General features: G+C 39.0%; 1 long non-coding RNA gene across 1 annotated transcript; it reads left to right on the forward strand.

Moving 5' to 3' along the window:
- Positions 1–8,286: 8,286 nt before the first annotated feature.
- Positions 8,287–37,389, forward strand: LOC122459821. Its single transcript, XR_006280764.1, has 4 exons — positions 8,287–8,387; positions 31,636–32,101; positions 33,418–33,612; positions 37,258–37,389. It is a non-coding gene; the product is annotated as an uncharacterized LOC122459821 (long non-coding RNA).
- Positions 37,390–72,089: the final 34,700 nt, after the last annotated feature.

Below are 72,089 nucleotides of genomic sequence, written 5' to 3' on the forward strand. Positions count from 1 at the left end.
GCTGGAACCAAATCGCCAGACCCAAATTTCCACTCAGTAAAGTTCAGGATCTGAAGCCCAAGACAAATGTTCCATTTGGCTTCCTGTTTTAAAATGTGTTGAACCAAATCTCAGAGTCTCATCACCTCCATAGCACTAGAGATTTGAAATTCACATGCAGATCTGAAATTTTACCATTCTTGCTCATCTCTTTATATTTCTGTTTAGCTTTAATGGAAATTGAAATTAAATGTTTTGTGGGTTTTAATCCATAGAGAAGATGAGATAATTCAACCTTGCTTTACCTTTTCTCTTGGCTTAAGATCCGAATTTTTATAATTTTTGCTGTTCTGTTTGCTACAGGACCTTTTTATCTTATTAGGTATGTTCCAGAAGCTGACAATTTGTACAAAAGGGCCCCGTTCCCTTGAGGGGGGTGAAAAGTGTGCATGAAAATTTCTGAAAATTACCTTCTTCAGAGCCCAGAGAAAAGTCCCATGGTGGCTTGTTGCTGTCTTTTTTTTTTTTTTTTTTTGTACAATGATTTTCAGACCATACGACATATTACCTTCTGTTATGCTATGTTTAGCTTCCTTAGTAATTCTTTCATAGTTATTCATTCTTGACTGAAGGGATTTTGTTTTCTAATGAAGTGTCAGTCTGTAAGAGTTGCATGCAAATGCAGAACTACATTTCCACAAGACACTTGGAACGGCTTCTGAAACTTTAGCTTTCTTTCCTTTTCTATAAGGCAAAATAAAAAATAACTTCTTTAGTTTTTTCAGGAGTTGTTATATAGATTGTGCAATTATCACTGCCACAGTAAAGACCTGCTGTTATCCTACACTGTGACTAAGTAAATGGCTCAGATGATTCATTAGGAATAGGTCAATGTTCATTAACATAAGTAAAGTACTTGAAATTTAAACAGAATCTTCATCCATAAAATGCTGCTGCAGCAGGTACTAAACTAGCTTCTGACACAGAGTGATGAGTGTTGCACAATATGAGCACAAGATAAGAAGCTGTAACAATAATATAAAAGGATCTTCAGAACAGCAATCCCATGACAGCACTTAAGAGCCTTGACATTCCTGACTGGGAGATAACGGGCAAAAACAAAACAAAACAAAAAAACACCATGCTTGGTAGATATTTCTACCAACGTTTTTATTTTATTTTACCACAGACTGATTAGATTGTTTTGGTCTCTTCCAGTATTATTTTCTCTTTTGGAAAAGAGATTACTATTTTAAGCTAAGGACAAGACAAATAAAAAAAAAAAAGGAGCCACATAACTGTTACAGGACAATGCTTTTCAGCGTGTAGCAAGTATACCAAGCTTTACTTGCAGTCATCCTCCTTTCCTGTCACTTTATTTCCTAGGTGACATTCTCTACCTTAGACATTAGCATATCTCAGCATGGTCTACTAAGCAGAAAAAAACCTTTTGGTTTCTGTTTTCTAAAATACTGGATAATGTGAGGGTGGTTGTTTCTGGCTATCTTCTCTCCTCTCCTCCCCTATAATACAATTATAGTATTGTCTATAATTAAAATTGGCTAGACTAGTGGATTTCATGGCATTTTGAAAAAATAGCACTGCTGCAGGTTTTACTGGAGAAACATAGGACACGACCCAGAAGTGCTGGTACTAGGAGTGCAGGGGATGTGGCAGTGCTTTCTATCATATTCAGGGTTTACAGTTTTGTTGAATGGCTTTCAGCACCCCCATTACACAAATTGTTCCAATGCCACTGACATGGCCTGTGGTTTGAACAACATAGTACTTGAATTAGGAGTGAATCTTAGTCCCACACAATTTATTCTCCATGAATTCCATGTGACAATATGGAGTTGTTTTTGAATATTGAAACTTTCCTCACATTGACATTACCTGAAAAGGTCTTAATGTAGGTTAATGAAACCTAATAGTTATGTGTTCCTCAGCAATATGTTGGCTAGCATGAGACAAGAGGGGCTCATTACTTTTGATGACTAAGATCTATATTGCATTCCAAGAGCTTCTGAATAGCCTTCTATTTTATATGCTGGGATTCAGGACAACCAGCTAGAGATGATTCATACAACCTTTTTGATAGATCTCATACGCACGCATGTGTCCACAACCTTAGAACAGTGATGCAGGTAAATAAACTGAAACATATGGATATGTATGATTTTTAAAGTTTTTTTTAAAATTAGGTTTTCTCCACAGGATTCAGAATACCAGCTCAAGTGTCAATGACAATTATTGGAGTAAGAACTCTTAGCATTTTCCATTGCTCAGTGCCCCTCCACTTTTATTATTCAAAAGCAGTTTAAGAACTGTTCAAAATCAAGGCTCCAGTCCTGCAATTCACTATTCACAGGTGTACTGCTGACCTCAGTAGTTCTTTACTGACATATGTTGAATTGAAGGATGAAGGCCCAGAGATATAGGATGGGTATACAGTAATTACCAGATATCTTTAATAAATGTCATCTCTTGTCCAACCCTTACTCCAGTATTTTTAGAGTGGAGAGCTACACAGATTTCATTCTTCCTTATACAGAATTGTCAAATGAATGAATTTTTTTTTGGTGCCTGTCGGTGAACAAGGAAGTTTTTTTTAAAAGTTTATTTCTATAGCGAGTATTTATTTTGAAAGTCTTTATTTTATATGTTTGTGGTCTGGTGAACTGTAAGTATTTTTTTATTTTAGCAAGGCTGTTCCTATTCAAGGTATTTCTTAAAGCAGGTACTGTGCAAATATATATGCATATTATCAATGTCTAGACTAAAATTCCTTTTTGACTTATTCTTGAAACAGAACATCAAATTTTAACTCCTTTCTAATTTGTAACTTGGCAGTTTGGATACTAATAACTGGATATTTACTTCCCCCTAAAGTTTTAGTTCTGGGTCAGATTTGAAAAATGAAATTATGTTTTGGTTTGAGGTAGCTGAATTCTCTTGAGGAGAGCTCTTCCTGTGTGTGATGGGCTACCTATCTGTACAGGTATAGAAAGGGTTAACCATGCCCTACCCCAAAATGAGCAATGGAGGAGAGTCCTCCGAGCAACCTAGAGAGGCTGCATGAAGCTTAACCACTCAGGGAGGAGTTGCAGGGAGCAACCAATCCAAGCCGGGCAGGCTCAGATAAAAGAGAACTGCAGGGCAGAGTAGGGTCAGTCACTGCTGGGAGCTCAGGGAGTAAGGACTATATCACTGGAAGCTGAGAGAACTGTAAGCACCTTGGATAAAACAGCTGCTGGTAGGGCCTGGGGGATCAAGACAGAGCTACTGGCTGGCTGCTGTGTCTGAGCAGCTGAGGGTCCTGAGATGAGAGCAAAGAAAGTGGTGGGGCCATGAGGAAGCATCTCAGGGAAATATACCAGTATTGAGAGAAATTGGAGACAACATGAAGCTGCTTTTATAGGGTCACTGGGTTGGGACTGGTAGTGCTGGGCAGGCCTGGGTCCACACCACTGGGAAGTGACTGGACAATAGGACCGTGATACGCACCTCTGGAAGGGGGAAACATAGATGGTGGCCTACCCAGAGGGCTGAATTGCAAAGAGGACACTGTGGTTATGGAAGTTGAGGAACCACAGGTGGAAGCCTCCAATCCCAATGACTCTTTTTCCTTTACTCCCTGCCTCCTTAGTCTTCACTCTTGTCTTTACACTTCTCCCCACTTGTCTCTGCTTTCCATTCTTGATTCTCCTCTGTGCCCTTCTCTTCTTTGTTCCTTATGGTGTACCTTCCAGCCTCTATTCTGCTTTCAGAGTAGCAGCCGTGTTAGTCTGTATTCGCAAAAAGAAAAGGAGTACTTGTGGCATCTTAGACTAACAAATTAGAGCATAAGCTTTCGTGAGCTACAGCTCACTTCATCGGATGCATTTGGTGGAAAAAAACATTCTAACTGTGTCAGTCTCCAGTCTTATTGTCCTCTTCTCTCCCACCCTCCATTGTTACATTTGTTGCATACAGAGAGCAAACGCCTACTTCCAGTCTTATTTATGTTAGATTAATTTGTTAGATTTAAAAAATAGCAAAACAAGGAAGAGCAAATTTCTGCATGTGTCTGCCCTCTAACGCACTCAGTCGGCCTCATGAGTTGGCAGTAGCTTGTAAACTCCTCAGACCAGGGCCAAAGTCCACTGTGTATTCATACAGAAATGAGGCCCCAATTCTGATCTGGCCCTCGGGAGACTTCCATCATGAAAATATTTAATTCCCATTCAAACAGCAGCCTCCTAAACCTTTAAAGTTGCAGCAGTACAGAGAAAACAAGATCATAAGTCACATACCTGCATAAACCATATTACCCTTTTTCTATCTACCCATGCCCCCATCAAGCCCCTTGCTGATGGCACTTTGAAAACAGCAACTGCTTTTTGCCCTGCTCCCATCTAGTGCCATCTCTGCCGCGTGATGCCACAGACTACTGGGACTCCGATGCAGCTCTGCAGCAGAGAGCAGGAGTTCTATTCCCTACTGATCTGTGACAAGATTTTAAATCCACAATCAGCAACATTCAAATGAGATTTCATAATAGATTCCATTTTCCCCTTCCCCCTCATATTTCTAATCATGGTAACATAGGGAGGGAAATTCACTTTTTAAAATATGATTCTTAATTAGACTGTGTCTCTTTAAATTCTGAAGATGTGCAGAATATTTTGGAATGCGAGATACAGTAGGGTACCAAAAGTGTGATCTGATGTTGCTAAGCAACTCCCCCCCCCCCCGTTTTAAACAAATCACACAGAGCTGGCAACAGCTGCCAAAACTCTTGGCTCTTAACAATAACTCAGAGCTGAAAAGAACCTAGAACAAAGGTCTTCCAAAATGAGCTGCATTAAATAATGGATGCTCACAGTGCCAGTAAAAAGGAGTGCCTATTTGTTAAAATAATTGATTAAAATAATAAATGTAGCTGTCTGTTAGAATTCTGTCTCTAAAAATATTTTCAGTGACAATTATTCAATATTCTTTCAAATTTAAAGATATAAAAACCTGTTTAATAAATTGCTGTTTTGAAAGAATGCCATTTTTCCTTTTCTGCATGACAACAAATCTGTGAGAATGAACAAGGTCCATACCAGATGTCTGGAAAAATGCTTTAGCTTATCCAAAAAAGATCTTTGTTTTTTTTCTTTTCAAGGGTGTGTGTTCTATAAGCAACCTTTGTCCTGCTATTGATTGTGTCGTCATTTTGGCATCTTACAATGAGAGAGGTCGTCTTCTTTTTCAGTGTCAGATTCAATAAAAGTAGTTCTGGCTCTAGCTTATTAAAAACCTGCAGAGGTTAGCATATGCTCTAAATTACCAAGTTGACTGCATTTTTCACAACCTATTTCAAGTCTCTAGCTAGATGCCAGATAGAGATTTTTCTTTATTCTGGCCCTTTGTTAGTCATAGCTTTTGTGAGCAATAGTTGTAGAATTATAATTCAGCAAAACCTGAGTGTTTCAGTGACATTTGCTGCCCTCTGGTAAGGGGCAAAAAGTTCTAGGTAATTCACTTATGTAATTTCAGTGTATCCACTTATGGCAGCTTGTCACATATTGTTTATTTCTTGCTGTTTCAGAATTATTTGTAAAGTGGTTAAGGTACATGCCTGCTAGCGTGTCCCTGAGAGATGATGGAACGGATCAAAGATATAAAAGGATCACAGAAAGGTGTTCTGTTTAGCGGAGAAACTACTATCAATGTTAAGACCCTCTCGGATTAGAGACTGAGGGTAAGAAAGTTCATTTATAAAAAAAACAAAAAACAAAAATACATTTGTGTCAACTGTTTCACAGTTACTTGCTCAATTTCTATATTGCAGCATGAGTATAAATTACTTTAACACAGTGGTGTCAAACAAGATATACAAGGTGGCATTTTGGTCATTTTATATAATTAGCCACAGTCACTATTTTCTATTTTATTCATTTGCCCCCATACACATAAAAAAGCAAATGGGTGCTAATGCTATAAATGTGTAAAACATGGCTTTATTGCCTTGAGTGCACACACTAGTATACACAGTCACATTTAAAGTTCAAGGATAAATGATCATATCTTGCATTCCAAAAGATAAAATTCTGAACTCATATGCTCTACTAATAGGATGAATGATCAAATAGCAACCATACTTCATTACATTCCACTGGATAATTTCTAGATAGTTTTCCACAAAACTTTGAACACAGTATAAGATTATATGGGGATTATTTACCCATCTAAATACCATTAAATCTATTGGTAACTGTGTGAGTAAATTATCCTGCATCTCACTGAAAATGCAGGGGTTGTTAGATGTTAATATATGTATTAAGATTTATGAGAAACTAGATAAAATATCTGTAGCATGTATCAATTCTTGTACATGAATAATGTTATTGGGCCTGGCCTTGCTGCCATAATAGTGGGAAGAATCTTGTGGTGTTTTACTGGGATGTACACTACTTAGACGTGGTAGGAGGACTCAGTTGTAAATTGATAAATCCTGTTCATAGCCATATATTAATGGCCAAGGACAAAACTGGGACACAGCTCCTCTCTCAACATGAGAGATGCTGTCCTAGAAGCTGATCTATAAACATTAATAATGCCCAGAATCAGCTGGATGTGATACACAGAGCAGTATATTACCACTATAACTGGATCATTTTTGTTCCCTTCCTAATACGGTTATCCCTGAAGAGCATATTCCCTCAGAATGGTAGCTAATGCTGCAAAAGGAAATGCAAGAAATCATGAACTGAACTGTTCTGCTGTGCAGACGTGTATACAAAGGATAGCAGAGGTCAGGAAACACTGAAAGAGCAACCATGTAGATTTTCCTTCAAATAGTCCCCTCCTAAGGGCTACAGCAGAGAGATGAGGAAAATTTCCTAACCCTGTAGCTTGTAGGAATCAGCAGAGAAGAGACCTTACTCTTCAAACCTCTGATAGCTCATTTGTTGACCTCCTTGGCAGCTCTTTCTTGGCTGTGGAAAATCCCCCTTCTAGTATTAATTTAGGGACGGACAGCAGCTGAAATACATTCTGCCATTAACAGGGACTATGCTGCAGAGAGTGGCAGCTCCTCTTTGGACTCTTGGCCCTGCCCATTAAACCCTCATGGCAATCCAGTACGTGTGTCCAGGGTGGGAGAATGATCTCCCCCCATAATCGCAAACAGGGCCCCACCTCTACTCAAGGAAATGAAAGCAATGATAGTGACCAGGATGGAGGGTGGGAGTGCTAGATGGCCCTGATGCCTGTCCTGTGGTGTGTCTATTGAAGAAATCATTGACTAACTGTAGCTGATGCAAGTGCAGACTCGTAACACACATAGCTCACCCAATTGTATATTCAAAGTCCTAGGTCTCTGACACTCTGAACACAAACTACTACTGCATTACTGAGGTCACCTTCAGAACAGATAGATGGACTTAGGACCGACTATTAAAGGTATTTAGGTGCCTAAAATTACAGTTAGGTGCCCACTGCGATTTTCAAAAGCTCCTAGGTACCTAACTCCCCTGGATTCCCATTGCCTGGGTAATTCATTTGCAAAAGATTGAATGCTTATAGAATCATCTTGTATGCACATATACTAACTAGACCAACAAGAAACTCACTTGAGACCATACAGCAGTCCTGAATAATTAAAAAGTTCTTCACTTTAACTAGCCTGGGAGAAAGCCTCTGAAGTCACATGCAGGGCAGACCAAGAACAGCAGCAGGGCAAAAACTTCTGCAGCTGTAAAAGTCTTTGCTCCTGGCACTGATTTCACATATACTGATTTTATACCAGGGTATAATTGGTTGACAAACGGAGTTGCTCCTGATTTATACAGGTGTAACTGAGAGCAAACTCAAGCCCTTTATTTCTAGTGTCTTAACTGAAGCAGATTGTCATTGCCTGTTGCTATGATCTCCGAGCCTCTCCTAACTATCTCTCCTCTGTTTGTTTCCAGTCAGCTCTGTCAGTTCATGGAACCTCACCTTAACTTGAGTCTATCAGCCCTTCAATTCTAGGATTCACAGTCTCCTTCTATCTCCTAGTTCCTTTCTCAGAGGCAACCTGCTGTGAAGCTATCACCATTTGCTATCTCACACCTTTCTCTCCCTTTTATGGAAGATCTTGTTTTCTCTACTGGTCACAGCTGTGGGTGTCTATCTTCATGATAGGCAGGTCTGGCAGCTGTGTGGGGTTGTGAGGGAGCTACTTGCCTGTACATAGGAAAGACTCTTCCCTTCTGTCTTTGCACAGTATGGAGTTTGTAAAGTCCATTACTCAGCCAAGTAGACATATACATCTTTTGTCTGTTCACAGGAAATGCTGCTTCTGGGCAATAGGGAGGGAGTGCAACTGAAGTATAGCCTCTTCACTTAGCAGAGGAGGACAGAGTTGTACTCCTCAGAACTTCAGCTCAGTGCTGGTATGTTTCATTATGGTGGACTGCCAATAAGTTCTCAGTTGAGGGCTGGAATAATTCTGGGCCAGATATCAATCTGGCTTTGAAGTGCCAGAATTTCACAAGGAAAATGAATTTATATGAATCATGCTCATCCAGATCTTAGCCTTTCTAAAAATCAGCTTTCCAAAAGCAAACTGTAAATGTGTCTGGAATATATCTTTCTTGGAATGAGGCATTATAAACATCTAGGAGGATATTAGTTACCCTTTCTGCCATATGTTTATACAATTTTGGTCCTTATCTGTCCCAGAAGTTTTTCAGAGTAACTTTACTCATGATTTGAATGATTTTAGAAGCTTAGAGGAATCTAATTATCTTGCATTCTAGAATGTTAGAATACAAATCTTATATTTTAAAAAATGTAATATGTCTTAAATAGTTTGTGTTAACCTTTAAAGCATTATTTTCCTGCTTTGTCTGTTTCCTTTTGTATTCCTGATACGGTTAATCCAAATGGTTCAGTTTGTTTACAAGATCCAGCATCTGAGATACTTATAGTGGTCACACATTTTGCATTAATGGCAGTTTGAGGGTAACATTACATGTAAAACCTGAATGATTTGCAATTCATAATATCTTATAACCCTTTCTATAAAGATGACTTTGTTCCTACAGAATTCTGGCTTTCGTTTCCTCTTCAAATGAGTTTGCTGTAATTTGTACTTTGGCCAATGAGTAATTTATTTTTTAATTTAGAAGCTGAAAAGAGGCTGAAGGACCTCCTAAAAGGGCTTTATCAGTCTTCCAAAAGAGCAGCCTTCCTTGCTTCATATTAATAGAAAGAAATAGGTCGCACTGAGTATTAAATATTTAGCAGATATTATACTGAAAAAAGATTAAGATGACAAATTGTATTTGATCATTTCCTTTCCAGTTGTCCAGTGGGTAAAAAGTAGTTATGAGACCAGCTAATTTTAATTATGATGTCACATAGTTTTAATGTATTAATAAGCTAGATCATCATCTTCTGTGTTTTAATTTAAATAGAGAGAGTCAAGACACACAATTTGTACCCAGATCAAAATGTTAATCCCCTCTCCCCTGAAATGTGAGGGCCATTCAGATCAAGAACTGTGAGAGTTTCAAAAATCAGTTCTCAGTCCTAGTTTGAATTCTGACTGAATCCCTCCTTGAATCCCACAGAAAAAAAATCTTTCAGGGATTGGAGGAGGGAATGGAGTTGGAGTTTCAGTTGGGCCTCACTCCACCACAAATATTCAGTATTGCCAGCCACGAGCAATCAAAAAAAGTCTAAGTCCCCACAAAATCATGAAATTGTCTTAAAAATGTTTTTTTTAAAATGGGGTCTTTATTTGTCTTGTGGGTTTTGAGTCTTTAAGGTAGATGGGTTTTAACCTTTTCTTTGCAACCATGTGTACTAGAAACATGATGTCTGGGTTTTTGTTTGTTTTTAATGAAAGCTGAGATTCTCATGTTATCGCAGGATTCCAGCAATGGGGGGTTTAAGCAAAACACCAAATAACCTGAAATGTGATAAAATTAGGAGAGTTGGCAATATGGTTTATATAAAATTGTTGTGTGAAAATGCACACAACCTACCTTGAAATGTCTAGGGAATATTAAGAGTCTGAGGATAAGTCTAGTTACATATAGTATGTTTTAAATTTAACAATAAAACTGCTTGTAATTTTACTGTGGAAGTAGAGTTTCCAAGTCATTCTGCTGAAGGGCATGGAAAACAGCAGACTTGATTAAAGTTCAGGTGCAGCACTGGCTTGGTGGTTATTATGCTTTCAAGACCTAGTGTATTTGTTCCATTAACTGAAAGCTTAATGTGTTCCTAATCTTTATTCACACATGTGGTAAAAGAATTCTCTGTTGCTAAAGAATGGAGTAGCCTCAGCTAAAACAGAAAGCTTCTTGGGTCATAAAAATAAGCTAAAAATGAAAACACCAGACTTTATTATAAACTGTATTGTCATATTCATTAATCACAAACAACTGGGCTCTAAACCTACTGTACACTAGAAAACTGGCTCAGAAAAAAGGCTCTCTTTTTGGGGCCTTTTCAGAAAAGGAACATTCCCGACTAACACATCTGTAACTGATTCTGATTAATTCTCTAGACAGCTTTTATCAGAGAACCTTCTGCCTCACCGTTTTTGCTCCATTATATTTATAACATTATCTGAAATATCTAATTCTGCACTTATTTCCTGAGATGAACCTATCAATTTCAAAAAGTGGTATTACGAGTGATTACTTGACATAGACAGGAATTGCTAAGACTATTAAAATTTTAAAGTGAATTTAGTTCCTCATGCTGACCATTTTGGAGCACTAAATCCTCCATTTGTCTACATGCCAGTGACAGCAGGACTGTAGAAATGCTGATATTTATCCCACTAACATGCCACAAAATGTGACTTAGGGTGACTAATAGCAATCCTTTAGTTTCTCCAAGCATAAAGGCTGCTCAAGTCTAGTACTATGAATCATAGACTATCAGGGTTGGAAGGGACCTCAGGAAGTCATCTAATCCAACCCCAGGTCACCTAGCCAATGCTAGAATTCACAGTAGGCCCATAGCCCCATCCTTCCTTACGAGCCAACAAGAAGAACTAATTGAGCACATGAGAGGGACATTCAGGGTGGTGAATAGGCCAGGCCTACTCTATGCTCCTTGAGGCTCTTTACAGTACAATAAGTTCAGAAGCAGTCCATGGGGATGGTTTGTCTCTGCACCTACACCTAATGTGGCATACAGAGAGACTTCACCTAGATAGAAGTGATTGATCTGGCTGTTGAACTCCATGCAGTTTGGGGATATTTGTGTCTGGATTTTAGTTCAACTGAAGACTAGCCACCAAATTCAGATCAATATTTAGTTTCTGGACTCGTAGATGCATAGATACTGAGGTCAGAAAGTACCATTCCGATCAAGTCTGACCTCCTGCACAACACAGGCCACAGAATCTCACCCACCCACTCCTATGAAAAACCTCACCTATGTCTGAGCTATTGAAGTCCTCAAATCATGGTTTAAAGACTTCAAGGAGCAGAGAATCCTCCCTCAAGTGACCCCTGCCCCATAATATAGAGGAAGGTGAAAAACCTCCAGGGCCTCTTCCAATCTGCCCTGGAGGAAAATTCCTTCCCGACCCCAAATATGGTGATCAGCTAAACCCTGAGCTCATGGGCAAGATTCACCAGCCAGATACTACAGAAAATTCTTTCCTGGCTAACTCAGATCCCATCCATCTAATATCCCATCTCAGGGGATTAGTCCTATTTACCCATAATATTTAAAGATCAATTACTTACCAAAATCCCATTATCCCATCATACCATCTCCTCCATAAACTTATCAAGTAGAATCTTAAAACCAGATAGATCTTTTGCCCCCACTGCTTCCCTTGGAAGGCTATTCCAAAACTTCACTCCTCTGATGGTTAGAAACCTTTGTCTGATTTCAAGTCTAAACTTCCTGGTGGCCAGTTTATACCCATTTGTTCTTGTGTCCACATTGGTGCTGAGCTGAAATAATTCCTCTCCCTCTCCAGTATTTATCCCTCTGATATATTTAGAGAGAGCAATCATATCTCCCCTCAACCTTCTTTTAGTTAGGCTAAACAAGCCAAGCTCCTTAAGTCTCCTTTCATAAGGCAAGTTTTCCATTCCTCGGATCATCCTAGTAGCCCTTCTCTGTACCTGCTCCAGTTTGAATTCATCCTTTTTAAATATGGGAGACCAGAACTGCACACAGTATTCTAGGTGAGGTCTCACCAGTGCCTTGTATAATGGTACTAAAACCTCCTTATCCCTACTGGAAATGCCTCTCCTGATGCATCCCAAATACGCATTAGCTTTTTTCACAGCCATATCACAATGGCAGCTCATAGTCATCCTATGATCAACCAATACTCCAAGGTCCTTCTCCTCTTCCGTTACTTCTAATTGATGCGTCCCCAACTTGTAACTAAAATTCTTGTTATTAATCCCTAAATGCATAACCTTACACTTCACTATTAAGTTTCATCCTATTACTATTACTCCAGTTTACAAGGTCATCCAGATCTTCCTGTATAATATCCCGATCCTTCTCCGAATTGGCAATACCTCCCAGCTTTGTATCATCTGCAAACTTTATTAGCACACTCCCACTTTTTGTGCTGAGGTCAATAATAAAAAGATTAAATAAGATTGGTCCCAAAACTGATCCCTGAGGAACTCCACTGGTAACCTCCCTCCAACCTGACAATTTGCCTTTCAGTAGGACCCGTTGCAGTCTCCCCTTTAACCAATTCCTTATCCACCTTTTGATGTTCATATTGATCCCCATCTTCTCCAATTTAACTAATAATTCCCCATGTGGCACGGTATCAAATGCCTTACTGAAATCTAGGTAAATTAGATCCACTGCATTTCCTTTATCTAAAAAATCTGTTACTTTTTCAAAAAAGGAGATTAGGTTGGTTCGGCACTATCTACCTTTTGTAAAACCATGTTGTATTTTGTCCCATTTACCATTGACTTCAATGTCCTTAACTAATTTCTCCTTCAACATTTTTTCCAGGACCTTGCATACTACAGATGTCAAACTAACTGGCCTGTAGTTACCCGGATCACTTTTTTTTCCTTTCTTAAAAATAGGAACTATATTAGTAATTCTCCAATCATTCGGTACTACTCCTGAGTTTACAGATTCATTAAAAATTCTTGCTAATGGGCTTGCAATTTCAGGTGCCAATTCCTTTAATATTCTTGGATGAAGATTAGCTGGGCCCCCCGATTTAGTCCCATTAAGCTGTTTCAGTTTCGCTTCTACCTCAGATATGGTAATATCTACCTCTATATCCTCATTCCCATTTGTCATGCTACCATTATCCCTAAGATCCTCTTTAGCCTTATTAAAGACTGAGGCAAAGTATTTGTTTAGATATTGGGCCATGCCTAGATTATCTTTAACCTCCGCTCCATCCTCAGTGTTAAGCGGCCCCACTTCTTCCTTCTTAGTTTTCTTCTTATTTATATGGCTATAGAACCTTTTACTATTGGTTTTAATTCCCTTTGCAAGGTCCAACTCTACTCGACTTTTAGCCTCTCTGACTTTATGCCTACATCTTCTGACCTCAATTAGGTAGCTTTCCTTGCTGATCCCTCCCATCTTCCACTCCCTGCATGCTTTCTGCTTCTTAATCACCTCTCTAAGATGCTTGCTCATCCAGCTTGGTCTACAACTCCTTCCTATGAATTTTTTCCCCTTTCTTGGGATACAGGCTTCCGATAGCTTCTGCAGCTTTGATTTAAAGTAATCCCAGGCCTCCTCTACCTTTAGATCCATAAGTTCTTCAGTCCAATCCACTTCCCTAACTAATTTCCTTAATTTTTGAAAGTCAGCCCTTTTGAAATCAAAAACCCTAGTTGCAGATTTTTGTTAATCCTTCCATTTAGTTTGAACTGAATTAGCTCATGATCACTTGAGCCAAGATTGTTCCCTACAACCATTTCTTCTATGAGTCCTCACTACTAACCAAAATTAAATCTAAAATGGCATCCCCTCTAGTCGGTTCAGCAACTACTTGATGAAGGAATCCATCAGCTATCGCATCCAGGAAAATCTGAGCCCTATTACTAGCACTGGTCCTCCAGTCTATATCTGGGAAGTTAAAGTCTCCCATGATCACGCAGTTTCCATTAGTATTTACTTTATTAAAAACCATTAAAAAGGGCTCTATCCATATCCAAATTAGATCCTGGAGGTCTATAGCACACCCCAAGCACTATCGTAGGAGAGGCTCTACTAGTTATCTTCCCCAATGTAATTTTTGCCCAGACGGACCCTGTCTTATCCATTGCATCACTTCTTATTTCTTTACATTCTACCTCATCATTGACATACAGTGCTACTCCACCACCTTCACCTTTGTTTCTGTCTTTCCTAAACAGCACATACCCTTCAATACCTGTAGTCCAGTCCTGACTACTATTCCACCATGTTTCTGTTATCCCTATAATATCTGGTTTCACTTCCTGCACCAGTAGCTCTAGTTCCTCCATTTTGTCACCTAGGCTCCTCGCATTGGTGTATAAACATCTTAATTTTTGCTCTTTGGCCTCGCTCCCATTTTGTACCCTATTAGGCACAGTCATTCTACAGCCAGTATAACCTATTAGACTAGTATCCACACCGCCCTCGCTCCTTATATACACATTCTCCTACCCACGGCTGTATCCTTTCTTATTTCGTCTTCTTCCCTCTCAATGCTAAAATCTGGTGTGGAGATTACCTGGATATCTCCCAACCATCTCCCCCTAATTCCTAGTTTAAAGCTCTCTTTATCAGTTGTGCCAGCCTCCATCCTAGAAGTCTATTTCCTTCCCTACTCAGATGAAGTCCATCCTGAGAGAACTGTCCTCTGTCCATGAATGCCTCCCAGTGGCCATACATCCCAAAGTCCTCCTTATAGCACCACTGCCTAAGCCATCTGTTGACAGTCATAATCTTGTCACACCTTTGTTGCCCTTCTCTAGGAACAGGAAGGATCCCACTAAAGATCACCTGAGCCTCAATTTCCTTAAGCGTCTTCCCCAGCCTAGCATAGTCTCCCTTAATACTTTCCAGCGAGAATCTAGCCGTATCATTTGTTCCCACATGAAGGATAATTAGGGGATTCTTTCCCGCTCCCTTTAGGATCCTTTTCAACCTCAGGTCTACATCCCGTATCTTAGCACCCGGAAGACAGCATACCCTTCTATTCTCTGGATCAGCTCTAGTTACAGGCCTGTTTATTCTTCTCAATCAAGAGTCCCCGATCACATAGACCTGCCTTTTCCTGGTGACGGTGCTATTCTCCAGTCTCTCCCCTGTTCCCTCTGGCTGCAAGTTCTTTCCATTCCTATTTTCCCTTATAATCCTCTTCAACCCATCCTGTATCCTCCTGGGGCTCATATTTGGTGTAGTCTCCCTTGACTCTTCCCCTTTTCCTATAGGACTAGCCTCTCTTCTCTTCTTCCTTACCCTTCCACCTTCAACAAGTACCTGCCGAACACCTTCTTCATTTTCCAACTCTGCAAACCTGTTCCTAAGCTCTATTTCTCCTTCACTAGTCCGTCTTTTCTTCTGCCTGGTTCTTTTAGTCACATGCTTCCACTGACCACTTTCCTCACCCGGTCTCCCCTCAAAATTCCCCAGCCCTGCTTCCATCCGTGAGTCTGAGCTTTTCCGTTCAGATACCTCATATCTTTGCTCCATCATCTGCTCAAACCCCTTCCTAAACTCAACGAGACTTCCCACCTGCATCTTCAAACCTCAGATCTTTTCCTCCATCAGCTCTATTAGACAGCATTTCATGCGGAAAAAACTCTTACCGGTTCCCCCCTCCAGGATCATGTACATACCACAGCTTCCACATCCAGTCATCCTCAGTGTGCCTTCCACTACAGGAGTCACTCCCACAGCTGCCTCTGTATCTGTCATCACCTTCCCACCTAAATCCTGTTAATCTGGGAAACACAAGCCACACCAAAAAGACCACTCCCCCCCAGCAAAAGCAAACCCCAAACAAGCACCACAATTCAAACTCCCCTGTTTACAGCTCTGTTTGCTAGCTCCTGTGCTACTGCTTGACTGGCTGGCTACCTTTATAGGACCTCTAGTCAGAAGCCCCACCCTCTAAGCAGGGCTCAACTGCTCTCCCAGCACAAAGCCCCACCCCCTAATCAGGGCTCAGCTGCTCTCCCAGCACAAAGCCCCTACACACACACAAATACTAAAAATACAAAACCAAGTACACTACCTTCTCCTCCAACAGAACTCCCACTCAGACTCCCCTGTTTAGAGCTCTGTTTGCTAGCTCCTGTGCCGCTGCAACTGTCTGTGATAAGTGATGCGTGTTGCCAGCTGTATTATCCTTTTGTGATGCTTTTAGCAGATTTTTTGGGGGGGAGCCCAATCCATTATTCCCAATGAAAAGATTATGTGCTGGGTTTACAATTAAAATTGTTTACATCACTGTTGCAGTTATTCAGTTCAGCATTCAAATTCCCTTTATCTTCTAGATTAAATTCAGATAATAAAAATGGCATTGGTTAGTACTGCTATAATTATGATTCTTAGAATTTCCATCGTTATCCACTATTTTCACCACATGAAAATTCTCTCCTGGTGAGAACTTTGTTTAGAGAGCCTTACCTAGGCAGCAAACTTGCAGGTTTGTTCGTTTTTTTTAAACAAGTGTGTGTTTAAGTGTGTGCTGCCACCTTTCTTGAAGGAAACTGCTTAGGTGCCTGACTACAAGAGAAAATTCATAGCTGTGAATCCTAAGTGGAGATATGCACTTCTGTCGAACCAGGGCTTACACCATATCATTCATCTCAGCATTTCTTATGGACTAACTCAGGCAGCTCCTGCTAAGCATGCTGACTTTTGTTGAACACATTCTGAAGTGCCTTTCTCTCCCCATGCATTGCAGAGAGAGCCTATGTGCCTAACTTGGGGCTCTGAATTCTACTGGGTGACAAAGCACCTAAAAGTTAGGCACCACAATGCTGAGCATTGCAATGCCTAAATCCCTTTGTGGATTGAGGCCATAGTTTTCATCTTTAATTATATCTAAACCAATAGTATCCATCTATCTATTCTGCTGCAATACAAAGACTTATAATAATCTGATAGTAACATGGAAATTAATGATGCCTACTGAGCTAGAATCCTGACATTTGGTACATTCATTCATTATAGACACTGAGTATACTGAAAAATATTTCCTTATTGAACTTAGACTGGTGACCTAAGATAGAATACCCATTCTTCTCTGATTTCAACTGTTCAAGTGCTCTTTTGAGCTACAATCTCACATTTTGATACTTATACATTGAGGACTGCTGATTACAGAGAAAAATGTAATTTTTCTCAGGCCATCTAAAATTAATAAAAATGATATTAATTTCATAAAAAGGTCTGTGTAAAGGGAATGTTCAGACTGTAAAATGGGGCACTCAGAAATCAGAAAAGAAAAATAAGGTTGCAATTCAACCTTGTATAAATATAACAGAATCGCCTTCGGTGTATGATGGTTTTTAATTACATGATTATATACTCAGTATTGCCAACTTTGAGTTAAAAAATCATGAAATTTTGCATAATCATCATGAGTTTCTAAAATATAACAAGTAGTTAATTTTTGTCTAATGCCTGACTTTAATGTTTAGGGAGAAGTACCCTCCCCAAATCTGTATGTGACTGTTAATGATACAAAATTCTCTCTTCAGTGCGTACACAGATACAAGCCTCTTCTTCAGCTGCTTGGAGTGGGACTCGCTTCATGTCCTCTCTCAGCTTCTGAGGTAAGCAAGCTGCTATTCCATCCCTCTCCATCCCATTCCTCATCCCTCTCCTGCCACGTTCTCTATTCACCTAGCTCATCCCTCTGAGTCTCCTGTCAGCTTCTCTCCTTTCCTGCCCTGCATGTTTTCCCTTCCTTCTTCTCAAGTCTTTTCTGTACTGTCAAACTGCCAGTTGCTGAGAATGGGTGCAGCCAAACTGGTGCATACTGCAATTTCTCTGAAAGCATAGAAAAGGATGAACTGTACCCAAAAATAAGGTTAAAAACTTCCTGTGTAAACAAGAATTATTTTCCTGTACTACACAATCTGCCTGCCTGGCCCACAATATTCCTCTGTCCCCAGAGTCATCCTTTTTGTCCTCCAGTCTCTCTGTCTTTCTTTTTCCCATTCTCCCCACATTCAGTTTCCCTGCCTCACCCAATGTTCCTCTGTCCATATTTTCTCTCTCTCTGCTGCATCTAGGATTTCCTTGCCCCGCCCCCCTGCATTTTTTTGTCTCCATAGTCTCATCTCCTGGCCCTTCTGTGGTCCACATGAGGTGACCAAAGGGCCACACTCTTTCCTGAGGGCAGACTGCTTCAGATCTATTGGAAACAGTGAGAGATGGCCACTGCAAGTGTTAGACAGCACAGTCTGAATTGGGTCAGTTTATTTTTTGTCAGCAGTGCTTTATCTATTATAATTTGCTGTGTGCATATTTCCATGACAACTAAGGGAAGAAATAAAATCTTAACCAAAATTCAATGGAAGCAAATGTCAGAACATACAAGACAAAACGACCTGTTTGACTTCATGTTGTGCTGATAAATGTGAGTTTGGAAAAGAGCTCGGGATCACAGAATTTTTTTCCAGCACTTCTAGGACTCCCTTTCATACAGTTCATTCTCTTATGAATATCCTCTTACCTCATGAGAGACAAGGTGGGTGAGGTAATATCTTTTTTTACTGGACCAACTTCTGTTGGTGAGAGAGAGACCAACGTTCAAGCTACCCAGAGTGCTTTTTCAGGTCATAGTAACTGTAACCAGTAAACAAATGTTTTACAGAGTATTCATTTTCCACATAAGTCTCAATTACACTTATTTAAATTATTTACATTATTTTTATTTGGGGTACAATTAGCCTTCTAATTCCCTCCCCATGTTTATTTCCAAAAGGCTTTGTGTCTCAGCTGTAAGGATGAGAAATATAGTAAAATTTTCTGTATACAGATATATATTACATGAAAAAAATGATAAAGCATTATGCACGTTTGCCTAGGACACGGGTAGTCAATTATTTTTTGTCCAAGTCCAAATTTCTTGGTCAAGTATAATCAAGGTCCACACTCCAGAGAAAATAATAATAAAAAAAACCAATAATGATAATAAGTAAAGATTTCAGAGTCCATACAAAAGCATCTGGTGGTCTGGATTTGGCCTGCGGTCCGTCTATTGACTAATCCTGGACCAGTAATATCCTACACAGCTCAAAAAATATTAGACTGGCCATAAAGGATGGAGGTAAGGTGACCAATATATTTATTAACTCATTCTTTGGAGAAAGAACTGAATGTCACATCTACTGTTACCCTAAATAAACTAAACTAAGAGATCCCACAACTCTCTATTTCTAGGCCCAATGGATACTTTTTGTTTTTCTGAATCGCAAGCTATCAATGCAAACTTGTCCTTGTAACATTTCATTTTGTATAGGTGCAGATAGAACATGGAAAATGAGAAATGCGTTGGCACTAATCTTCCTTTACAATATGCACAGGACTTGAATCACAAACACTGCCTATTCCCACTCACTGGCTCAAAGCCACAAGAAAATTGCCAACTTCTGTGCAACAAGATAGGAAATTATTCTGTTGGGAACTAGACAGGCTCTGATAAATAATACATCCACACAACACTTTTAGTTCTTGTTATGTCTACAATAGCAAATTTTCTTAACAGCCTATTGAAAGGGAAGGAGGGAGTGCCTGCCCCTGGTACTATTCAGTCCTGTCATTTGCGTTCTCTGCATTCAACTTTGGCAGCATGCCATGTTTCAGATTTTTTTAATGAAATGTTTTCCAGTTATAAAGAGAGAAATAGCAGCTAAGGAAGTAACAACAACATCATACCTCTCATATTAAATTTTGGTTAATCGATACCTAGTGTTTTCTCTTTGGTGATTTTTTTTTCTTCATCATGTTTTAATTTGGGATTTATTTTGGTTCCTCATGCTGGCTTCCAATTAGTAACCTGAAAGAATGGGATGTAGACAGTGTAATCAGAGAGACACAATTACAGGGTGAAGCTTTTATTACCATTTGATGCTGTAGTGAAATGATAGTCCTGCCCTGAAATGTCCAGAAAATAAACATAGTGTGAGGATATGTTTGTGTATGTATTTTGCTTGAGAGTCAACAAATTGTAACCCTAAGTAGAGGCCAATTTGTAGCTCATGTTTACATGGGATTAAAGGCCACATTAGCCAGAAGGACAAAACTGGTGGGAGGGGGGAAAGGTTTGTGGAACACTCCAGATGAATCAAACAGTAGCAATCCAGGTGTTAAAGAAATCCAGAAAAGATCAGACGGCTATAAGGTTTTGATGATGATGGAATGTCAGACTCGTTCAATTAGAAAGGAAAGAAGATAAATGGATGAAGATTGTAAGTCTCATACATATTTTTCTCTTGGTTTCCAGTCTCCTCACATTACAAGGCCAAACCTCCAGTCTGCCATTAAGTGAACATGACACAAGATATAGATTCACTATTTCCTCTTTACGTGCAAATACTTAGTTCTTCCTTGGCCACAGGAATGTATTGAATTCTGGGGGGGAGGAGGGAGAGGTAACAGTATTATTTAAAATCCAGCTGTTGTTATGGCAACTAAAAATAAATCTAGTTGCTATGGCAACTGGAATTTGAACGCTCAATAAAGATCTTCTTTTTTAATCCTCTTGAAAAATTGATCAAAAAAAAACATTTTCATTTTCTTGTAGCTAATCATCTGTAATAGTCATGGTTATTGCTTTATATAATGATTTTTAACTGTTCACTTATAAATTACTTAATCAAGAAGACACGAGGACATGCTTTAGTGGACCATTAATTCATGCCTCAGATATATTGCCAGGTTACAAGGTTAAAGGCTGAGGGACTACAACAATCTGATAAGAATTTAATGGCTACATAAACCATGTGTTTTTTAATGGATTTTGCTATTGTGTGTTTACAAATCACACATTTTATAAGCATAAATACATGTTAAGTATTCCAACATTTTACCTTTTCATTCAGCATCTGTTCAGCCATCTTCCACATTTGGCCTTATTTTTTGTTAGCTCTCCAGATTACATCAAGCCTCTTTTCTGACAACATTAGTCCATTAAGCTCTGTTCTTCCACTTTGGGTCTGGTCTTCCTTAAATCTGTTTTATTCTAGTTCTTTAATTTCTCTCCTATGGCAACATTTAATTGTCCTCTCTAGGCCATTTCTTTATTTTCCTTTGTCCTGAGCCATGTATATAAAGTCAAAGCAATGTAAGTTGAAGAAACTCTCTCTCAATGCCAAAATGATGATGATAAATGGCTCCACACCTTAGTTCCCATAATGTCTTTAATTGTTTCCATATCTTAAATAACAAAAGCTAATTAAAATAGTTCAATTTTTACTTTTTGTTCAGTATTTTGCTTCAACCTTAAGCTGGGGCACACTTGGTGGGGCCACATAGATTCAATTGTATTGTCATCAATAACCAGTGACAAAACACCTTTTCAGATCTGGGCTGGCTGTTGGCTGGGGCACTTGGCCTCTAGAAGGCCAGGGGCTAGTCAAGAAGATAATTCTGGTGGGTTCAAAAGGGATAGTAGGGCCAAATGAAGTCCTCTTCCGCTCCTTTGACTAACTGGATTACTCTGGAGGGCTCAGTCTTTTTGGCATAAGGACTGGAGAGTGTTCTAAGTACAATTATATGTCACAAGATGCCAGGCTTTGGGATCTGAGATTAATATGGTCTGATGACTGGAGACCTGAGATCATGAGCTCAGCAGGATCCGGATGGGTGCTTTGTATTGTTTTTTTTATGACCAGGCTGGTAACAACATGGTTGGAAGAATTATCTGTCCTAGGCAGTTAGATAAATTACAGTTTTGATTTATTATGTTGAACAAGTCTTCAGTGATTGGTAGGATTATTCTTCTTCTTTATGCCCTGAAAGCTACACATAAGACTGTGAATTTGGAGACTCATCTTCTTTTCCCAGCTCTTCACCAGATTGCCTGTATAATTTTGGCAAAACCATCTTCTCCTTGATTTACTTTCATCATTTGTAAATTGGGAATAATACATGTAGTGCTTCAGAGGGAGTTAAGGCTAAATCCCTTCATGTTCATAAAGCACTTGAGTAAAAATCCTCTGCTAGAGACCACAAATGTAATGCAAACATTTGTTCTCTAATTTCAGTTTATTAGATACACTAGGATGGGATTTGCAAAACTGCTCAATGTTGGCCTACTGCTACTCCTATTGAAGTAATTTTTTTTTACAATTGATATCACTGGAAGCAGATCTAGTCAAATGCTGAGCTCTTGAGAAATTCCCACCCTGCTCAGATAAGTGCTCTTAATGAAGACTGTTTCATTGCTAGAATGTTGTTCCATGATAAATTTGAGCATGATAAAAATTACCAATAGATACCAAAATGTTGTGATGCTGTATCCACGCACAATAAGTGCTGGTCTAGGGCTGCAGCAAAATGGAAAATTCAAATGAAACTCTTTAACTTTTATTACTTTTCTAGAAATGAAAATGTTATAGGAATTTAAGCTATATTGGAGCACTTAATATTTTGTCATTGCATGGGAGTTACTTCAGCTTGTACTGGCTTGACTTAATGTGCATTAAAGTGTTTGGACACATAATTATCTTTGAACATTATACATACGCTGTAGATTGCTTCCTTGGTGACTAAGCAATTGCATACTTGCTGCTTTCCACAAGAGTTCTCAGTATATTCTTTACCTTTCTTTACCTGCAGAATGGATTATGTTGGCAAGAATTAGAGAGGTGATACAATGATTACAACTAGAAAACTTGCTGAAAGATCAGGTGGTAATACTTTATATTTAAGGTAACATCCGTAATTACAATGCACCAAATCCTGAAGGCCTTGTTAAAAACCGAGAAAGGGTTTCAGAATTTGGCCTTTTGTTAGTAAGTAGTAATTAATGCATGAAAATTGCTGTGTATGACACATTTTTAATTGCATGTATTCCAAACTTTTAAGTGCTTTCTAACAGGTTGTTCTGATACCTGGTAACTAAACTTAAGAAAGTGGGTACATGTTTATTATATGTGTTTATAGCTAGATCAATGTGGAAGGACACTGAAGCTAAACTCTGTCAGATTTTGTGGAAGGGGTTCGGAATTGAATCATGTCCATAATCCATTCCTATGGTTTCATTCTGAGTTGGCTCCAAAAACAGAAGAGTCCTGCTTTTCAGTTCCAGTTTAGAAATGGCCAAAGTCTCACACAAACAGTTATTTCTGAAAGATTTTGAATAGATGGATACAAACTTGGACAGTATAGGAGGGTTGAAATCCCAGTCCTGTTGAAGTCAATTATAGTTATGTCTCTAAATTAAATGGGGCCAGAATTTCATCCAAGACTACTTGCAACCTTGAACTGTAAAAATGTTCACTACATTTTATTAGAAGTGCAAAGTATTATTGGTATTGGCATTAACATACATCTGATCCTTCAACTGGATCTTCTATAATAGAGCCTTATGCTGTTATGGAATCCCACTGAAAACAGCAGAACCCATGGGTTTTAGGATTGTACTATTATCGGTATTAGTAGTATTTTATTAGTCATATTAGTGGTATTTTTATTAGTCATATATTAACTATATTCTCTGTTTTGCTAAAGCTAAAGTTTTAAATGAGTTGCAAACTTTCCATTTTCCTATTAGTAAATATGGAGATACGCACCATTTTTGGGGTATACATAATAAATAAAGTCCCTAATGACAAAGCACATTGAAATGTGTTTAACATTGTCTTTTTGAAACAAATCTTACAAGCTTATTTCAATCAGAAGATTCAAGTTTCAAATACTACAGTATGCTTTTTAAAAATACATTTAAATATATTTTCTGTGCCACAATTTGCATAATAGTTTAGCATTTCTTATTGCATTAAACAGTACACTTTATCTAAGGATTTAATGGTCCATTGTCTGATTGTTGCACACAAAATAAAATGTTGATTATCTGAAAAGAAGATGAAATGGCTTTGTCTATTTTGGGCACTGCTGTGGATGCCATGGTAACAGAATACGGTAAAGGAATCTATGACTGTGCTCAGCTTAACCTTCTCCTATCTCTGCATTTTCCAGTTTTTTATTTATATAGTACATTTTAAAAGAATACCACACTGAAAATTTCCTGTATGGATCAGTGATCCAATCTGGTAAGTAGCATTTTCTGGGGACTTCAAAATAGTTGCTCCTCCAATGTAAGGGACCAGGGCTTTATAACTCCTCTGCTACTGTTGCATTTATGGCCAGATTGTATAAATTATATATGTCCCTGTGATGGGGCAGTGCAGAGCTGCAGAAGGAATTATCCCTTCCAGATCCCTATATGCAGAGATAATGGTTAAATACCCCTTGCCTTTTGGTGTGACTTTTGCCCTTGGGGTTCATGGCAAGAGCAGTTCTTGTGTTTTCCCATGTGCAGGGTCTGGCTCTTTTGTTGGAGTGTTAGAGAAGATGACTTTTTTTATGCTCACCTAACTAGAACCCAGAAAAAGGTATCTCTTGGATTTAAAGGGCCAGACCCTCAACTATTGTAAATCCTTAGAGACTAACACATTTATTTGAGCATAAGCTTTTGTGAGCTACAGCTCACTTCACTGTAGCTCACAAAAACTTATGCTCAAATAAATGTGTTAGTTTCTAAGGTGCCACAAGTACTCCTTTTCTTTTTGCGAATACAGAGTAACACGGCTGCTACTCTGAAACCTATTGTAAATCTGTAACTCAGTTGGAATCCAGGGAGTTTTACAAATGTACTCCACCTGCAGATCTTGTCCCAAAGATCTCTAAACATTATATTCATGAAAAACCCCAGGGTATATGAGAATCTCAATTTTTCCATTCCCACAAGATATATAACTTCATCATTGGGAGGGAAAACAGTTGCCTGTGAAGGGACAGTATCAGGGCCTGATGGAGGTTCTCAGTGTTAAATCCAAATGTCTGGTTGTTTTCTTTATCAAAATAATATTCCAAAACTTCTGAGATTTCCTGTTAGGAAGCAGTTTGTAAACCTGATGTCTGAAAAGGTTGCACTAATTGTTAACACAATATATTGGTTACAGCTGTAAAAATTGGTTTCAGAGTAGCAACCGTGTTAGTCTGTATTCGCAAAAAGAAAAGGAGTACTTGTGGCACCTTGGAGACTAACAAATTTATGTGAGCATAAGCTTTTGTGAGCTACAGCTCACTTCATGACGATGAAGTGAGCTGTATCTCACAAAAGCGTATGCTCAGATAAATTTGTTAGTCTCTAAGGTGCCACAAGTACTCCTTTTCTTTGAGCTGTAAAAATTGTATGATCTCTTTGTTCTACCTAGACACAGCTGGCTTATTTTTTGACTACAGCTGATTGAAATAGGTCAAGATTTTTTTGAAAAACTTCACACATTTCTAACTCGTTTTTATTGCACGTTTTGAAAAGGAGTGATTTTTTTTCATTTATTTGAATGTTTTGGGTTTTTTTATTGGAAATGTAAACTGTGGAAAAATTGAGGGATTGAGTATTTTCCTCTTCTTTCTTCCCTTTTCTTTCCCTTTTTTCTGTATTTGTCTTTCCCCTCTTTCCTTCCTCTCCCCCCCCGCAGTGGCAAACAAAGGCAGGAGGAAGGGAAAAAATATTGAAAACTTTGAAAACATGGATGATTTAAAGATAACTTTTAAAATGGTGTGTGGAGGGGGGAGGGGCAATTTTCAGAACACTTTTTTATTACCAGCCCCAATACTGATTTGGGGAACCTTAACATAGTAGTGGGGATAATAAAAAATTCTGGCCTCGCTGAAATTAATCACAAAACTCCCATTGACTTCAATGGGGCTGGGATTTAACTTAAGGTTAATATTTAGGGCCTAATTCTCTTTTCATTTGCACTATTGCAAACCCACTGACTTCGATTTCCAGCTAGTGTAGTGGAATTTGCTTCTTAAACTTATTGTAGATGCAACCTATAGAAATAAAACAAATTTTGAACTCCTAGTCTAAGCCTATCTATGTAAGGCTAGCACATTAATTCATTGTATTTCAATAAACGTAGCCCACCAATTATTTTCTTTTAAAAAAGCCAAAGAATTATTTAGTTCCGTAGCTATAGATTTTTAACATCTTAGAAATTTATTTTTCCTATGCCCTTCCTAAAAGACCCCGGCCCCAAACTGCATATACTAAGCAATATAGTAACATTTGAATGTAAATGCGTCCGGATTTTTATTACATTAGGCAGATTATAATGGAGAATGTGTTCTTTGTATTCTGTGTCTAGCAGTGGCAAAGAGCAGTACATATAATACTGACCTGGGGAAGAATGTGAGCCTCATGATTAGTGCTAAAATGAAAATCCCAAGTGGTTTTAATGTTGGTAATAGTATGAAAAGCTTTCCAATAGATGCTGGTGCTTGGAATAAATGACTTTATAAACAAATACACAAATCATCTCTGGAAAAGGGTTGCTGGGACGCTTCTTGGAAATAGAAAAGGAGTACTTGTGGCACCTTAGAGATTAACAAATTTATTAGAGCATAAGCTTTCGTGAGCTACAGCTCACTTCGTCGGATGCATTTCCTTTAAAAATAATTGCTATGGAGCTTCTTTTTTTTTAATAACTTAAATGTTCCTAAGAACATTTTTTGTGTATGGGGGAATCTTGGAAATTTGTTGGAAATTTGTGGGAAAGTACCACCACCAGTATAATGAGACACTAGTAGGTTCCTCAGTTGCAGGGGAAAGGTATGATGTTATTGATACTTACTTTTAGAACCCAAACTGAAACTAAGGTTATGATTAGTTCCAAATGAATCAAATAATTACCGTAATAGAAGAAAGTACTGATGGCATGTAAAACGGTGTGCAGCTATTTCCTATGAAACAAAAAACAAGACTAAAAATAAGTTTATATTTATTAAATTTCTGACTGTATCTTTCATTACACTCCATTGTTTAGGTGTTGGTGGTGCAACACATAGGCATGTTGAGTAATATTTTCCTCAGTGTGCAGTTTATGCTAACACTATCCTGTCCATTTAGTTAACTTTCCTGTTCTTGCTTTTGCAATTCTCTTTCCAAGCTTAACCTGCACTTCCCTTTTTTAAAATTCCATGCACTTTTTGTTTTATTTAGTTATTTGTTCCCTCTTTTTAAATCCTGTGTTTTTAATTCTCTCATCCTCGGTCTGTTTGTTTATATCCAGTTTCTTTTATTTCATTCCCTTACTTCTGGCTTTCAGTTTTTCACTTAATTTTGTTTTTGTCTCCTATTCCCTACATTCCCCTGCTTCACTGAGAGAAAAACACATACGGGATAACCACTTATATTTTACTGGAGAAGCAGACACAGATCACTGTTCAGGTATGTGTATGACATAGCATGTTGGGTAGTGTGCGCAGTGATTGACAATAAAAAGCCATCATTTATTAGATTCAGAAAATACTTTAGTTTTACTAAGATATGTTCTTGCATTGTAGTTTCACTAGACTTTGTTGTTCATTTTTATTTGTTCTTGTATAAGAATTTCTGGAAGCAAAATTCAAGTCCTGTTCAGTGCTAATGTTTTTCCTCTTCTTCTTACATTCAAACTATTGGTGCTGTCAACTTGAATGTCCTCATTTATTGGCACCTCCTGAAGGAGGTATTCTTAGAGACTTTCTGATGTAAAATATCAAATTCATATCAGTATCAATAGTAATATTTTAATTATTATTGAATAGTGCCCAAATATAAGCTAGCTGCTGCTCAGAAGAGAACAAAGATGCAGACCTTGCCCAACAAAGCTTAAATTCAGAATATTAGATATGGCCAGTTCTCTGTATAGAGGCTATTAGCAGCCATAAACTATTATCAGCAGTGAGGCAAAAAGTGGACATCTTGTTCAACAACTTATTATTGCTGAAAAATAACCATAAACTTATATTTTCATTGTGTCTCTTAGCAATACCTCCTGTCAAGCTATGTCAGTTGCTTTTGTCCCAAAGTTACCTACATTCCTACACATTTGGTGTTCCTTTACTTATTATTTAAAATTATTTAGATCAGAAATAAAAAACCATGCCAGTGTTGTTATAGAGTTATTTGCACTAGAAAAGGAGTACTTGTGGCACCTTAGAGACTAACAAATTTATTAGAGCATAAGCTTTCGTGAGCTACAGCTCACTTCATCGGATGCATTTGGTGGAAAAAACAGAGGAGAGATTTATATACACACACACAGAGAACATGAAACAATGGGTTTATCATACACACTGTAAGGAGAGTGATCACTTAAGATAAGCCATCACCAGCAGCGGGGGGGGGGGGGGAAGGAGGAAAACCTTTCATGGTGACAAGCAAGGTAGGTTAATTCCAGCAGTTAACAAGAATATCAGAGGAACAGTGGGGGGTGGGGTGAGAGGGAGAAATACCATGGGGAAATAGTTTTACTTTGTATAATGATCCATCCATTCCCAGTCTCTATTCAAGCCTAAGTTAATTGTATCCAGTTTGCAAATTAATTCCAATTCAGCAGTCTCTCGTTGGAGTCTGTTTTTGAAGCTTTTTTGTTGAAGGATAGCCACTCTTAGGTCTGTGATCGAGTGACCAGAGAGATTGAAGTGTTCTCCAACTGGTTTTTGAATGTTATAATTCTTGACGTCTGATTTGTGTCCATTCATTCTTTTACGTAGAGACTGTCCAGTTGGCCAATGTACATGGCAGAGGGGCATTGCTGGCACATGATGGCATATATCACATTGGTAGATGCGCAGGTGAACGAGCCTCTGATAGTGTGGCTGATGTGATTAGGCCCTATGATGGTATCCCCTGAATAGATATGTGGACAGAGTTGGCAACGGGCTTTGTTGCAAGGATAGGTTCCTGGGTTAGTGGTTCTGTTGTGTGGTGTGTGGTTGCTGGTGAGTATTTGCTTCAGATTGGGGGGCTGTCTGTAAGCAAGGACTGGTCTGTCTCCCAAGATCCCTGAAAAAGCACAAGAACAAATTTGCACAGACACACCCCTGGAGCCCCGACCTGGGGTATTCTATCTGCTACCCAAGATCCATAAACCTGGAAATCCTGGACGCCCCATCATCTCAGGCATTGGCACCCTGACAGCAGGATTGTCTGGCTATGTAGACTCCCTCCTCAGGCCCTTCGTTACCAGCACTGTAGCTCATGAAAGCTTATGCTCTAATAAATTTGTTAGTCTCTAAGGTGCCACAAGTACTCCTTTTCTTTTTGCGAATACAGACTAACACGGCTGCTACTCTGAAATTTGCACTAGAGGAATGATTCCCATGATTGAGTTTCCTGGATAACTATTTTTTTTGTTTCCTTCACTCTGGATTTTTATCACATTGGGTTTTACATTGGAAGGTAGACACTGGGACGTGATGGGGTGTATTGACCTCACATGGCAGAAAAGTGAAGAGAGCAATCACTCTCCAAATTGGAGCTAAATGGCAGGTTAGCAACTACTGGGATAAAAAGCGACAACCCAGACAGAGCAGGGCAGCTGCTGGAGGGGCTGAGAGTCACTGTGGAAAAACTCCCCACCATCAGATGGAGGAAAGCCACCCAAACAGACCAATGCTCTAGGAGAAGGAACATGAGAAAAAGATGCCTGCAAAGGCCATAAGTGGGAAACAGTCCAGGGAAGTAGCAGGTGCCTGAAGCAAACGGTCCTTGATTGCCTAACAGAGGATCCCTGGGCAGGGATTTAGAGGAGAGGGTGTGGCTTGGATCCCCCTACAGTCCTCCACAAGGAAGAATGGCAGAAACTGCTGAGGCTTCAGACTTGTGGCAGTCCCCACACAAATTTTTGGACTTTATTTTTGTCCCTCATTCAACCTTCCTTGTTCCTCTCACACAAAGAAGAGAGAGGGAGATATCAGGGGCTAGTGATTGAAGGCCCATCACAGAACACTTAGGCTCCTGGGGACTAAGACTCCTACTACTCCAAGCGGGGAGGTACTCAACTGACCCAGCCAGAGGGTTGAAGTTGTCACAGTGGCTGAACACTGCAAAGCCCTATTTCTAAACTGATACAAAGGGGAGCTGAGGCAAGGCTTCTGTTACTAACTCTGATCACAAAGGGGGTATTAAAAGGTGAGAAGCTTAACAGCAGGAAGATTGAGCTGTTTCATAAGTGGGCAAAAATGAAGACCAAAAAAAAATCTCAAAATTGTAGTGACTCTAAGTCAGTTTTTGCAAGCAGTGAGCTTTACATTTAGAGGTGAATTCTCATAAAACTCATTTCCATATTTTATACCTTTTATACTCCTAATTCTTCTGCATCTTGCCCAAAGATGTCAGGGTTTTGAGTTATTCTCCATTAAGCACTGTTAGTTATTTACTGTATATATCTTAGAATAGCTTTTTCCCCCATTAGTTAAGGTAGCCTGGCATGCATTCCATGGCCTAGATGAATATTTTCCTAAACCAATTCTTTACTGTTCAAGTGGTGGGGGTGGGAAAAGGAAATCAGATATTGAAAAAAATGATCAGAATCTCTTTGCAGGGCTTTCTTTGTCCCTGTGTGTTTGTGTTTCTTCTTTTTAACTGACAGCCAAGAAATTTGTTTAAGGTATCAGAGATGTGACATGTCATGTCAAGCAGTGCCAGGACACTATATGCATGATATATGAACTGGTGATATATGGTTTGACTGACTCAATCCAAGTAATGTTCTAGTGTGTTGTGTCATCCAGCACATTTCACAAAAAAAAATGTTAAAGTTACAGTTTAGATAAAATAGCTTGGGAAGAACGTAGAAAAACCTTATGCCCAGTTAGGGGTTCCTTGGTCACTTCCATAGGAATTATTTGGCATATTCATCAAAAACAATTCATAGTTTTATTTTTAATAATACATAGGGATAAGGAGTTACTCAGTCTTGCCAGATTTTTAATTCAGAATTTTTAATAAAGGGGTTTAGAGGTGCCAACCACTCTCTGTAATTTATTTAGGGGAATTACCAGCTCAAGCAAACAAAGGATGTACAACATATAGAGCGTGTGACAAAAATAATAATAATGGGGAGCTGACTTGTTTGTCCATAGTGGAGAATGGGGATGTCCTCAAAACAGACTTCTTTAAAAAAAAATGCCCCTCCTTCCCCCACCAAAAAAAACACCTTCAGTGTTTGCAGTGCAATTAGCTGTGGGTACAAATACTAGCATTAGGTATTTAATTATTGATTGCACTCTCAAATTAGGTAGGTAGATGTCAAAGTTGATAGTAGATGCAAAATTGCAGATCAAATTGAGGTCTCTTTAAAAACAAATAAACAAAAACCTAGGCATTAATGTGTAGGCCACAATAATTGTGCTTAGCTGTTGAGCATTATGGGAGATCAGTGTTAATACAAAAAGGAATAAGACTTATACATTTATCATATAATACAAACATTGCATACCTCACAAGATTTCTGACCACTTGTAAACCAATTACAAGCACAATACTTGAGACTTTAGGATGCAGAAAACGAAGCTGGGATGATGTGAACCTTATTTAGTGGGATACAGAATGAGATTTACAAACACCCACCCCCCAAAAACAAACCAATGAAACAAGACATACTACCTCCACAACAGAGCAAAATATTCCATAAAGTCCACTAAATATCTCATTTTTGCCAGTCTAATTACTAGGAGGCATCCAGATATAGGTAATCAATCAACCTCCACAGAAGAGCATTCCCAATCCAACTGAAACTAAAAGTGAGAAGGAAGAAGAATCAGAGAGACATGAAACAAAGCTCAGAAAGGAAAAAAGGAAGAGATTCCAAGTCACAACCCTATTATCCTGTTCAATGAGGGCCCTACAATAAAATGTGACCATTTCTTTATGATGTTAAAATGGCTTGAAGCTTCTCACCACACTGGAAAAGCAAGATACTGTTTCCTCTGAGAGGGTGGTGTTATTATTATTTATTTTCCCCATTAACTACTGGATATAAAGTCAATTGAATTTAACAGAAAGCAATCTGTTGGTTTCAAGCGGCTTGGAATCAGGCCCCAAGGGAGCAACTGCTATTGGACTTCCATTCTGACATTGGAGGATGATACAGTTACTTCCAGTGTTCCAGTACAAAATTCGGTACAGGTAAAAGCTGTGTATATATCATAGAGATATCCTCATCAAGGGTGAGGAGGCAGAATTTTTCAGAAGGGATAATACTTCTGAGATGTAGGAGCAGATGCTTGTCCCCATATGGACAATCATGTGATTGGATCAAAGAAGGCATGTAAATGGCTGTATCTCCAACAGGTTACAATATACTGACATCTAATACAATCTCTTCATCATTTTATTTTGGATTAGATTTGGTTTAGAAATGGATCTGATACAATGCATCTTCATCTTCACCCAAATGGTGCTCTGGGAGATTTCAAGTTGTTCATTACAATTTTTTGCGGATTGAAAAAAGAGGATGAGCAACAGATGACATTTAGTCATTGTAACATCGGTCAGCAAAGTATGGAAGTCTATCTGCTTTTTCTTCTACTCCTTGGGAATAGTTTGACTTTCTTAAACAAACTGGCCAAATCAAATGTTCCTATCCATCCTCATTGTCCCTGGTACTTATGAGTGTGCACTGTGCATGAAAAAAGGAAGGGGAAGTGGAACTCCCTTTCCTTTGCTAAATGAAAAGGTAACATTGCCCCTTTGTTCCCTCTTACTGGGGCTGGCTGGAAAGCCACTCCACTCTGCAGGCAGTCCCAGAAAATGCGTGGGCTGGGAGCAGATACTGCAGTGATGTGGCACCTACTCTTCAGGTAGCATTTCTCTCTTTCTCTCTCATTGATCCCTGTTGAATCTGAGCCACCATGGAGAATCAACTAGGAGGCAGACCAGGGCAGTGGTACAGTATAGAAGATGGGAAGAGAGTCTGCTCTGAGTGCCTCCCTGCTCTATCACTCCCACAATGCAGCCCATCTCCCAGTGACCCTAGCAGTCCCTATGCGCCCACACAAACAACTTCAGCATTCCCTGAGTTGCCCAGCACCTACATGCTTCAAATACTCATTTACTTCACCATCCCGGGCACATGCCATAAACATTCCATCCACCTTCCCTGGAATTAAGGTACCCTAGGTGTGTGTGGAGATGCAGGGGATCCCAGGACGAAGTAGTAGAAGCAGGTCCATGGCGGGGGGGGGGACACAGGTGAACCACCAAAAGGAGTCTTAGTCCAAGTAGCAACCATGGGTGGGTGCAATCACCAAGAAGTATGTCACTGAAAGGAAATTCTGTACTAGAAAGATACACTAATTGTTTGTTTCCTAATACATGTTGTTGTTTTTTTAAAAAAAATGTAAAAGTGATTTATGGACTGTTTCAAAATCTTGGTTTGTTTGCTTGCATTAAATCTCAAATTGTAGTTTACTAAGCAACAATGTGGCATTCTTTCTTTGTAGGTGCTTGAGAGCTACTAATGAACCTTAATTCCAGGGCCTAATACAATGGCCCTGAGCTTGACTCTGTGTGATGCTTTCTGAAAAATCCTGGAGAGAGAGAACTCTGGCCTGTACTTCAGCAGAGTGTTAAATGGAAGGAATATGCCTAATTTGCTTTGCTATCCCAGTTACATAAGCACCTAGAGAAAATAAACAGTAAGTAATAAAGAGCATAGGTTTGAAAAATCAAATCGTGCCAGACAAATGTGATCACTCTCTTAAAGCTAATTATAAAATTATTGGAGGAAGAGAATATGTTTTGCAGTAGATATGGACATCTTAGAAATGCCTGAGAAATTATTACTTGGAAAATGTATTCAAGTTACTTTAGATATGAGCACTGTCACGTAGACTGAAACCTGATCACAGATAAAAGGTGATAATGACTTATGATTTATTGAGCTTGGGAGAGGTGTCTTGTGGGGTGGCATTGGGCCAAACAGCAGTCTTATTTCACCTCTTTATTAATGATCTGGGGGTAAAAATAAATAAAAATCCAAGTTCAGTAAAGTGAGAGAGACTACTACCATGCTTAAAGTTAGGCATTGGTTACATCTTGTTGAAACAGGACCTTAATTCTGAAATGTTAAATAAATTAGGAAATGATGCAAATCACAGTCAAATAATAAAACAGGAAGTGGATTAGTTAGAAGTGTGGGCAGAGCATTAAAAAGAGATATAAATTAGTAAGACTCCTGCAAATTGTTATCTACATGTGGAGTTCCCCTGACTTCAATAGGAATCACTTCGTGAGTAACTGTTTAGGGAAGAATGACCAGAAATCCTGATATTCAGTAGAGGGAGAAATTTGAAACTAACTATTCAAACACTTAAATAAAGTGAAAATCAGTAATAATGAAAAAGACTTAAGAGATATAGAGGACAGCAAATTATATATGAGTTTGCCATATGATATGATCGGGAGGGAGGAAATGCAATTTTGGGCTTTATACACATGCACCATTGGAATAAAAATCCCCTGCTATATAGAATTGGTGAAACTAACTAGAAATGCACCTATAACTCTGTATCTCTCTACCACAAGGAGGTGGATAAATTGCATGAAGTTAGGGGAAAGCAACCACATTGACTAACACTGCAGGGATAGAGCATGAAGGAAAGATTAAGAAATTAATATATTAGCTTGACTGAACTATGGTTGATAAAGTGAATGACAGCTTCACACATGCATTACTCAACTACTATGAATAACATTCAAAGTGAAATACAAGGCAATTAAAAGGTTTTGATTTACTTATAGGTACAAACATAAAGCTCTAATGATTTTGTTGTGTACAAAAATACCTTAGACTTGTTTTATACTGTTTACAGGAAGATGCATGATTGATAAACTCTGAAGTTCGCTCTTGAATGTTACTCTGTTCTTTCTCAGGCAAACACCATTGGCTTTAAAACTGAGTAGTGATCATGGGACTTATCCTGCTATAAATTTATGCATACTTTTCATGTAAATTAATTATAGCATATGAAATAATTATCTATAATTAATCATTTGTAAAAATGAATACAGAAATCATAAAAATGTACTTTTTTCCAGCAATGTACCAGTAATTGTTTGTGGAATCATCCTAATTTTCATAGTCATCACCTAGTTGGGGTGTTGATTTCATCTCATTAAAATTGCCAATAGCAAAGTAAATGGAAGCTGTTGTGAATTTGTGTCTGTGACAAATAGTTGCTTTTGCATCCCAGAGGGATGGGTTGCACTTGAGTGGTTAGACATTGGTTCTCTTGTGTTTTTATAACAATGCTGTAATTTTTGGATGAAATTATTGCTTAGATGTAAACTTGGTTTAATTGTTCCCAATATCCACAGCAATGGACATCTTAATTGAGGCAACAAAAATCACTTCTCTTATCCAGCTGTCAGGAAAGGAATCTATCATACCCACATGCCGTTAATTCAGTCAGCACAAAAGAACTTTAATGTAAATCACTGAACTATAAGCATGTCATGTATGCAGGCATTTTTCTATGCCTTAGTAGTATAGCATTGCAAATTCTGTTTGTTTTGTTAATTTTATTTTTTGGGGGCCAGATTCTGCAAATTTCTTTTTAAAAGGATCCAATTCTTCAACACTTATGTTAAGTTGTACTTAAGGACGTAGGACGGGAAGGCACTTCTAGGACACTGAGCCTGGGTCCTATCGCCAGTAGTACAGCCAAGGACCTAAGTCTGCTAATTCCCAATCAAGTGCCTCATCCACTAGATCTATCTGCTTCTCAATGAGCTCAATGGGACTACTTTATATGAGTAAGTATTATTCAGTGTAAAAGCTGTAGTTATGGGCTCTTTTTAAACAAGAAATTTGACCAATCTAATCTTAAAATAGCAGCAAAATTAAACAGAACTTGCAAAATCAGACTAGAAAGGTATGCAATACTAGATAGATACATAGTGTATACACATTTAAGGACGTACATTAGTTATTTAGCATTATAAAATGCCCATCTAGGTGTGGAGCTTTAAAATTTCAGGTGTCTTGAAGAAAGGGAGAATTCCCCTCTCCCCAGAGGAACCTAGTGTTGTTCAGTGGAATTCATCCCTATTCAACAGGTGGTGTTTTAAAGTCTCCAGGACTGTGCGGTACATTTTAAATATAGACTATGCTTACTTTTAGGTATCTGAAAAGTACATTGCACATTTTTATATGTGACTATATATGTACCTGTACTTTAGACCCCTACCAATGCCTGGGATCTAAGAAATCCCCAAAGTTTGGTCCCAGATGCAAACTTTGCTGGTTGGGGCCCATCTCTGATGTTGTAATTAGAGTTGACAAATACGTTTTAACAACTAAACAAACAAACAAACAAAAAATCCTGTAGATATTTGCATGATTTTTAAAAATTATTTCTCTTGTCATGATCATTCCAATTTGGTATCATTTTTCTAATGTAATTGACTTCTACAAGCACACATGTTTGCATAAAAAACATTTCAAAGGCACTTGGGGTATTCACCGATATCAAATTCTATATAGGGAGGCTCTAGTATTTTGTGGTGGATGGCTTATTCGTTCATCTAGTCAGGAACAGAATCAATACTATGTGGCTTATATGGCTTGACACTGTTAAACAACACAGATGAAATAGCAAATTCTCACTCAGAACTCTTTGTGAATAATCCTTATTTTAATGCTTTTCTGTGTGAAAATAAATACAAACACTCTCAAACTTAATAGGGATGGTTTAAAAAAAAATAATTTCAAATCTGGATCTGAATTTTTGTAGCTATAGCCAGCTCTACTTCCCTTTTATTTTATTCTGCACTATACACTATAATCAAAAGAAGAGCGTTCTAAAACCTTGATTCCCTATCTGACTTGTTTATGTAGTAAAGATTTCATTCAGTCCTGACATCTGTTTAGTGTATTCACCTTTTGAGAATAAGTTATCAGAATAGCTCTGACATATAATGTGTCATTTATGGAGTAACGGGAAAATACCACATGCTACTTTGCCATAACAATATGGTAACTTGAAAGCAATTGACATTCTTGCTACTGTGTAGTATCCTGTTCATGCAGTTAATGACAACTCATCCCCACTGTGCTTAATTTTCTGGGATTTTGTAAATGGTGCAAAGCTCATTAGAATTTTAATGTTTTATGCAGACTGAAACTTTTCATAGTGCTTAGTGGCTGCCAACAGAAATGAATAACTAGTGGTTGCCTGGGAACAATCCTAGGAATAAGAGAAATTCTTTGTATTTTGTTTTCCTCATTTCCAGTGGTGACAACTTTTCTTCAAATATTTTCCCACCCTTTTTAAATGCAGGGTATTGACTCAAATCCTGCTCTGAAAGCTTGGAAGAAACTCCCAAATATCACATTGACTTCAAAATGTTGTACATCAGCATACTGATCAGAGTGCTGCTGATCTTGTCAAGCTTCAGCCAATGTCACCTATATCTTGTGCAAATGATCTTTTAATTTCACCCATTTACTGAGTGTATTCCCTGTAATGATTTGAAATGGGTAAATAAAAAAAAGTGAGTAATAAAATTTCAAATCATGAGTGCATTTAACAGTGTTTGCTGGTAATTGTTTTATAATAGGACATAATAAAACAAAATCAGATCCATTATAATTAATCTATAAAAGGTCCATCAGATTTCTGACTGAAACATTAAGTCCAGACTCTTGATAGTGCAGTAAAAATATCTAGGAATTTTAACCCCGAAGAATGACACAGGACTTTAGTCAACCATTTGAGACTTGAACTATGAGCTTCTTCTCCACAGTAAGCCATTGCTCCAAAGTCCAGTGAACTCAATGGAAAGACACTGTTGACTTTAATGGACTTTGCATTAGGGTTTACATGTAAATGTTACAAGTCGTATGAACCAAAGGTCGGCCTCAGCTGGAGAAGAGAATCCTTTGTATTGTTGTTCTAATCTAAGCTCCAATCCTACATGGTTCTGAGTATTTAAGGGCCCTCTGTTCCTGTTTACTTCAGTGGGAATAAAAGGCATGCAACACCTGGCAAGATGAGATCTGTGGGGAAAATCCTCAGCTGGTATAAACTGACATAGTTCCACTGAAGCTCCAGTGTACCAAGTAAGAATCTGCCCCATAGCATCAAACTGTAAAATAAAGACACCATTATGGTAACATACAACTTTCTTTTGGCTAATTCATTTTTATTACATTGGCATACAGAATTCAGTCTCTAATGTTTCAGGAAGATTAAGAGCCTAAAATATTTATCACGAATTAATGCCAACAGATATCTACAGAGGGTGATCTATAAAGAGGTACAAGTATAATTTATATTTCCTACTGTATTAAATTTCACCCTCTGATTTGTTGTTACAAAGAGAAGCTCAAATACACCTTGTGGTTATTAATTATAAACTAATCCTCTCCACCTTCTATTCACTTATTTGCTTCCCAGTTACAAAATACTTTAATCTATATTTTGAAATAATTTGGCAGGGATAGCCCTTCCCCCACTTTCCTGTGGAAAAATTCATGGACAGGTGCTTCAGAATGGTAGGGAAATTTGGCTAAGTTTCTGTTTCAGAATTTTCCATAAATTATAATCTCAAAGGGGAAAGAGGGGGCTCCCCCTACTAAATGTACTAGGTTTTACCTTAAATCCCATAGAATCCCAAGACTCATATGGATCTTAGAGAATTTAGTGGTATCATGGGCTTACATGTAAAGAGGCCTTGTTCCTTTGTGCTTTTTCTCACCCTGCTTTTCAACCCACAGGCTCCATAGCACTACTATTTCTGAATCTTCTTCAGGAAAAATTCTTCGGCAGTGGGGATCTCTGGGCAAAAGTTTCTGCAATTAACTTCCACTGATTTAAAAATTTTGGCGATGGGTATTCATGCAACCTTTCACAGTTAGCCTCCTATTCTGCCTGATCCAAACACAAGGTAATTGGACTCATGGAATTCCCAACAGAGGGTCCAGGACTCGGACAAGGACTTGGACTATAAGGTGGCTAGAAAGCTGGCTAGATCTTCCGGCTCAACGAGTAGTGATCAATGGCTTCATGTCTAGTTGGCAGTCGCTATCAAGCAGAGTGCCCCAAGGGTCAGTCCTGGGGCTGATTTTGTTCAATATCTTCATTAATGATCTGGAGAATGGTGTGGATTGCACCCTCAGCAAGTTTGCAGATGACACTAAACTGGGAGGAGTGGTAGATATGCTGGAGGGTAGGGATAGGATACAGAGGGCCCTAGACAAATTAGAGGATTGGGCCAAAAGAAATCTGATGAGTTTCAACAAGGACAAGTGCAGAGTCCTGCACTTAGGATGGAAGAATCCCATGCACTGCTACAAACTAGGGACCAAATGGCTAGGCAGCAGTTCTGCAGAAAAGTACCTAGGGGTTACAGTGGACGAGAAGCTGGATATGGGTCAACAGTGTGCCCTTGTTGCCAAGAAGGCCAATGGCATTTTGGGATGTATAAGTAGGGGCATTGCCAGCAGATCGAGAGACGTGATCGTTCCCCTCTATTCGACATTGGTGAGGCCTCATCTGGAGTAATGTGTCCAGTTTTGGGCCCCACAATACAAGAAGGATGTGGAAAAATTGGAAAACATCCAGCGGAGGGCAACAAAAATGATTAGGGGACTTGAACACATGACTTATGAGGAGAGGCTGAGGGAACTGGGATTGTTTAGTCTGCAGAAAAGAAGAATGAGGGGGGATTTGATAGCTGCTTCCAAGTACCTGAAAGGGGGTACCAAAGAGGATGGATCTAGACTGTTCTCAGTGGTAGCAGATGACAGAACAAGGAGTAATGGTCTCGAGTTGCAGTGGGGGAGGTTTAGGCTGGATATTAGGAAAAACCTTTTCAGTAGGAGGCTGATGAAACACTGGAATGCTTTACCTAGGGAGGTGGTGGAATCTCTTTCCTTAGAAGTCTTGAAAGTCAGGCTTGACAAAGCCCTGGCTGGGATGATTTAGTTGGGGATTGGTCCTGCTTTGAGCAGAGGGTTGGACTAGATGACCTCCTGAGGTCCCTTCCAACCCTGATATTCTATGATTCTATGACAATGGTGTCACAAAAGTGGCATAACTCCCAACAATGCAGTCAAGGACAGGTCTTCATTCCACATTCTGGTGAGGTCTGATTGTCTTCACCAGAAGTTTACCTGGGTAAGGATTGAAGGAAAATTCAGTAAGGACTTCTGAATTTGGGTTTTTATGATGCTGGAGCTAGTTTCTTCAGGCTTTCAGATCCTTGCCTTCCTCCAAGAGGATGTCAGCTGAACATATTTGTTTCTGAAAACAAGTTCATTGTAATACATGATACAAAATGTGCATATTTCCAGCTAGTCTTAGCAATTAAATACAAATGGATAATGATGGTCAGACTAAGAGATATAGTGAGAAAAGTCAGAGTTATGATAGATAATCCAGGCTAGCTATTAATCTTTACCTCCTGCCTTGGTATTGCAGGCTATAATAACCCACGGAGTACCTCATCACCAGGAGTATGATGAGGGAGTTTGGGTTGTATAATTAAGACAAGGCAATTATTGACAGTGGACTTTCTAAGGCTATTGTAAATCCTCTGCCCAAAGCTTGTGGGGCTCAATGGTGGAATTGTGTCTAAGATGCTAATAAGAATACATTTTTTGTTTTAGCCTGATTTCTTATTGGAGACACACTATCCTCAGTGCTTGGAGTTTTGCAATACTCCATAATTTTACATCTTGCATGTATAGCAGTGTTAAAGGACAACACGTGTGAGTGTCAGATCCTTAGTTCATAGTATCAACCTTAGCACGTAGGAGGCTATACATACTTAATGTGTGTGCATGTACATATATCTGTACCAGTTTACCATTTATTTGGCAGACAGTCTGGAACATACAGCATTCTAAATGTTAGCTCTTGATTTTAGTTATTTAATTCAGACTCTCGGTGATTTTTAACTTTTTTTTTTTTTTGTGATTTCTTTCCCCCAAACTCATCATGGACACCTGGAAAATGTATAGTATATTATATATACCAAAGACAAGAATTGTGGGTTTGGAGTCATTCCAACTTCTCTGCTAAATACATACAGTAATTTGGGCAACCTATTAAAGTATTATTTACCAGAGAGGCTAAAATTTCTCCTCTCTGGAGTAAAAAGATCATTAGGTATAGTTTAGGAATGCATCTTATATGTTTGTGAAATCTGAATATCAGCCTCTTAGATAAATGATCATTTTAAAAGCAAACATATGTATCGCCTAATAGTGTCAGCTGGTTAAGCTCACACGTGTGCTGCGTCTGTCAGTCATGTAGATGGCTATAAGGAGTTAGATCTTCAATTATATCACAGGTAAGGAAGATTGGATGGCTGAGGCCTGATTTTTGGGATATGGAGCTTGTCACCTCTAAGTTACTGGTACAAATTAACTGATAAACATCACCTTAGAAACAGTAACTTCATCAAGTCCCTGGTTGTCCCCACCCTGCAGAGCTGTGGAGCACGACAGGTTTCCCATATCTTAGCCTTATATGTCTCATGCTGCTTTATGGCGTTTAATATTGAACCTCAGGGTTCCCATTTTTCTTGTCATCCTGCACAAATTTCTGTTAAACTGTGACTTTTTTCTTTTTAATTGTGCCATTGGTACTTAACTGAATATGAAGTTCAAATTTTAACATCAAGATGCTTTTTTTAACTAAAAAGGACCCCCAAAATGAGTGTGTATTTGTGGTGGTGGTGGGTACCCTTGCTTCTGATCTTTGCTGAGAGCAAGAGGTGCAGAAGCAGCGAACAGCAGAGAGGCTAACAGAGGGAGTTTGCCTGGAATCTGTCTGAGAGGAAATGCACGAAGGGCTGCATTAGGGAGGCTGTGTTGGTGACAGGTTTCAGAGTAGCAGCCATGTTAGTCTGTATTCGCAAAAAGACTTGTGGCACCTTAGAGACTAACAAATTTATATGAGCATAAGCTTTCGTGAGCTACAGCTGACTGTCTGTTATGGGGACAGTTTGACCATGTTCTTGATTGGTTGGTTGTTTGAAAAGTGTGAATTGGGAGTGCTTTGTTCCAGGTGAGCCTTGAGTGGGCCTGACTGTTATAAAAAGCCAGTCAGCTGTGAACCAGCTGAGCAGCGAACAGCAGAGAGGCTAATGGAGGGAGTTTGCCTGGGAATTCGCCTGGGGAGAGCCCACTGAGGCTTACATCTTGCTGGCTTCTCTGAGTAGTTACTACAACTCCTGAAAAAAAGAAAAGGAGTGCTTGTGGCACCTTAGAGACTAACAAATTTATTTGAGCATAAGTTTTCGTGAAGTGAGCTGTAGCTCACGAAAGTTTATGCTCAAATAAATTTGTTAGTCTCTAAGGAGCCACAAGTACTCCTTTTCTTTTTTGCGAATACAGACTAACACGGCTGCTACTCTGAAACCTGTTACAACTCCTGAGGAAGCTCATAGAAGGAAGGTAATATGGATGTGGAGCGTTCAGCTGTTGGGACCTGCACTGGATGTGCCATGTTAGGACAGAAGCGACTTTGTCGGTACAAAGTGCAAGCTGGTCTCCATATTGGAAGAGAAAGTTCAAGGTCTGGAGAAACAAGTATCGACCCTGCATTGCATAAGAGAAACTGAAGATTTCCTGGACAGACGTCAGGATATGCTTTTACTGGCACAATGCTCTTAAGATTCAGAGCAGGCTGCACAGCAGGGACAGGAGGACGGTGAAGAAATTTGGCAGCATGTGACCTCCAGAAGAAGAAAGGGGAGCATCCATGTACCAGCAGCACAGATATAGGTAAGCAACTGTTTTCATGTTCTCTCCACAGGTACGAACGCGGAGAGTGGACCAGATGATACATCTGAGGGAAGGGAACAGAAGGAGACTGCCGATTGGAAGGCATGAAATGCACTGTCCTAGGGATGGGGGTTTCACGACCACTGCTCCGAAGAGGAGGAGGCGGATGGTGGTGGTCAGGGACTCTCTCTTCAGCGGGACTGAGTCATCTATCTGCCGCCCCAACTGGGAAAACCGAGAAGTCTGCTGCTTGCCAGGAGCTAGGATTCGCGAAGTGACGGAGAGATTGCCGAGACTCATCAAGCACTCGGATCGCTACCCCTTCCTGCTTCTCCATGTCGGCACCAATGATACTGCCAAGAATGACCTTGAGCAGATCACTGCAGACTAAGTGTCTCTGGGAAGAAGAATAAAGGAGTTTGAGGCACAAGTGGTGTTTTCGTCCATCCTCGCCATAGAAGGAAAAGGCCTGGGTAGAGACCGTAGAATCATGGAAGCCAACAAATGGCTACACAGGTGGTGTTGGAGAGAAGGCTTTGGATTCTTTGACCATGGGATGGTGTTCCAAGAAGGAGGAGTGCTAGGCAGAGATGGGCTCCACCTAACCAAGAGAGGGAAGAGCATCCTTGAAAGCAGGCTGGCTAACCTAGTGAGGAGGGCTTTAAACTAGGCTCACCGGGGGAAGAAGACCAAAGCCCTGAGGTAAGTGGGGACGTGGGATCCCGGGAGGAAACACGAGAAGGAGAACATGAAAGGGGAAGGCTCCTGCCTCATACAAAGAAAGCAGGACAAACAGCAAGTTATCTCAAGTGCCTATACACAAATGCAGGAAGCCTGGGAAACAAGTAGGGAGAACTGGAAGTCCTGGCACAGTCAAGGAATTATGATGTGATTGGAAAAACATAGACTTGGTGGGATAACTCACATGGCTGGAGTACTGTCATGGATGCATATAAACTGTTCGAGAAGGACAGGAAGGGCAGAAAAGGTGGGGGAGTTGCATTGTATGTAAGAGAGCAGTATGACTGCTCAGAGCTCCAGTATGAAACTGCAGAAAAACCTGAGTGTCTCTGGATTAAGTTTAGAAGCATGAGCAACAAGGGTGATGTGGTGCTGGGAGTCTGCTATAGACCACCGGATCAGGGGGATGAGGTGGACGAGGCTTTTTTCCGGCAACTAACAGAAGTTACTAGATCGCAGGCCCTGGTTCTCATGGGAGACTTCAATCACCCTGATATCTGCTGGGAGAGCAATACAGCGGTGCACAGACAATCCAGGAAGTTTTTGGAAAGTGTAGGGAACAATTTCCTGGTGCAAGTGCTGGAGGAACCACTAGGGGCAGAGCTCTTCTTGACCTGCTGCTCACAAACTGGGAAGAATTAGTAGGGGAAGCAAAAGTGGATGGGAACCTGGGAGGCAGTGACCATGAGATGGTCGAGTTCAGGATCCTGACACAGGGAAGAAAAGAGAGCAGCAGAATAGGGACCTTGGGCTTCAGAAAAGCAGATTTTGACAACCTCAGGGAACTGATGGGCAGGATCCCCTGGGAGAATAACGTGAGGGGGAAAGGAGTCCAGGAGAGCTGGCTGTATTTTAAAGAATCCTTATTGAGGTTACAGGGACAAACCATCCCGATGTGTAGAAAGAATAGTAAATATGGCAGGCGACCAGCTTGGCTTAACACTAACATCCTTGCTGATCTTAAACACAAAAAAAGAAGCTTACAAGAAGTGGAAGATTGGATAAATGACCAGGGAAGAGTGTAAAAATATTGCTTGAGCATGCAGGAGTGAAATCAGGAAGGCCAAATCACACCTGGTGTTGCAGCTAGCAAGAGATGTTAAGAGTAACAAGAAGGGTTTCTTCAGGTATGTTAGCAACAAGAAGAAAGTCAAGGAAAGAGTTGGGTCCTTACTGAATGAGGGAGGCAACCTAGTGACAGAGGATGTGGAAAAAGCTAATGTACTCAATGCTTTTTTTGCCTCTGTCTTCATGAACAAGGTCAGCTCCCAGACTGCTGCACTGGGCAGCACAGTATGGGGAGGAGATGACCAGCTCTCTGTGAAGAAAGAAGTGGTTCAGGACTATTTAGAAAAGCTGGACGAGCACAAGTCCATGGGGCCGGATGTGTTGCATCCGAGAGTGCTAAAGGAGTTGGCGAATGTGATTGCAGAGCCACTGGCCATTATCTTTGAAAACTCATGGTGATCGGACGACTGGAAAAAGGCTAATGTAGTGCCCATCTTTAAATAAGGGAAGACTGAGGATCATGGGAACTACAGGCCAGTCAGCCTCACCTCAGTCCCTGGAAAAATCATGGAGCAGGTCCTCAAGGAATCAATTCTGAAGCACTTAGAGGAGAGGAAAGTGGTCAGGAACAGTCAGCATGGATTCACCAAGGGCAAATCATGCCTGACTAATCTAATTGCCTTCTATGACAAGATAACTGGCTCTGTGGATGAGGGGAAAGCAGTGGACGTGTTGTTCCTTGACTTTAGCAAAGCTTTTGAAATGGTCTCCCACAGTATTCTTGCCAGTAAGTTAAAGAAGTATGGGCTGGATGAATAGATGATAAGGTGGACAGATCATCGGGCTCAATGGGTAGCGATCAATGGCTCCATGTCTAGTTGGCAGCCGGTATCAAGTGGAGTGCCCCAAGGGTCTGTTCTTGGGCAGGTTTTGTTCAGTATCTTCATTAATGATCTGGAGAATGGTGTGGATTGCACCCTCAGCAAATTTGCAGATGACACTAAACTGGGAGGAGAGGTAGATACGCTGGAGGGTAGGGATAGGATACAGAGGGCCCTAGACAAATTAGAGGATTGGGCCAAAAGAAATCTGATGAGTTTCAACAAGGACAAGTGCAGAGTCCTGCACTTAGGATGGAAGAATCCCATGCACTGCTACAGACTAGGGACCAAATGGCTAGGCAGCAGTTCTGCAGAAAAGGACCTGGGGGTTACAGTGGATGAGAAGCTGGATATGGGTCAACAGTGTGCCCTTGTTGCCAAGAAGGCCAATGGCATTTTGGGATGTATAAGTAGGGGCATTGCCAGCAGATCGAGAGACGTGATCGTTCCCCTCTATTCGACATTGGTGAGGCCTCATCTGGAGTAATGTGTCCAGTTTTGGGCCCCACAATACAAGAAGGATGTGGAAAAATTGGAAAACATCCAGCGGAGGGCAACAAAAATGATTAGGGGACTTGAACACATGACTTATGAGGAGAGGCTGAGGGAACTGGGATTGTTTAGTCTGCAGAAAAGAAGAATGAGGGGGGATTTGATAGCTGCTTCCAAGTACCTGAAAGGGGGTTCCAAAGAGGATGGATCTAGACTGTTCTCAGTGGTAGCAGATGACAGAATGAAGAGTAATGGTCTTGAGTTGCAGTGGGGGAGGTTTAGGCTCGATATTAGGAAAAACCTTTTCAGTAGGAGGCTGATGAAACACTGGAATGCTTTACCTAGAGAGGTGGTGGAATCTCTTTCCTTAGAAGTCTTGAAAGTCAGGCTTGACAAAGCCCTGGCTGGGATGATTTAGTTGGGGATTGGTCCTGCTTTGAGCAGGGGGTTGGACTAGATGACCTCCTGAGGTCCCTTCCAACCCTGATATTCTATGATTCTATGATATGCAAGTAAGAGCAGAAAATGTTAAGTGAACTTTTTGAACTCACCAAAACATTTGGTTCAGTTTCTTTGATCAGTAGCAGTACAACAGTCCTATTTAATCGTTTCCTGTCTCTAGGCTTCCAACAGCTCTGTCTATTTTTGTACAGTGCCTAGAACAATGAAATGTTCTCAATAGCTCTTTTGTGCTACTATGACACAAATAACAATTTTTGCTGGGCCCTGAACAATGTACATATAGTTCTTATGCTCTGTGGCACACATTTCAGTCAGAGGCATATGAAGCACCAGAGTTCATGAGAAATGAATCCACAGCAGAAATTCATCTGGGTCCAATGATGTGAGGAGAGTTGGAGATCTTGCAGGAAGGGAGGCCTGCTGGCAGGCTAGGTGAAGGGACAGAGAAGGTTAGTTATAGAGAAGAAATTTTAAAAAAAATGAATTTCTTCTGAAGTGAACGAATACTGAGCCTTCACAAATGAAAACTAAACTCAGCAAAGAAACAAGGATTCTAGTTAAGTCCAAAGGGAGAAATGAGGGCAGAATAACTATTCATCCATGGTTATTGTAAGTTTTCAAAAAAAGTATGACAAACAGAACGCATTTGATCTCTCGGGAAAATTTGACAAGCTGAACAGACAGAAGTCAAAGAGTGTTTGTAATCACAGAATCGCAGAAATCACATCATTTATAACTTTCTTAAGCATTGAACACACACACCATCAACTCAAATAATAATCCCAAGAGAACAAATCTTGATATTGTTTCCTTTGACATAGAGCTGCAAGACTGTGCCAAGAATGTTATTCAAAAGACATGAAAATAATCTTCTGGGAGTTATAGAATGAACCATATTCAGAAGATAACTGCCTCAATATCAAAATGGCAAAAATGTCAGGATAGAGCAATCCATTTTTCACCCTTAAAAATGACATGAAAGATATGATTGGAAATGCTATGCTTTGGAGTGGGGGGTGAGCATTGTTCACATAATTATCCAACATACCTTGTTTAAAATATCTGCATTCCTGTGTGCTACTTCGGAGCTATTGGAAGACACACAAATTGAAAGCATATGTTGAAAACGTGATATTTTGAGTATTTAGACCAATGTGTCATCATATTTGTGATATTGACTTTAATTTTTACACATTTTTCTGAAACATTACTGAAAAAGCACAGTGCAGAGTAGTCAAACTTATTCTAGTTCTCAAAATACTAAAAGCAGTCAGTAGACTACACAGTGATTTCCCACTAAAGTCTTTGCAATTGTATTCTAAAAGTAACCACAGTATGTAAGGTTAGAGAATGTCATGAATACTGTGGTGAAGTCATCAGACTAAAAGGCAAAAGTGTAATGCTTTTAATGACAATCACTCTATAATAGGCATGTATCTCCATAAATTACAAATCTGAAATCAAAGTATTTAGATAAAATCACACAATCTTCAGAAGTTATTCACTTTTTGAGGGTCTGAAAAATTTGAGAAAGTCTAAATCAGGAGTGCTCAAACTGTCTGGCTCAGAATCAATGTATTTAGACTCATGTATTTAGTTACGCACATGCTTAAATAACTTGCTGAACCAGGGCCCAGATCAGCAACACGCTTAGATCCTAAAAGCCATTTGCATAAATTAGATTGTATCAGTCCTCATTAATATGCAGCTCTCACCTATATCAGCATTCCATCTTGTTCTGAGGCGTTAAGCATAAATATTTGAAGCAAGATTGAGGATAGCGTACTAAGAACTGTATTCACTGCAAGCAGCGGCTCCATGTAAAAGATGAAGACAATTGTCAAACTCATTGCAGAACTTCTTGGGCAGCATTTCACCATCCCATGTGTAAACAGAAAAAAAGTATGTATGTGTCTTCTTTTTCCAAAATGTTCTAATCTAAATTATGTTTTTGAGCAAAGGACTATGTATAGCTGGAATGATTGTAGCTGAATTCTAAAGTTCTTAAAGTAGTGATTTTTAAAAGGGAAATATTAAGGTTTATTACAGTTAGGTGAGATTGACTCAAGGTTAGAAAAAGAAAAACTTATACTGAAAGGTCACACTCACAGAGGTAGTCTTGGATTTGTAGCTGGCAGCTTTCTAAATTCTAGGCCTAGCTCAGTCACTGGCTCATTATATGGCCTTTGGCAAGTCACTTGTAAGTCTCAGGTTATGTCTTCACTGCATAGTTAACTTGAGTTATCCTAGCTCAAGTGAGAGCAGCCATACTGTGAATTAACTATTGAAACTAAAGGAACTAAAGAACAGCTCTGTGGGTACTCTAAATTATGTTGGGGTTTGAAAAAGACTTAACTACAATAAAAAACAATTTCATTTCTGATCTCCTTTCGATAAGAACAAGTTTACAAAAATAACTTTTTATTGCGGAAATTATGCATCTAATAGGATGGGTGGATATAAAGGTCAGAATGTGTATAGTGGTTGACACTACACATTTTTGCTTACCCATGGGTGAGTGGGGTGAAACACTCTTGTTCCTTTTCAATTTTGATTTCAGTTTTTAAAAGCTGTTCTTAACTTTGTGGAAAGTGCATGAGGAGCAATTATTTCTTTCTTAGAGATGGGCACAACTTTAAATAGAGAACTGCATGCTGATGAGACCAATTCAAACTCCAACATAATTTAGAGAACCCACAGAGCTGTTCTTTAGTTCCTTTAGTTTCAATAGTTAATTCACAGTATGGCTGCTCTCACTTGAGCTAGGGAGATAACTCAAATTAACTATGCAGTGAAGACATAACCTGAGACTTACAAGTGACTTGCCAAAGGCCATATGAGCCAGTGACAGAGCTAGGCCTAGAATTTAGAAAGCCGCCAGCTACAAATCCAAGCTTCTATTCTATTTGGTTCTGATGCCGCACCCATCACTGTGATATTGTACTACCTATCCAGTTTATCCATTGTGGGTAAGTTTTATCCTTATTCAGGGGGCCCATGTAAACCTTGTGTATCATTTAAGTCCCATGTATGCCCTCAAAGTTGGCCTTCTGCTCAGAGCTGCCTACTGCACATATAGTAAATTTAAATAAAATTTTTTAGAACTTCTAATTGCTGCGGGATTTTTGTTCGGAGAACGTTATCAAGTCTGCCAACCATTTCTCAACACTTTCTCAAAGAGGGGAAGGGGATTGTTAGGGACAAATGATGCAGAGAAACTGGCCCCTCTAAAGGAATAAAAAAATATCTATCCAAGGATTAAGAACCAAGTCCTGAGAGGGACTGAGTGCCCTTCTCTCTTTGCAGTCAATTATATTTCAATTAATGAGGTTACAAGGAGTTAAGGGCGCTCAACACCTTGTAATATCAGGCCCATGGTTTGGATTCAGCCACCAACCCATTCATTTGGTGTGATTATTATGTAACTAATTTAGACTTGATAACATGAGAGAAAAAGAGCTGGGTTTGTTTTCAGAAAGCCATATTTTGCCCAGATTTACAACTCTTCAACCTTGTATGGGGTCGTGGAGGTACACACATGAAAGTGAGGGCATTATTTGGCACAGAGTTAGTATTTTAAACAATTAAATTCCTTTTGGCAAGGTTGCAGTTCACAGTTGGAAAACTGTACCTTATGCCCTTTTAGCAGGGTACATATTTTGCCAGAATGTTAGGACCTTGCTAGCGCATTAATCACAGTTGGGTTTTTGGGGGGCCTGGACTCCCTGCAAATCATTAAAATACCTGGCAAAACATGGACATCATCTGTTTATTGTTCTAATATAAATTTTGATAAGGTTAGAAGAAGGATGAGCCAAATTAAATGTTTTTTCTTGCCAAAAATGTGGTTTTCAGGTACTTCTGAAGGGAGTGCCTGGAATATGTATTTGAAAAGGAATGATCTTTGTTAGCTTTCAAAAACAGTCATGCAATTCTGTTACAGGGTGGTGACAGGCTCCTAGTTAAAGTCAACATAGTCATTCTGTATATGAACAAATTGTTCAGATTCCTTTGTGCACAGCAGTATTTATCTAAAAATGAGGATAATATGAGCCTGGGGTAAAATGTCAACAAGAAAATGGTCTTTCAGTTAAACTTTCTTCTTGGAGAATGGCAAAAACTATTTCATGATTCTATGTTGGTTCTGGCAAGTTCAAACATTTAAACAAATTGGAATGTTTGAAACAGATATATTCCAATAAAGGTGCTCAGATTTAAGAAGAATAAATAATTTGTTCAGTCCCTTATTGTGTTTCTTTGAAACCTTCATTAGCGCAGACCTGTCTGCTAAACATTACATCTAAAAGCTTTTCACTTCTGACAGATTAACACACACATTCATTATATTGTGTTTCCACAGAGTGGTGTGAGAACCTGCAGAAAACGGAGAGAGAGAAAATATTTAAATGTTTTCCAAAAACATGCAAGCCATCTTTGCAAATATTTAATATGCATTTTTCCTGAAGGCAAATTATGACTAAATGGAAGTCAGTGGATGTTGACCATGACAATCTGATTATAGAGTTCAATCTATTGTCAGTATCATAGGCACTGACTCTGTGGGTGCTCTGGGGTTAGAGCACTAAGGAAGAAAAATAGTGGGTGCTCAGCACCCGCTGGCAGGCACTGCTGATCAGCTCCTCCCACTCCCCACAGTGACTCACACCTGCCGGCAGGCCCCACCAATCAGCTCCTCTCCCTCCCCCCCCCCCAGCACCTCCTGCCCACTGTTGATCAGCTGTTCAGCGGTGTGCAGGAGATGCTGGGGTGGAGGGGGAGGAGCAGGGACAGGAAGAGGTGGTGGGAAGAGGAGGAGCGGGGGTGGAGCTAGGGTGGGAAGAGGCAGTGCGGGGATGTGGGTTTAGGGAAAGGGGTGGAGTTGGGGCAGAGTCTGGGGCGGAGTGGGGGTCCAGAACCGTCGGGGAAATCACAAAATCGGCACCTCTGGTCAGTATCTAAATATATGATAGAGTGGTCACCATTAAAAGTCAGCATTTGCCAAAGTTACTACGCAGAAGTTTTACTTCTATTTTTGGAATGGGAAATTCAGTGGGAACTGTGAGACAAACAGCAGACTCTCGCCCAGTAATACTGACTTTCTTGCATGTTTAATAAAGCTCTATTTCTTACAATTCTACTTGCTTTCCACATCATTTATTGCTAATGAAATACCTACAGTTGAAAAAGAACTGGGTAATAAATATAATTCAAAATAATTATAGTAAAGAGAGGTGGGTAAGGCAGGCCTCTTTCACTTTCCTGATTTACCATTTTAATGGCAACTCGGGCAGAAAATTAAAAATATAAAGGAATAAAAGTAGGGACTATCTTAAATGAAATTTCCCTCCACGTGGATACTATTTTTATTGTATCAATAAATTTTTTTCATTTTCATTACACAAAGTAAAACTATTTCCCCATGTTATTTCTCCCCCCCCACCCCACCCCCCACTGTTCCTCAGATATTCTTGTTAACTGCTGGAAATAACCTACCTTGCTTGTCACCATGAAAGGTTTTCCTCCTTCCCCCCCCCTTCTGCTGGTGATGGCTTATCTTAAGCGATCACTCTCCTTACAGTGTGTATGATAAACCCATTGTTTCATGTTCTCTGTGTGTGTATATCAATCTCCCCTCTGTTTTTTCCACCAAATGCATCCAATGAAGTGAGCTGTAGCTCACGAAAGCTTATGCTCTAATAAATTTGTTAGTCTCTAAGGTGCCACAAGTACTCCTTTTCTTTTTGCGAATACAGACTAACACGGCTGCTACTCTGAAACCTATTTTTATTGTTTGTACCTTTCACAACTAATCTCAAAGGTAGTTAAAACAATGAAGGAATATGGCTGATTTTCTGGCTATAAAATAAATTACATGAAAACTGATACTATGATGCCAAGTTGGCAAACACCTAAAGATTAGAGCTGTGTGGATAATAGATTTTTTGGTTCACTAGCCAATCTGGAAAATTGGGGGGAAAATTGTTTGGGTCCTTCAGACATTAATTTTTTCAGCAAACTGGGGAAAAAATCATTTATGGTTGGTTGATCAAAACATTTCATTCAACCCTAAATATTTGTTTCATTTTCAACTTTTTCTAACTATTTTTGATAAAATTGAAGTATTTTTATTTTAAAAGATTTTGAATGAAAAAAATCATTTTTTTTAAAGAAAATGTTGAAAGAAAAGGTTTTGACTTTTGGGGATTTGGGGTTTTTTTTTAACCAAAATAATTTGGTTTAATCTGCATTTAACACACACAAATCTGCATTATACTCTCTCTCTCTCTGGAGGATGTTAGCACCTCAAATTGGGTCCTAGGCCTTCACTCCACAACCTCTACTCTGAACACTATCTTGTCTGTTGACTAGCATCATTCAGCGATGTTATCTCTAACTAAATTGCCTGACATGGTTATTTACTACTTGTTATGTTCTCATCTTCCAGCATCACTTTATGATTTCTGCTAAGGGCTCCACACAGACTTTCTCCAGAGGTAGGACATGAGTAATTCCACTGAAGATAATGAAAATTATTTGTACCCCGAGGGGAAAAATAGGGCCGAAGGAACTAAGAACTGCATTGCTGAAGTCAGTATAGGATTGGGAGAGGCTAGATTATGGAATATTGTTCAATATCTATTGACTGACAAGAGAATAGATGATTTTATATATGTATCACTTATTCTCTAATTCTTTTGCAGTTCTTCTCTAAACATTCATTAAGGGATAGTGTTAAATGCCACTTTAACTCCACCAGGATGGATTAGTGCCAATATTGTGTGGGTGGGTTTGAAATCATGCTAAATATCATCCTTATTTTTAATGGAAATAAATATTAAAGGGTTGAAAGACAGAAAGTAAGGCAGGAATAATTAAAGTAAAATTGAATAATAAATTTTAATGTACTGTAAGAGCAGTAAATTAAAGTATATAGCAATTATATGGAAATAATTCTGCCTGGGAATATGAAACTGGGGATATTAAAATATTAACCAGATGATGGTTTAAAATTAATGATTGTCATCAAAGTCAAAGGACTGACTTAAGGAAGAATATATAATTTCATTTTGACATAAGCTGCTCTGTTTCCACACATCCGTTTTAATTAACTTCTGCATAGTAACAAAGCAGTTGAGAAGTTGAAGCAGAATATCTAGCTCCCCTTAAATACCCACTTTTGTTTATGTAGAAAACTAAAAAATAAAGAAGAGTCTTTATCTGGGTTGTTGGCCAAAGATATGTGAAGAATGTGTGATTTTATGTTTTGAAGTGTAGCAAAATCACAGCAGGTTACATGTCACACTGCGTAATATGATGACATGACATAATACATCAACACTTCTTAAGTATCACTGTGCCATGATACAGTACACTATGTTAATCATTTTTCACTGCAAAGCCAGTGCTTAGAGGCAATAAATAAGAACTGTAGTAGGGAAAATGGGATACACAACTGCATGCCTGCCAACACTACATGCTTCCCACTGAATTATCAGTTGGTTCAGTAGTTCTCTATTTCATATGCTAGGGAAGTAGCTGGTACAGTGAGTGGAACATACATTTTTGGATTGTCTCCAACTCTAACAATATGCCTCTACTTTGCCAAGAATGGATGCATACCTTGCATTTTACCAAAATGTGGTCTTGGCAGACCCTGGAGGAGAGCAGTCTCAGGGCTGTGCAAACGTTACGTTTTTACAATCTGTATTATTCATTTGATCCATCTATTTCTTTAAGTCAAAATAAACATAAGCAATTAAACTGACTAGATATAAGAATAATATAAAGGAGGGTTTCTTTATTAAGAGTTTTCATGATTGTTTTGCAAGTTCTTCTGCTAACCATGCTATCTTTCAAAACACATTTTAAAAAAAAATCCTTTCTTGATTCTATTTCTGTATTGATGACAATTGGAGCTGGCATGGGCTTGTTCATAATTGTAAAAGAGCCATTTTAATAATTAGATATTTCCTTTTTAAAACATTGAGGAATATTCTTTACTAATCAATCAAGTTTTTATGCCATGTTCAATCTTTCAAAAAAGGACTTAATTTCCCAATCCTCAGTTCCGCTCAAACAAACTTATGTTTCTGAAAGTGCCTGGTTTAGAAAGTCTACATTTCTGAGTGAGATTTCACATGTAATATTTTTAATTTAAATAGTAACAATACTTAGTGCTTTGGGGTTCCACAGTGTTTTATAATGTGTATGTAATAAATCCCCACAAATATTCTGTGTTGTAAGGTCAGGGAGTGGGATTTTGAAAAGTACCTAAGTGACTTAGAAGCACAAGGCCATTAAGCAATTTTCAAATCCCACTCAGCATCATCATCACTAATTTATAAGAGGGGAAATGGCATTTCTAAGGTTACACAGCAAATCATTGGTTCAGCTGGAACTAGAATTCTGAAGACTGATGAATTCATTGACTTAAGTGTTTTCCACTTCAGAGAATTATTAATTATTTAAATTCTCCAGACACTTGAGAAAGTGCAGATCACTGGGGGACTCTCCTTTTTAAAAGTTAACTTCCATGGCGGATACTTGGCTTCTTAAGATACTATAGTGATGACAATTAATGTGTTTATATTTATATGTTGCCCCATTCTTAAATATTCCTGGAGGCCTTACAAAATTCAGCTAAAAAACAAATATCACACCAAATTCAGCAGTAGTGTAAGTGGCCGCAACTCCACTATCTTTGGGCTAAATTTGTCACTTTGTATTCTCAGACATCTGCAAAGCATTTCTTATGTATTTTCTCCCGTGACTATGGCCGAAATGTTCAAATGACTGGAGGCCTAAAATTTGGCATCTCATATATCAGGCCTGATTTTCAGAAGTACTGAGCACTCCCAAATCCCACTGAAGTCTGAGAGTTGAGGGTGCTCAGCATTTTTGAATATCAGGCCACTATTTAGGTACCTAAGTATGGATTGAGGTGCTTAACTGTAGGTTCCCAGATTTGAAAATTCTGGCATCTCTGTATACGAACCCTTTATATTCCTTTTTCATTTTGGGAGCAGAGTTCACTATATTAATGTGAAATGGCTGTATTTGAAATGTTCTCCTCTCTGCTTTTGTTTGGTTTCCAAGACCATTCAATTTGGGGATGGGAGGCGAGTGGTAAGTAAGCAATAAAGAGTGCAAAGTTGTAGTGACCAAAGCAAATGAAGAGCCAAGTGATAAAGGAAATAATTACAGTCCTTCACAGAGAGATAGTTTTGCTTTTAAAATGCATAGTTGTAGATGAAATGTAAAAAAATAACCAGTTAGTGATGGTTGTGGTTGGCTATTGAGCAAACAGAGAAGTAAAAGAGAGAGGAAATAGTTTTTTTTCTCTTTAGCATGTTCTTTAGAAAAGCTGAATAAAAATATGCTACTGTAAAAGGGAAGTGTCAAGAGAAATAGTATCCTCATAGCAATTTAGTGGAAAATTCCTTGAAGGAAAAACTATTCCTTCACAGAGCACATCTAATAGAAATGCCACAAGAATTCTTTTCTGTGGTGTTTCAAGTGAGGTAACTTTCTGAAATATTTCCTTTCTGTTATATTGCAGTCTATCCAAATATGGAGAAGGAAAGTTATTTGGATTCGATTAAGAGCTCTGAAAGAATAATTGGAGGAGAAGAAATAAGACAAATCAAAGAAGTAGGCAATCCTCATTAAAATGGAGAGGCACTGCAGAAAGTAGTTGATGCAGTTTGGTGAAGGAGAGAGATAAATAGTCCATGGGGTGATTAGTGCTCTTTAAGCAGCCATTGCAGAGAGGACTAGCCTGATTTTCATGGTATGGTGGGTATTGCACAGCAGAAAAATGCTGCTTTAAAAATAACAAGGGCATTTGCCATCCCCAAAATTACGGGGGAAATGGATTGTAGTATAACTAACCAGCTGTCTAACTTATTTTTAACTCAGCTTATTAAGAAAAGGCTGGAGAAAACCACAGCAATAAATCTTTGGGATAGATCCATCCCACTTTGATTTGCATTCAAGGTCATGATGAAGTTCAGTAAAAATGCAGCTCTTGACAGAACAGCTCTGAACATGTCAGCAATTGCTGTCTTTGAGGTGGCCCTAAAGCATCATGCTGCTGTTTATTAAATCCTTCTAAATGCAGGGAACTATATGTGCTTGCTTATGCATATTTCTCCACAGGTGTCCTTCGTAAGTCCACCTATAATGTTCTAGTGCTAATAGGAATCATGCAATTCTGAACCTTAATTTGTAAGTAACATATACAGAGTGCTGTTATCAGGGTCACAGACTATGCACACTGTGTCTTTTTCTTGGTTGCTAACACAGTCTACCCAAAAGGCTAAATTCAGAGTTGATTCTAAAATTATATAATTTTTGCACCTTCATCCATTTTCCTCAGAGTGTAATTCCTCTTATTTAGACTCCCTTCGAATAACTAATGAAATCTGGCGTGGATTTAAAAATTCACTGAACAAGAGTTGCTTCATTATTTACACCTCCCACTTCCTAAAATCTATTTTAATTATGCTTCCTTGAGCCCTTATGTCAGCTATGTATGTGTCTGAGAACTGATCTGAATTACCCTTTGGAGCTTATCTATCATACCCCTTAATTGGCATATAAGGTCTCTGTTGAATAATATCAAGATACTGCCTCTTTCTTCCCATTTTATACCTATCAGAGTCAACTACCTCTCCAAAGTTGTCAGCCATTACCTAACACAGTGTCAAGTCAGGGAATCAAACCCAGGTCTCTTAGGCAGGGAGTGGGGAGAGCATTTCAGAGAAGCTACTGTGGTATTCTTTTGAGATAGTTTACAATTAAAGCACCACCCTCATATACTTTCAGGCAGACAGTTGGTGCATTACATTTCATCTCCCCCTTCCTCTACTCACTGATCCCCTTTTACATCTTTCTCTGTCACTTGCGCCACTCATCCTCCTCTTCCCCTGCACATACTGCCATCACTTGGCTCCTCACCTGGACATGTCACCTGTCCCTCTTCTCTCCTGGCTCCATTGAACAAACAGCATCGCTCATTCATTCCCTACTCCCCTGTACATCCTTCTCCCACTGGTGGTTGGCAACTCAGTCTCTGAGTGTGGCTCCTGTTCTCTCCCCCCCTTGTTCTTTTTTAAGTATTAGCAACTCTTAGTGGATTGATTTAGGTTCTAGGTCATCGCCTTCTGTTGTCATAGGCATCCAGCATCTTCGGGAAGAGCCTGGACCCCTGTAGAAGGAGCTGGAAACAAAGACAGATGCAGAGAGCTGCTCTTGTAGCGTTTATGTAAAACAAGAAACAGTGTAATATGTGTTTGGATGGAGACAAGAAGCAGGCCCATCTCTAATGTATTTTTATGTGCAGGACTGAAAATGCCTCAAAGACAGACTGGGGACTACTCCAGTTTCTGAAGAAAATGTGGGTTATGGGAAAATTTTGAAAAAGTCCTGCCACATGACTAAGCTGACCAATTAAAAATTGGCAGTACAAATAAATGTAAAAAACAAATAAAACCTGAAGCCAAAAGAACAGCATAACAAACATAAGGCTATTCTTTGTTCATTGTTGGTTTTCCCCGCTAACATTTTTGAAAAAACAGAATTTTATAAAGCCTGAAATGTTTCATAAACAAATTCTTTTTCATTTTTTTAAAGCCAAATATTGCAGAAAAAAGTATTTGATTCAGAAATGCTGAGTGACTCCCATTAATTACTATTTTGAACTATATAGCTATAACAACCTAAACATCCAACATAAATCATAATGTGGCAACAATCATCATAGTGTGTGGGCAGAATTACAAAGTTGCATAGTAACAGTGAACAATGCCCTGCGCAAGAGCAAATTCTAAATAAGATCAGACCAAGTAATTTAATTTCCCCCTTTTTATAACATACATATTACTCATAAACTGAAGCTACAATATATTTGGGTGCTCTCCATCATAAATTCAATGTCAACTTTATTTAAAAAAAAAGATTGTAGGGCTGAGCAGATTGAATGTATATATTAGTAAACTAGGTATCTGGTTTCCCATCCATTCGTCATTGACTTCTGCTATTATGTTAATTTCATTGCTAAAACCAACATATCTAGGGTCTGATTCAAAGTCCACTGTGACTAAGGTCGATGAGTCTCTCAGAGGGTTTTGCATCAAATAGTAAGATGCAATGCAGAAGCAATGTATAAAACTTAATTTAAATTTGCAATTGCAGGATTTCGTGATCATAGTTTAAGAGCTAATGATCTTTGAAATATTATTTTATTGCCATCAAACAGCAAGCACATTAGACACTGTTTTTGGCATACTATAAAGATAGATGCACACTATTTGGCATACTTGTAAGCATAAGCTATAGATGGCAGCTGCTTTACACCCATATACAGTCAAACTGATACTTATCCTCCACAGGTTTCAACAGATTACCTTTTGTTTTCCTCTTACAAGTAAGGATAGTTTTCATTCATTAATAAAAAATTATATGTCCTTTGCCTTAGAGGACATGGTTTTTTCCAATATCTTATGGAAAATCAATGCATTATCAACAATGTGCAAATAAATCATAATAAATTATAATTCCTATTTGAAGTTTTATTCCTATAAACTACAGGTTCCCTTGATTTATTTATTTTAAAAGATATTTTGTTTTTGCTGCTGCAATAATAAATATTCTATAATTTTAGAATGGTGAATAGAATGAAATACACATAATATAAAAGGGGGGAAATATACAGCAACAAGAAAACAGCCACCAAGTAATATGATACTCTACCTTTCAGACTGACTGTCTGTTTGCCTAATCCCAAACCCATTGATGTAAATGGGAAGATCCCCATTAACTTCACTTGGGCTTTGGATCATGCCCCAATTACTGAAACACAACACAACGTGATACTGTGTTGAAGACAAGGGTTTCCCAACTGATGATGAACAAACTGAAACTAAATATATTCACACACACACACCCATCTCTATTAATTTTAAGGTTGCAAATTTAAATACTCAAAAGTTAGGAAGTTTCAAAGTTGCCTGTGTATTATGACACAGTTTTTAATTTAAAATGAACATATACTTTTTTCCCCCACAGGACACTTGCACCATAATGCATATGCACAAGGGGGACAAATTATGGTAACACCAACACCTTAATTCTGGCATTTCCTAATGTATGAAAACGTCACTTTGCAACTTTAATGTTTTAATGTAGTTTTTTGTGTGTAATTTCCTAGGTATTTAAAAAAGCAATCTGAACAACAAAAATTCATCATGTAAGACCATATTGACACTGACACAGGTTATTAGCAGGTGGGAACCTTTAGATCCACCACATGGACTCTGCTTCTTGAGTTAAAGGAGTAACTAAGAGCAGTAGTAGGTTGTCATCCTTTGTGTGGACTAGCATCAGAGGAGGATGAGACACTTTGCCAATGGATTTCACAATTTGCTGGCAGCAGAGGAATAGTGAGACTCAGGAATGTGGCATCCAGTCAAGAGGGGAGTGTGCTCAAGTGGGCTTGGACTCTTCTGCCTGTTTCCCCCCCCCCACACACACACACAAGCTTGTCCCCTGCTGCCCCATCCCCTGGCCCAGTCCTGTCTCTTACCAGACCCACTGTCCTCAACTAGCCAGTCTCAGGTTTTCATCTTATCACAACCTCATGCTCTGGGCATCCCTAAACCTCTGACTGCCAGAACATGGGACGGGAAGACAGGCATGGATCACTTGATAAATTGCCCTGTACTAGTCATTCCCTCTGAAGCATCTGGTACTGGACACTGTTGGAAGACAGGATAGGCTAGATGGACCATTGGTTTGCCCTAGTAGGGCCATTCTTAGTTTCCATTCCCCTTGCCTAGCTAGTTCTAGTATCCTTGTCTGGGCTGTACATCCCAGTCTTTTCTCCCCCGTTCCCAGTGCCATTTCTCTTGCCCAGCCACTCCAGTTCCCTCTTAATTCCCCTTGCTTCTTGTCTCCAGTTTTCTTGCTCATCCAGTCCCAGCTCCCTGCCTCCCAACTCTGTATCTGATGTGTCTTTGTCCCTCCCTGCCCTCCCCACTGGTTCTAATCCCAACCTTCCTCCTTGGGCTTCATGCCCAATATCAATATCCGATCCCCTCATTGGCTCCTTGCCCAAGGTTCTTTGACTAGTCACTCACACTTCTCCATCTGCAGCCTGATTCTCACGGTATCTGTTGTCCCCACTCCTCCTGCCCCACTGTTTCCCAGTTCCAGTATCCTTGTGTGGTCTTGGTCTCCCATGCACTGCATCTCTGTCTTGTCATTTCCCTCCCCAAATCCAAGTCTCCTCTGTCCCCCTATCTCCCAGTCTCCTTGCCCAATTAGTCTCAGATCTGCCCTCTTTCGTCCAACTCCAGTCTCAGTTTCCCCTCCCTCTTCTGGATGGTCTTCAGTCCCAGTCTCCCACCCCACACCAGACTCCTTGTCCCAATCTACTCCCTTTCTTATCCTGCAGGTCTTGCTGTTGTCCTCTCTGTATTCAAATTAGCATCTTCCTCTAATACACTGTCTAGGCCCAGTAGGGATGTCATTGAGAACACAGGAGAGAAAAGCTTCCTACTCTTGGTTCCAAGTTCTGGCCTTGACCCCATCTCTGACTCTGCCCTGCAGCAGCTCAAAACTGCAATTTCAGGTTATCTTGCCTATTGCTCTGCAGCCTTCAGGCTAGAGACCGTGTTCAGTGTGGATGCTGTGAATCTCTAACAAGTCTCTACTGAGTAGGTGTAAACTGACTTGTAGTTATAAGTTTAAAGACTTATAACATGGCCAAATTTTAAGAGGATTTTCACATAACAGCAAAAGGCCCATCCCTGATTCAAAAGCCACCTCCACCCCTCCCAAAATTGAAGTCCCTGCTCCAGAGCATTCAGGTGTTAGAGATTCTCAAAGAGAAGGTTGCCAAAAATTTTAACATGATCAAAAAGATGTCCTTTTTTTCTAGCCTCAGAAATGGCGTAACAAATTTGGCTGAAATTTTCTAGTGAATTTCAGCCTGTGGCAGACCCCAGCATAGAAAATTTCAACCCAAACAGTTTAAGTTTAGCAAAGTTATAAGCAACTGAAAATGGGGGTCTTATAATGGGAAATATCCAGCAACCTTAATAATAGGTGGTGCTACCTGCCCCACCTATAATAGAAAACCAGTGTCCTTCTTTGCTTTCCATGAGTGTGACACTGGTGATTGCTATGGGAAGTATGAAAATCAGAATGCAAGTTTTCTACTTTTCTGATGTAAATGTTTATATTTGCAGTTTATTCACTGTTAGCATAAGACTTTGTCTCCTTTATTTGTATGACAGGCAGCATTGGCAGATTGAACAGGGCATGTTCTCTGTTCTGAATTAGATAAAGATCCCCCAAATGGATAGAAAGGACTTACTGATACAGCTTCCCTCTAGAGTTGTGTTTTGGAGAAGTAAAGAAATATTGCTCCAGTCAGTTCTTCTGTCATATCTGTTGTATTCAGTGCCAGTGACAGCTCTGAAAACATTTTTAGAAAATATCATGTTGTTAATGAATGTAAGACAGAGCATAAACTTTTGAATTAAGCTGGCTACCAACAGAGATCGCTCATCAACATAGCACAGACAATAAAAAGGTGTGCTAGACCATGACTCCTGGAGTGGTAATCAATATGGAAGTCGTAAATAAGCAAGAGTTGGAATTAAACAGTGAGATGGTAATTGCTGGCAATTATAAACAAAGGGTTGGCTATGACAGGTGGTTTAAATAAAATAAAAAATGAGTCAATCCTGAAATGGTTTTCTTTTCTCTGCTTAAAGGCAAAAGAAAAGCCTTCTTTGAAAAACACATACCAAATATAAATATATATATATATATATATATATATATATATATAATAAAATGTAGGTCTCCAGCCCCAGCGGAGAGAAGGAAGGACAGGAACACAGTCTGTTTTTAAAGGGGGCTTGTCTAAGCCTTTGGTACTGTTGGACCTACTGATAGATGAACAGTTCATAGACAATGATGGGAGGTGACATTTTGTCTGGTGATAGGAATAAAGTCCAACTAGTTAGTGCATGATTCAGGCCCATGATGGGAGACAGTTCTGATGGGGAATCCTTTTGCTCCAGCCAAGGAGCCTGATTGGAAATATGCAGTATTTCTGTTTGGCAAAGAGATAAAAGGGAGATATTTTTAGTTACTGAATATTAACAAATCAAAGATATTCCTAAAATTATGAATAATAATAAAGTAATAATTATTTCCACCATAAAATGGAGATAATCCTGTGTAAAGCAGTTGAAATTTATGAGTGAAAAGTTCTATGTTCTATGTTGTTATTTCCTTAGAAAAAGAAACCTAAGGAAAGGCCCATTTCACCTGAAAATTCTGTACAAATATTAAGGGATTTCAGAGAGAATTATGTGGGGCTCCCAAACACTCTAGTGGATGTTGTACATGGATATATGAAGCTTGAATGTTACCTTAATTTATGAATCCTCATAACTTCCCTGTGATGTAGGTAAATTTTATTACATCCATACATCAAACACTGAGAAGTTAAATCACCCTGTTGGTCAGTAGTAGAACTAGGAAAAGAACCCAAAAGTCCCAGCTTAAGATCCTCCAATCTATCACTGAAGTATACTTTTGGCAAAGTTTCAAAAGTCAAGACTGTTTGAAATATCCAATATGTGTACATTAACAGCTCAGTTTCATTAGAAATTGGACTGATTGTAGATACTCATCATATATGCTCTCCTATAGGTACTTCACACTGAAAAGAGCATCCTGGTTTCTGTTGGATTCATAATTAGAAGTTTCTCTTACGAAATTCAGTAATTCTGGGGATCATATTGCATTAGCAGCCAGTCAGGTCAACTGTAATATTATTTTTGAGGTGTGGGGGTTATTTCCAAGAATGAGCATCCAAGATAGCAGCACTCAGTACTTTAAAATGAGGCTGATGAGAGAATTTTGATAAGCAAAGGTATTATCTCTGTATTAAACATCAAAAGTAGATACATAATAAAAGGTTCTATTAGTAATCACTAGATTATATTATAGTCGAATTTCAGAGTTATGGACATCTCGGGAATGGAAGTTGTTCATAACTCTGAAATCAGGTTACATCCCTGACCATTTTGGCAAATAGTTATTGATAGGCCTATTCTCCATGAACTTATCTAGTTCTGTTTTGAACCCGCTTATACTTTTGGCCTTCACAACATCTCATGGCAACAAGTTCCAACAGGTTGACTGTGTGTTGTGTGAAGAAGTACTTCCTTTTGTTTGTTTTAAACTTGCTGCCTAATAATTTCATTGATGACCCCTAGTTCTTGTGTTATGTGTCATATGGAAGATGACCATCCCCTAATAATTTTCTTTGCCCTTCTTTGTACTTTTTTCAATTCTAATGTATCTTTTTTTAGATGAGGCGACCGGAACTGCACTCAGTATTAAAGGTGTAGGCATACCATAGATTTGGAATAGTGGCATTTTGATAGTTTCTGTCTTATTATCTACCCATTTCCTAATGGCTCTAACATTCTGTTAGCATCTTTGACAGCTGCTGAACACTTAACAGATGTTTTCAGACAACTATCATTGATGACTCTAAGTTCTTTTCCTTGAGTGGCAACAGCTAATTTAGATTCCATTATTTGGTATGTATAGTTGGGATTGTGTTTTTCAGGGTGTGTTACTTTGCACTTCTCAGCATAGAATTTCATCTCCCATTTTGTTGCCCAGTCACCCAGTTTTGTGAGCTCTCTTTGCAGTGAGCTTTGGACTTAACTATCTTGAGAAATTTTGTATAGTCTGCAAATTTTGCAATCTGACTGTTCACCCTATTTTCCAGATCATTTATCAATAAGTTGAACAGCACAGTTATCAGTATAGATTTTTGCTCTCTGAAATGCAAATACTGGCCATTTATTCCTGCTCTTTGTTTCCTATTTTTTAACCAGCTACTGATCCATGAGAGGACCTTCACTTTTATCCCATGATGCCTTATTTTGCTTAAGATCCTTCGGTGAGGGACATTATCAAAGACTTTCTGAAAGTCCAAAAACCTAGATACACTGGATCACCCTTGTCCACATGCTTGTTGACTCCTTCAAAGAATTCTAATATATCTGTGAGACATGATTTCCCTTTACAAAAGCTATGTTGACTCTTCTCCAAAATATAGTGTGTCTGCTAATTCTGTTCTTTACTATAGTTTCAACCAATTTGCTTGGTACTGAAGTTAGGCCTGTGATTGCTTGGATCACCACTAGAGCCTTTTGTTTGATAACATCAGCATTACATTATCTATCCACCAGATATCTGGTACAGAGGCTGATTTAGGTAAGAGGTTACATACCACAGTTAGTATTTCTGTTCCTGGTGACTTACTATTGTTTAATTTATCAACTTGTCCAAAATCTCCTCTACTGACACCTCAATTTGGGACAGTTTCTCAGATTTGTCACCTCAAAAGAATGGCCCAGGTGTGGGAATCTCCCTTATATCCTCTGCAGTGAAGACCGATGCAAAAAATTCATTTAGCTTCTCTGCAGCGGCCTTGTCTTCCTTGAATGCTCCTTTAGCACATCAATCATCCAATGGCCCCACTGACTGTTTGGCAGGCTTTCTGCTTCTGATGTATATGTGTCAGGTTCAGTTTAAGTGACTCATACAACATATATGTACCCTATAACAGGGAGACTAATATTACTAATACCTGGTGCATATACATCATTAAGATCAAGAACATTAATAGACTGTGTAAGATTGATGTATAGTTTGTTATTCATTCTCAGGACATATAACTAGACAAATATATATTTTTAATCTGGACACCAGAAGAGCCTCCAGATCACTAAATGCAAGAAAGCCGAAGAGACGATTCAATGCACACAGTGTTTCTGTCACTTGCCCAGCGTCTATAAACTCAGCTGGAAATGTGGATTAGTTTGCTATTGCAGAATTCTTCAGCACATTAATAACATTCCACAAATCATCAGGTGAACACAGTATTTCAACTGCCAGGAAGTACAAAGTGTCTCCCACTAGGCAAAAATTTTCACTGTGTAAACAGCTACACGGCCTGTAATGAAAAGAAAAATAATTTGTGAAGCGTAATAGGCAAAAGAAATGTACAGCATTTTAGGCTCCAATCCTAGATGGAGAGAGTTACTACAGAATAACCATGAACACTGATATGTAGCTGAATACATATCTAATAACAATTTTTCATGATACATTATTTCCCATTTTATGTCCATGCATTTTAGCCTTTGGTTCCTATTACTACTATTTTTAGCATTTGTATTGTATCACTGTCCAGCAACCCTAAAAAGGATTGGGGCCATATTGTGCTAGGATCTTTGCAAACACTCCTGCTCTGAGGATTTTACAGTCTCAGGTTTAATCTTCAAAGAGTTAAGTGCATCAATCTGGCTTTTACACATGTGAGTCGTGTCCTTGGGACTACTTGTCTATAAAATTACTCACATGCATGAGTATTTGCAGGATCAGGGTCAAAGAAGAAAAATGATATTTAAACTGTGGAGATGAGTGGGAAATAGGCGCTGAACTGCTAAAGTGAACATTTAAAAATCATGAGTCAGGCCCCAAAATAGCATAATATTAAAAAAAAATTCTGGTTTCTTTTTATTTGCCCTTTGAATTTTGAGCCTTTAGGGGTCATGTGGTCAAGCTTTTCTCCACAACCATGAGTGACAGAAACTTGATTATTTATTTATTGTAAAAACCCGGAGAGACTCATGTAATCCCAGGACTCTAGGAGCTGGGGCTTTAAGAAAAACTACAAATACACAAGACTTACAATATAATCATAAGAGTTGTCAACACTGGATACAAATATATATAAGGCATGTGCATTTGGCTGTATGCTACCATTCTGGGTATTTTTTTTTTGCCTTCCTCTGTAGCATGGGGCATGGTTGACTGGAGGGAGGCTTCTCCGCTCCTTGAAGTTTTGAACCATGATTTGAGGACTTCAATAGCTCAGACATGGGTGAGGTTTTTCATAGGAGTGGGTGGGTGACATTCTGTGGCCTGCGCTGTGCAGGAGGTCGGACTAGATGATCAGAGTGGTCCCTTCTGACCTTAGTATCTATGAATCTATGAATCTATTCCCCTGATCTTGGGGCCAGCTGGAAGCCAATTTTCTCCTAGTATACCTCAGGGCAACTTCAGGATAACTCTAAATTGTGGTGACTGATACCAGCCCCAAGATTCCACTCTGCCAGCTGGGAAACACAGGTGCAGAAGTACTCCATTCAGTTCCCTCCACCACACACCTGACCCTAGCAAGGCTGTCTGAGGCCATGAGCCTGCAAACACCCACACATGTGAGTAACTTGTGCAGTTTGTTTTGTGGTTTTTGAAATTTAGAAATATAGACAGCTTTCATGTGTCCTTTTCAAGCTTTCATCCTGAGCATAATAGATGAATGACAATGCACATGCAAAACCTCTCTAGAAGGTCTGAAGAGGTATGTTTTCATGACTACGAGTGTGAGCATTCTTGATTGAATTAAAGCCCAAAGGATCTTTGTACAGGTTGGTTTTGTCTGTTTGTGTGTGTATGTGTATTTTTCTTCAAATTATCTTTGTGTAGTCTTATTTCTTCAGTGGAAGATCTTACGACAATAAAATGTTGCAAGTGTTGCCATGGAAATAAGAATGTCAGAGTATCAGGATCATATTAAATTCTATGCTAAGGTTATTACTCATGCCGTTTCATCATCGAAAAGACTATCTGCTGCTCAGTGTATTTTCATGCATCCTGCTAGAAATGTTAAATGGATATGTGGTCACACTGTAGTTATATTTGATAGTAAAATAATCTTTTTACTCCCATGCCAGTAGTCCCATTGACTTAAGTAGGCATATTCAGATCAGCAAGGGAATGAGCAAAGGTTCTGAGATTGCACCTGAACAGAGAAGAAATATCTCACTAATAGTCTGAACCAAAACATAGGGCCTGATTCTCTTCTAATTTATGCCAGTTTAAAGCAGAAGTAACTCCACTACAGCCAAGTGAGTTATATAGGTCTGAAGGCATTGTAAGTGAAAGGAGTATATTGGCCAAAAGATCTAATTCCAGGATACTAGCTGTTAACATAATACATATTTCGTACATATGGAAATCTTATAATATTTAATCCGAGAGAGCCAAATTTACTTATTCTGGCAAATAGGAAGTTTTGGAAGTATCTGCAACAACAAAATCACTCAGAATTTCATCCCCTTTTTCCTTCTTTCCAGGGAGTTGAGTTCATAGTTGAAGGAATCACATGGCCTCATCATATATATATATATAATATAAGTTGAATGCTCTTGGCATGCTTAATTAATTTAAATGTATGTCTTCAGAGTTTGGTCAAGCTTTCAAAAATAGAGACTGTGTCTATATCCTCCTTATAACAAATAGATAGGGAAAAATTAAAGGTACCAGTTTTCTGTTAAGCCAATAAAAACAGTGTTATTCTGGGTTGTTTTCATAAAGCTATTTCCTGACTCAACCTCTCTGAGTCTCAGTTTTCCCATGTAAAAAGGGGATAATGATACTGGCCTCTTTTGTAAAATGTTTTGAGATTTATTGATCAAAAGTGCTATATAAGAGCTAGGTACTATTGTTTTATTATTCTCTATTGCTGGACCTGGATTTTGAATGTAGTGGATCAAATTGTGTATCAAATGCTGTCTTTAGAATATTAGTGCCCCTATGAGAATCATACACTCACAGTCTGGTTTTAATTTTAGAATTGTATTTTTAAAAGTCTGTAAATCAGAGGAATGGGATTCACTAGTTATTATACTCTTACAATGGCCAAATAAGGCTTCATAGGCCTTTGTGTGACCCTTCACAACAGCTGTCACTCTTGAAAAGGATCAGCAGCTTGAAATGAAGGAAATACTGTGATTCTATCTTATGCCCATTTTCATGTTTTCTCACTGTCTTCAAATGTTTTCACATATGTCCAGAAGCCTTTTAGAATCTCTCTTTATCTCTCATGGCTCTGTGGATTCTACATATCCTAGTTGCCTAACTCTCTCTTTCTCCTTGCAAGTCATACCCTCTTTACTGTATCAGCAGTGGTAGAGTAAGTATATTATTTGTGTATTTGCGGACTGGTCCAAAGTACAATGATGTCCATAAGAGTCTTTCCATTGACTTCAGTGAGGTTTAGATCAGGTCCCTACTGAACTACATATAGCTGGTCACTTTGAGCAGCAGCTTTCTAGCAGTGTAGCCAAAGGTATATGTGAATGTTTGCTGTGTTTCTCTACTCCTAGATCTGTTTGTTCCTGTCCCACATTCATCAAGTGTATTTAAAGCTCAGTAATAGGAAGTCAGGGTTTTTCACATATGTTAATGAGTCCAACAAGGTGAGTGACTTTTATCTTTTATTTGACCCACTTCTACTGGTGAGAAAGACAAACTTTCAAGCTTACACAGAGCTCTTCTTTGGGTCTGGAAAAAGTACTCAGAGGGCACATCTACACAGCAATTAAACTCCCACAGCTGGCCCAGGTCAGTTAACTCAGGCTTGAAGGGCTCAGTCTGCAAGGCTGTAAAATTACTGTGTGGATGTTCAGGGCTGGGCTGGAGCCTGAGTTCTGGGATCCCAGGAGGGAGGATTTGCCAATATTGATTTCATGGAACTTATACAAAAATATAGCATTTAAAAAAAATTCAGCAAAAGTGTCACTGAAATTGGGCATATTCCCATTGCTTTTTCTGACAACTGTCTGGTCAGAGTCAGTTTTCCGTAGTGCATTTTTGAGGTGCAAGCTTTACTAGTTGATTTTTATTATATGATTGCAGCCACGTGGCATTTCTTTTTGATCCCTGATGGACTGAGCCTACCACATGTACACATGACAGTCAGGGAAAGGCATTTTTTCTTATATTCTTAGACATGGTATGTTGGAAGAGAAACAATCCCACAATATACCAAGGGGAAATATGGCTTGGGTTCTATCAAAGAACATTTTCCCCCAGGGAAATTACACAAGGAAGGGAGATACATAGCTGTTGGTAGGAAGGATCTGTCTCTAGGCCCTACTGGAGGGTGAGCTGTATGAGAATAGAAGACTGTAAGACTTGGTGGGGATCTCTGTAGGTTTGTGTCATTCAGACAAATATTCAGAGCCAGATTTTGATCTCATTAATACCACTGTAATTCTACTGAAGTAATTCTGGATTTCCATTCTTTGCCCTACTGCCAAGGATTGGGGGTGATCACTGAGACCAAGAAATAGTGCCACCACATGGATAGTCCAGGCATCCTTCAGATTTCCTGGGATATGTCAGGTTTCCCGCGAGGAGGCAAACCCCACCCATCTCTTCTGACACGATGGCGGAGGAACTCCATGCGGGGATCCTCATGGAGACTGCCTGCCCCCAGGAGGCTTAGTATGGGAGACAAACAACTCTATGTTACTTCATTTCATTTGTTTAATGTGTGTGGGGAGGGGTGGGGGGGATTAAAACAGTATGACCAGGCAAACAGTGTCCCACTTAAAATTTATAAACTGTCACCTTACTTAGTTACTCACTCTTAATCTTTAGAGGGAAGCCAGCACTCTGCTTCTGAAAAGAACAAAGGATTCTAATTTTACAAAGATGATATCTAAACAGCGCTTGTGAGAATGGTACTGCTATGGGGAGTAGTTTGTTCCCTTGATACACCATCCATTTGTCATGAATTTAAATAAGAGTTCTTGGCTTCATAGGGCAAAGAAATAAGATGTATTTTCTTAGGAGTTCAAAGCATGCCTAAATGCGTGCCAGGGGCTTTAATATTCAGTATATGACACCCTGAAGATCCCTCTAAGCATTGCAATTATATATATATTTATATATTTATAACCCTGAAGACTGAGCCCTTAAACAGTCATAGTGTTCTCCAGTATCTTTCTCCAGTATCCAAGAATCTTTCCCATTGAAACCATTTTTTTCATTGACCAGTATACATAATTTTATGTACAGAAGGAGTGAATAATTAGGCTAGCACCAAAAAGACTGCAAACAGGGAATAGCTATGGTGCTCCAGGGTTTTTTGATAACTATGTTCCCATTCACTGCACTTCATTTCAGGAAAAAATAGCAAATTTTAAATAAGCTCCTATAGAAAAGATACTTAATGTACTAGCTTATGTGTATTTTTGTACTGATGAAAGAGCTAAATAATTTCCCTAGAAAAAATCTAAAACTAATTCCTGCACATTTAAGAGATGTATTTAGAAAGTAGGTTAAAACTAGGTTGCTAGGAAACAGAAGTGGATCCTAGCAACTGCTACTGAAAATGAAAACCCTGTGTGTGTAATTTTAAGGACACAGTTCCAACCCACTGGAAGAATATAAGAATTCAGCTGGTTAAAATTAGTTTCTTAAAGATGCATTAATTTAATTTTCAATATCTTTGCTATTATATTTGCAAAACAATATTCTTTATTTCTGCTTTTGTTCTTTGAAATGGTAAATCAAATTCTGGTCCTGTATTTCAGAAATTCACAACATAGCTGTGTCACACTTGACATTAAACTGGAACTGAATCTTAACCCTTGTACATCCCCTATTGTACATCCCACTCTCTTGTTACAGTGTGTTTGGTAACACCCATTGTTTCATGTTCTCTATGTATATAAATCTACCCACTGTATTTTCCACTGAATGCATCCGATGAAGTGAGCTGTACCTCACGAAAGCTTATGCTCAAATAAATTTCTTAGTTTCTAAGGTGCCACAAGTCCTCCTTTTCTATTTATATCCAGGGTCCCATCTTTAAAAGGGATATCAATTAACCTATGGCAACCAGGTAGCCAATACTTTCATAGGATAATTTGCTTTGCTGGATTTTTATTGTTAATTCCTATGACATTTAGGTAGATTAAACTGGATTGTAATATTCAGTCATTGTCCCAGTCCTTCTTTCATACAAAGGAAAAAGGTAAAATATTCAATTTTTTTTTTTAGGTAGATTTCTCTTCTTAGTGTTCTGCTTCTATTTCTCCTTGTTTCTTTCTTTCTTTTTTTAAATCTTCTCTTCCCTTTTATTGTCATTTCCCTTGTATCTCTTCTCATTACCTTATTAACCCCCTTTTTCCCCTCACCCATTTCCCTTTTCCCCCTTCCATCATTTTTCCTTACTGGATTGCTCCTCACCCACTGTCACCATGGCTGTGGGCTAAGCCTGAAAAGAAGGAAAGAGGAGTTGTGTGGGAACATGTTTAAACAGTTTGGTTATAAGTAAAACAACAGAAGAAATGTATGAATAACTGATGAGCTGAATGAAGTTCTTCTTAGCTGTGATAATATTTTAGAGTTTTCCTCAGTGTAGAAGAACTTCTCCATTTCTTAAACCTATTACTTCCATTGTGTGATCTTGATGTGGTCACGTAACCCAATTTTAACATGAAAGTGTGTGCCTGGTTATCAAATGTAGAATAGAAATGTTTATAACTAATGCCCTTTATTCCCTACACTTCTGTAAATTGTGGTAATTTTTTTTAAACCAATTTCCTTCATCTCTAGGCTACTGAAATTTTCATGGAGGATGCTGCACAAACTAGGCACCTGTTCCTGTTCCTCATTGGCTGAAATGACCTGTAGTATTTCCTGCTTAGGTGGAAATGATGAAGTAAGAACTCTATTAGTTATTTGTGCATGCCTGTTCAGCCCTAGGGCTGATGGTAAGGACCTTCAGATTACTTATTTCATTGTAGACAGTGGCATCTATTTGATATCACAGTTGCCTGCAGATTTCCAAAGACAGACGTGTGGGAAGGTGTAATTTCACGTTCCA

Source organism: Dermochelys coriacea, chromosome 4, assembly GCF_009764565.3.
Source record: "Dermochelys coriacea isolate rDerCor1 chromosome 4, rDerCor1.pri.v4, whole genome shotgun sequence".
Lineage (NCBI taxonomy): Eukaryota > Metazoa > Chordata > Testudines > Dermochelyidae > Dermochelys > Dermochelys coriacea.